This window comes from Candoia aspera, chromosome 15 (genome assembly GCF_035149785.1).
Source record: "Candoia aspera isolate rCanAsp1 chromosome 15, rCanAsp1.hap2, whole genome shotgun sequence".
Classification (NCBI taxonomy): Eukaryota; Metazoa; Chordata; class Lepidosauria; order Squamata; family Boidae; genus Candoia; species Candoia aspera.
The window spans coordinates 9940375-10012191 of NC_086167.1; the positions used below are offsets into that span (position 1 = coordinate 9940375).

The 71817-nt window shown below is 44.6% G+C and overlaps 1 protein-coding gene across 1 annotated transcript; it reads left to right on the plus strand.

Annotated features, from left to right (window-relative positions):
• Positions 1 to 17765: 17765 nt before the first annotated feature.
• HIC2 (HIC ZBTB transcriptional repressor 2) lies at positions 17766 to 46318 on the plus strand. Its single transcript, XM_063315703.1, has 3 exons — positions 17766 to 17834; positions 31448 to 31558; positions 44436 to 46318. The coding sequence occupies exon 3, from the start codon at positions 44473 to 44475 to the stop codon at positions 46195 to 46197; it is 1725 nt and encodes a 574-aa protein (XP_063171773.1). The 5' UTR covers positions 17766 to 17834; positions 31448 to 31558; positions 44436 to 44472; the 3' UTR covers positions 46198 to 46318.
• Positions 46319 to 71817: the final 25499 nt, after the last annotated feature.

Below are 71817 nucleotides of genomic sequence, written 5' to 3' on the forward strand. Positions count from 1 at the left end.
GGAGATAAAAAGTTGCGTTTGGAGAGGGGCTGCATCAGAAATATTTTGGCCTGTTCTTTGAAACCCATACAGCTTGTTTAGCTTTGTCCCTGATTATTTTTTTTAATGTTATTTATTGGCTTGATTTGCTAATGTTTGCTGGGGGGGGAGAGAATTGCCTTAGCAAGTCAGCATTAGAGGAAAACCGCATTTTGGAGGAAGAGGAAGGAATTTTGCTCTTCCTGTTGTATCTGCCAGACTCGGTTTTACGGCTTTTGGAAAACCTTGTAAATATTTCTATCAAAGGGAGATTTATTTTTTGCGGGGAGGGTGTGTGCTGGGGGAGAGCGGGGCTGAATAGGCTGCTGGCTTGGGAAACATTAAAAAAAATCAATGAAATGGGCATAATATTGAAACTAAGGGCTGTGTTGCTTGAATAATTCATCGTTTAGCTCCCTTTGGGTTGCCAGATGCTTTGAACAGCATTGCCAGGGGGTGTGGGTCGGGGTGTGTGTGGAGTTTTGCACTGAGGTGTGGTTTTGTTAGCAAAGGCTTCCTCTCCTGAAAGATTTGGCATTGTCTGCCAAAAATGTGGCCCATTCGGCGCCATCCTCCGTGATGCGGTGCCGATACCGACGGGAGGCAAAACCGGCTTAATTCTATGCTGCATGAAGGGCCGAAAGAACTTTTAAAACAGGCAGGCCTGCTTTGGCTCACTTGGTGTCTCTGCACCGCATTTTGGTAATCCTTGCAGTATTTCAGACTTTTTCATTCTTATTAATCAGATGGTGATTAGCATTTTTTAGCAATAAAGTATTGTTTGGTTAAGGCATGTGCATTGTTTTTTTAGACATAATGCTCTTGCACACTTAACAGACTGCAGTATAGTGTAAACATAACTTACATGCACTGGGAAGCCAAAAAATTTGTGTGACTCACTTTATTCGCTTCGTTGCAGTGGTCTGGAACTGAACCACAATATCTGTTGAGGTATGCCTGTATCTTGTTTATAGGGAGATGCCTACAACAAGTTAATTAGGGTCACTTGAAAATCTATAATGTCCTTTTCTCCCCGTTTTTATATTGTAAACCTCCCAGGCTCTGCTGTATTTACCTGTTTATTTCCAACTACTCAAATCACTACAGTTCCCCACATCTGTAACTTGGATTAAAAACAAAACAGAGAAAGATGTTGTGAATATAACAAACATCAAAATTAAAAGTTGTATAGGCAGTCCTTGCTTAACAACCATTTGTTTAGTGACGGTTCGGACGTACGATGGTGCTGAAAAAAAAACCACTTGTAACTGGTCCTCAGACTTACGGCATGATCATGATTTGGGCGCTTGGCAACCGGTTCACATTTATGACCATTGCAGCATCCCATGATCATGTGATCGTCAGCAGGGAGCTGTGTGATTCACTTAACAACCATGCGGGTCACTTAACACCCGCGGTGATTTGCTTAATGATCGCCACAAAGAAAGAGGGTTGTAAAATCAGGTTGGATTCACTTAATGACTGCTTCACTTAGCAACTGAAACGGTCCCAAATGTGGTCGTTAAGCAAGGACTACCCATACTGTGTCAACTGGAAACATTCAGACCTCCCCCCACCCCAAAACCCCCAAACCACAGGCAGAGGTGTCCTCTTGTTGAGAACGTGGCAAAATCTGAACAAAGTCAAAGAATAAATAAATACTGGTCCAGGAAGAGAAGAGAACCTCAGTCTGAAATGCCGCCAAAATAGCAGCTTGCTCAGGTCTTCCAAACTTAGCATCCAGCAAGGCAGCAGAAACGGAGAGGATTGGAAGAGGATTATGCAGAAACTGTCGAAAAATTATTTCAGATGTTAAGCTAGGCAGAATGAGTTAAGTTCCAGTAGCATCGTAGGAATCCCGTTACTCCTCACTGTCGCGATTTTTATTGCGGGTATCCAATTATCCGATTAAATATCCTGAGAACGGTTATGCCGCGTGGAATTGAAGCTCCAAAGTGTGGGAGCTGGTTGGAAAAAAACCCCAGCCAAATAACGAAGCAAATGTGTTTCCCTCATCTCGAACGCATTTTGCTTTCCCTTGCATGTCAGTTTCCTTCTTTCTTTCACATAATTAAATGACAGCTGGAAGAGAGATATTTCACGCTTTTCAGCGGCGGCTCTATTAATTGCCATCTGCAGCATATTGCACTTTTGGCAAACAAGCCCAGGGAAAATGTTGCGAAAATGAAATAATGCCTCTTTTGACATTAAGGTATAATTTTCTCCTTTGTATTTGCTGAATTTCGCTGCATTTATTAATGGGGGGTCACAACCACCCAGTCCTGTTTTGGAGGGGGGGGGCTGAGAAGGGCCCTTTTAAACTACTGGTAGCTGCTGATTAGTCATCATTAAAATCATTACTGGTGCAAATAATTGCCAAACTGAAATGATGATTCCAAATATCGGGAGGGACCTATGTTAATGGTGTTAAACGTGTAATGGATTTTAATCATTTGGCAGCTGCTGTTACCCGTTTGGAGTTTGATTGGCGTTGGCAGAGGAAAGAGTGTCTGGCCAGGTAACAGAAAAGCAAAATAATTTGATGCTGTGCCAGGCAGGCTGCTTAACATTAATTTTGTTGGCACTGAAGCTGAGGGCAGAGAACAGATATTGCATGCAGAAGATTCAGATCTTGGCATTTGGGTTGAAGTGGTTCAAGGGGAGGTGAGGGAAAAGTACTTTCTCTGCCTGAAAGTTAGGGCAGGCTGTGCCATGCAGAACAATCCAGGGAAAACCAGGGTTTGCACCTGAACTCTTGCTAAAATCCAAAGTGGGCTAAATTCCATCAGTGTGATTTTTTTTTGTTCTGTTTTTATTATTTGCAGCCCAGATGAACGTTGGAAAGAAATTACAGGTAGTCCTTGTTTAGTGACCACATTCGGGACCAGCAACTTGGTCATTAAGTGAAGTGGTCACGAAGTGAAACCATGACTGTGCTTATGATCATGTTTCAGCTTTCCTTTGCTTTACAGACCTGTGAAGGTCATAAATGTGAGGATTGGTCGCAAGTTACTTTTTCATCACTGCTGTAACTCTGAACTGTTGTTAAATGAGGCAGTTGCTAAATGAGGACTACTTGTATATGGGTCCATCTGCACAATAATACTGAAAACTAAATGGAATGGGACCAAATTTTATGTGGGGGAAGAAGCTGGCCAAAATATTTGAAAATGGGCTGGATTTGTTGCTATAAAATTCCCCCCAATTCTTCAGTGAATTCCTGTGGGATGGGTAGTTGGGCAGCCCCTCAGAATGTTGGCGACTGCTCCATTCTGAGCCCCCCCCCCGTAGCTCGGAACGCTGGCGACTGCTCCATTCTGAGCCCCCTCCCATAGCTCGGAACGCTGGCGACTGCTCCATTCTGAGCCCCCCCCCCGTAGCTCGGAACGCTGGCGACTGCTCCATTCTGAGCCCCCCCCCCCGTAGCTCGGAACGCTGGCGACTGCTCCATTCTGAGCCCCCCCCCGTAGCTCGGAATGCTGGCGACTGCTCCATTCTGAGCCCCCCCCCGTAGCTCGGAACGCTGGCGACTGCTCCATTCTGAGCCCCCCCCGTAGCTCGGAACGCTGGCAACTGCTCCTTTCTGAGCCCCCCAGCCCCCCCATAGCGTACACACAAATCTGTTGTCACTGCTTGTAAAGGGCCGGAAGGAATTCCAGACGCCACAAGCAATAGGTTGTCCTTACCAGCTTTTAAACTCCAGCATTCCATCTCGGGGGAGATGGGCAGTGATATAAATTTAAATCATAAAATAAAATAATAAATAATGCACATTAACCCTTCAGATGGGCGGAGCCTCGGAATCCCATAGAAGAAGAAAATAGCTGGGAAGTTTTGGCTACAGATTCTCCAAGGAAGTCACTTTCCTGCCACACCTCCAACGACCTTGCAGGGCTTAAAGTCATACTATTAGAATAATAAATCGTTGCGAACATTTTGGCTGAAAAACGTGTCCTCCCCCCCACCCCCCCAAATAGACAGGCCGTGCTTTCCCGTGCTTAAATTTTCCATGGAAAAACCTTCTGTTTCCTGCATTCATTGGTCATATAAACAGACACGGGTAGCAAAGACGATCACTTGTCGGTTCTGAAATGAGATTTTTCTCAGGTGCTGATCCCTGCTGAGGATACTCGAAATGCGTTGATCATGGTCAGAGCAATTTCCAAGGCAGCCTGGATGTCACCCTGCGCAAAGTTAGTTGAGGCTTCAAGGGCTGAGAATCCATGTCACTTGTGACAAGGATTATCGCATTCCTCAAAGACCGGGTTTGTGGTAACCCTTGGGGCTGCCGCTGTATTAAATTAAATCAAATTTCACTTGGTTTTGGACCTGGTCCCACTCACTTTTTTTAAAGTTATTAAAAAATATATAGTTTTTTATTACATAGTTAAGGGGGGGGGAGCAGTTTCCCCAGCTTACCACTTGCCCCCTCAACCAGCCGTATAATCACTGGAAGACGTCTGGATCTATGGTGACATCAGGAGAAGGGAGGGCAGGAAAATCTGTGCGAGAGGTCAGAAAAGTCAAAATGGCAGCTACAACTTTTTATGTGTGTTGTGGGGGAGGGCAGATTTTCTTGGCCCATACAGGTAGTCCTCGACTTACGATCACAATAGGGACTGGAAGATTTGTCGTTCAGCAGTGCAGTCGCTAAGCGAGGCATCACGTGACCACACCCAATTTTGTGACATTTTTGTGGCAGTCATTAAGAGAATCACATGGTCATTGAGTGAATCATGTAATTAAATGAATTGCGTGGTTCCCCACTGATTTTGCTTGTCGGAAGCTGCCTGGGAAGGTCGCAAATGGTGATCACATGACCCCGGGACGCTGCGACCGTTGTAAATACATGCCAGTTACCAAGTGCCCCAATTTTGATCATGTGACCATGGGGACGCTGCAATGGTCGTAAGTGTGAGGACTGGTTGTAAGTCACTTTTCCCAGCACCGCTGTAACTTTGAAGTTCACTAAACAAATGGTCGTAAGTCAGGGACTACCTGTACTTAACTATTTTGGGGGGTGGGGTAGAAGAAGAACTCTAGGAGGCCAACTATTCTGACTTTCCCCAAACAGCCTAAAATGGGCCACCAAAATTTGGGGGCGAAAACCATACTTCGATAAGAAGCAGCCTGCTGTTGAATTCCGGGAAGGGTGGGCCGTGGATGGGCCGCAGGGTCGTCTGTCACTGAGCTAGTGTGACCTACGACTGAAGGGGCTGCGCGCCCCGATAAGTACACCCTTCCACAAGCCAAGGAAACAAACTGTTGGATGAGAATCGTTCTGGGTGTTTTGCAAACTTGATTGGCCCTTTGGAACGGGAGAGGCAGATACAGCTGGTTTCTCCGTCCAGTTTTGCTTGTTTTTTGCTCTGTAAGCTTGGGCACCGCAATCCTTTTTGCGTCTGCAGAAATCAGCTGGCTCAGGCGCCTTGCGCAACCGGGATGGTGTTGATTTTCAGCAGGGGTTACCGAAGATGGTGTCGACGACAGGCGCCTTCCAGATGTCTGGAGAACGTAATTGGGGAGCTCAGCACCCCAGATTGTCAAGCCTGCTGGGAAATTTGAGAGCAGCTGGCCCGGCGTGGTTAAACGGCCGGAGGGCAGGGAGGGTCAGCCGAGACCATCTGAAACCACGTCCTTTGGACATGAGGACCAATGCCCCTTTTTGCCCTTCTGTTCCTCTCTGGGTTTACTTTTTTGGCCATTGTTGTTCTTTCTTCTGCTGCTGTTTCTGTCTTTTTTTCTGTTGTTCTTTGTTTTACCTGTGCTAGCAATTGCAAAGTCGCTGGGTGTCATGTTCGCCGTTTCAATGTCTTTGATGCATCGTAACGTTTCGCATGTCATTAATTGGATGCGTGTTTCATCTTTCTCGGGAGGATGGGAACGGTTATCTTTTGGCTTTGCTTTGGAATGTATTTGTATTATCTACTGCGCTCAAGGTTACTTTCCCAGGCTAGCAACTCTGACGATTGCTAGCACCTGTGTCGGGCGGGGCTGTTACGAGGGAGGCGGGATACGTTTGCACCAAGGGTTTAAGTTTGTATTTGGCGCGCTTTTGCTCATTCTCAGCTTTCTCTGTATCTGTCTTTAGTACTCTAAATAAATCAGATTTCATTTAGCAGCCTCTTGTGAGTCTGAGTATTTGGGGCTAGGGCAACCATTACACTGGGATTCGGGTGGCATATCAATTTAATTAATAATAATAATAATAATTATTATTATTATTTATCAAAACCCCCAGTTTTGGTCTTTGAAGGGGAAGAGGATGGATTCAGTCTCCCTTTGGACCTAATAGTGATGTGCTGAAATATTTTGCAGCCCGATTTGTCAAACCTGGCAGCTTTAAGACATGTGGACTTCAACTCCCAGAATTCTCCCAGGAGCAATTGCTATTACAGTAGTTCCATTTCTCGCACTGGAGACAACGGTGGAACAACTGCTTGACATGCCAAAGATTTCAAGGTCAAGACGCAACTTCACCAGGAAAACATGCATGCTGAAAAAACAACAACTTACAACCGGTCCTCACACTTACGACTGTCGCAGTGTCCCCACAGTCACGTGATCACGATTTGGGCACTTAGCAACAGGTTCACATTTATGACTGTTGCAGCATCCCATGGTCACATAATTGCCATTTTCAACCTTCCTGGCCGGCTTCTGGAAAACAAAATCAGTGGGGAACTGCATGATTCACTTAACGACCATGTGGTTCCCTTAATGCCCGTGGTGATTCACTTCACCACCACCACCACAAAAAGTCATAAAATTGGGTCAAATTCACTTAATTACCTCTTCACTTAGCAACCAAAATTCCAGTCCCAATTGTGGTCATTAAGCGAGGACTACCTGTACAGTGGGGAACATCAAAAAGCTTTTAATGTGAGGATTGCTGGAAGTTGGTGCCAAAAATAGAATTAAGTGGTAATGAAGTCTGTTCTTGGTTGTATTTGCGTTTTGAAGAGCTACACGTTAAATTCCTTTTTTCCGGCCAAAGTCTGGCTTAGCGCGAAAGCCATTTATTTTCTGCTTTATAATTCTTTTATAATAGGACTTTCCCCCTTTTGCTGCTTTTCCATATAATCAACCGTATTTTACTATTAGCTACATATCTTCCTTTTGTCTTCCCTTCCCCAAGATGCAGTTATGTATAAGATTCTTCTGGTTTGTCTGTGTAGCTTTCCTTTCGTACAAGGCTGGATATATTTCCTGCAGATTGACTGTAAATTCTAAAATGCGTTGTTTTATCATTGATTTCTCTTGAAAGTTGTATCTGGCCCTTTTAACGTCCAGGTAGCTCAGAATCAGTTTTTCATGCCTTTTTCATTTGCCAGCAATTGGTCCCAGTTTATGGTTTCCTCTTTCCCCCCCCCCACCCCGGGCTACTGTTAGCTTCTTAAAGGGTACGAAACACATTTCCTTTTCCTCGTCATGACTCACTGAGGTTTTTCAGACTTTTGCACTGAGAATCTTTTTGGATCAATTTGAAAACACGGAGAAGCTGCAGAAAGCGAGTAGGATAATCCATGTTAGTTATTCCAAATTCCAAAAGCAAAACTTTGCATGTTTATTCACTAACAGAGATATTGCTGGGGTGAAACTATGTTCTGCTTGATGCCAGCGCAGGAAGATAATATATTTCTATAGTTGCAGTCCTTCTGGCAAAGGCAGGTAGATTCTTACCTAATTAAATGCAGATGCCTTATAAACATCTGGGCAGATGCTCCTCTACCTTTGCTCCTCAGGGATGAGGAGGACCATTCAAAGCCATCACAAAATCATAAAGGCAGATAGTTTATTAGTCTGCTACACAAGCCAAGAAGGCGTGGAACCCAAAACTACAACTGATGTAGATTTGGAAAGTGTGGTTTGTGCTTTTTGTGGCAGGCATGGTCTCTAGGCTCAGCAAGGGCTATGCAGCTGTTGCACCATCTCTGAGCATCATGCATCACGGTGATGGGCGGCAGATGACCAAAGTAAGTGTGGAAGAAACAAAACCAGACAAGCTCAGGAGCTTTGCTCCATGTTTCGCTTACTCTTTTCCCCTTTGGGTTTAGACCTTTGAAGCATGGAATGTGAGATGTTAGATCCTTGAAGGGTTGTGCACCTTGGTGTTGGCTTTTCTCATTGCCCTTTGGTTGCTGGTCCCAACTGGTCATCTTTCATCAAGCAAGCTTAGCACACCAAGAACTGGTTCATGTTGCACTACGCCATAATTTGTTTCAAAGTAATTTAAGTGGGACACACGCAGAGAGAACACATTAAGCCATAAACCACGGGTTACTAATTGCCGTGGCTGGACTTTTGTGTTGCACTGAGCTGGTAAAGTTCCATGATCAGTGTTCCCTTTCATTGTACATTGAGACAGTGTGCCTAAGCCTGGACAAAAGTGTTCCCAGACCTGGTTTCTTCATGCCCCTTTGAGGTGGGGAAGAAGACGACTCCACCTTTGCTTGCAGTTTTTATTTCAGAGCAGCGAGGCATTAGTTAAAAGTGCCTGGCAGGAGGCAGAATTGCAAAACAGCGTCTTGAAGTTGACCAACGGCTTGTTAAACCAACATACATTGAGACGTGTGAGTTGTACAGCTGTCTAAAGATTAACATCTAGGGCTCTGTTTTTGCCTTTCTTCCTTTTCTTCCTCCTCCTTCCTCACTCTCCCCCCCAGTCCAGGGGTCGAAATGGGATGGCAAGACCCACGCCAAGACGGGGTGGGGGGAGATGTCTGCTCCTTCCAACTCCAGCATTTTCCCGCTTCTCGGCCCGGCCTCTGTTTTTCAAGATGAGGATCTGGAACGACAGGGGAAAGGTTTCCACCCTGTGCCGAAGTCTTCTTGCTGACTCCCCCCAAAAATATCTCTTGGGACCCACCCTCTGAGAAAGAAAGAGTCATGAAGTGTTGCAAGCCTTATGAAATGGGCTGTCTTATCTCTGAAGCCGCGTTGCTTGCACTCCACCCCCCAAGCGTGGCTGGTTTTGTCTCAGCCGTATCCTTCAAAACCAGTTTTCTAAAGGGATGAGATGAGCAGCAGAGGTAGATAATGCAATTGGGCAAAAATGCAGTGCGGTCATGTCTTCTCCTTCAAAGTGGGTCAAGCAGCCTCTGCCTGCCACCTAGGCTGGTGGTAGTGTATTTTTAGATTTTTTTTTCCTCCCCTCCAGTTCTCAGCTCGCTCGCTCTTTTTCTCTCTGCATTGGCAGGACCGATGCCCACAAAATCAGATTGCCACAGACTGGAGCTGAACGGGGTGTGAAAGATCCTTGGCTGAAGAAAGAGACTTTAGTATCTTTTGATGGGCCATCAATGGTCAATGAAGCCGTTGGGTGTTTGTTTTATTTGTCTGGTTTGGCGTCCCACTGGCCAGCCAAAATATTTTAAAAACAGCAGCGACAAAGTAGAGGGATTCAAGAAATAAGAGCATTAAAACAGTATGATTTTTTTTAAAAATAAAGTTTGGTAAAATAGGAAGGCCTTGCGCACGTAATGCATCTTCTGTTTCTCTAGAGCAGGGGCTCTTAACCTGAGGTCCAAGGAGGTCTTGAGGGTCTATAGATTGATATTCAAGGTCCTTGAACTAGGATGTGAAAAAACCTGCAACTTTATGTTCACCAATCTAACTGAAATTTAGCTGTCTTGTTACAGACTTAATGGATTAATAAAGGAACATCTTACATTTTTCTTATCTTTCCATATTTTGATATCTTTATTTGAGCATAGAATTGGGAGTCTGGTAGCACCTTTTCCAACTCACAACTTCTATTAAAAGGCATGTGTTACTGTACCAGACTGTCTCAAATACGGATATCAAACTATTTTTAAAAACTAAAAAATGTAATATGCTCCTTAATCCGTGGACTAACACAGCCTTCCTCCTATACTGAGCATAACTGGTTTTCTTTGCAATACAATCTCTATCCTGGTATTTTATTTCATGAATTTAAATCCATTTTTCTGAGCAAAGGTCCCCAGGTTTCACCAGACTCTCAAAGCGGTCCATGGCACAAAAAGATTTAAGAGAGTCAGGTGGCATATACATTTTATTATTATTATTATTATTATAGATAGAAGGTGAATGCAGTTTGTCAGAGAGCACGTTCAATAGCTTATGACAGACACAGGACAGACAGGCGGACAGAAGGTCCTTACTCGTGACAGCATCCTCAGTGGAGCCTTTCTACAGATCGTTTCTCTCTGCATTAATGTCTCCAGTTTGGTTTGGGAGGGCATTTTACAGAATACCTGAAGATTGATCCCTGCCTTACTGAAACACACTTCAAGCCCGAAAGCCCTAAAAAAAAGTAAGGTATGGATCAGTGGAGGAAGGGACAGGCACCTTATTTTGGTTATACACCTTTTGGGTTCATTATGGCTCAGGGGGGCCATTCTAAAGCCATCCAGGTGTTGCTAACGAAGAGCTAGCATTCCTAGCCATTCATTGTCAGCATGTTTGAATGGAGCTGCAATGTCTGTTCATTAAAGGCAAGGAAGAGGGTTCCAAGACTTTTGACCACCAAGGACATCTCCAGCTAGAAATGTAGGCTCCAGCGCAATCCAATGAAATTCAAAGACAAGAAATTAAACCAACACTTAATGGCTGTTGCATACATAAATCTTTTGTTGATTGATTGCATGACTGATTGATTGATTGCCATCAAGTCATTTTCGACATCTAGCAACTGCATAGATAGCTCTTCTCCATGATGATCTATCCCTAACCTGGTCCTTCGGGTCTTCCCGTGGTGCCCCCATTGCCACTGTAACTTCGCACCGCTTAACAAATTTTCCGATCCCTATTGCCGTAAGTCGAGGAGTACCTGTACAATGCAAAATGAATGGATTTTTTAATTACAGTGCAAACTCAAAGGCTTCTAAATGTGGAGACAGTGCATGATCATCCCAACATGGACTTTTTCTCCCGTTATATTATCCGATGGCTGTGCTGCAGGCCATTACTGCATCTCACGACAGTGAGTTCCATAGCGTTCTGTGCATGGTGTGTGCAGAATGATCTTTCTTTGGTCTGACTATAGGAACACGCGAGTGGAAGAGAAATACATCTCTCTTCAGATCATATTAATACCTTTGCCCGGTATTTGATGCAGATATAAAGCATGAATCTAAGACAGCAGAAGGTTTATTGATGGTCAAGAAGTTACTAAAGCAATCAAGCAGAGGACAGAAGGAGGAATGTGTAGGGGCCAGATCTTCAAGTAATGCCATGCAGGTCCTGCCAGTGAACATTTACATTAGTATGTTAATGGAATGCTAAATTCTCCAATCTTACTTATTTTTCTTATTTACATGTTAGATTATGTCCCGCCTTCCCTCAAAATGGTCAAAGTAGCCTCCCCAGCCCTTCTCCAGTTCTTTCTCACGGTACCTGTGTGAGGTGGGTGAGGATGAGAGAATGCATTTGACCTCAAATCATCCAGTGACCTTGTAGGGCCAAAGATGGATCCATGCCTAGACTTCTCAGTCTTATGCCAACACCTTAACTGTGGTGCAGTAGGTAATCTTGGACTAGATTAAGACTTGCTGCAACCATGATTGATACATATTATTGTGGGTTTAACGCTAAACTCTGCATAGGATTGCTCTGTGGGCAGAGGTGGGCAAATGTAGCCATCAAGGTAAGCGCAGCCCTTGATCTAATTCCAAAATCCTTTACAAAGTACTCGTTTCTGATAAAAGACCTCAGCCATTCTCTCTCTATTGTACAGAAAAGGCAATCAAAAACAGAGTGTCCCCGCCCACTTTTTTGTTCTGGGCCCTCCTACTGCATTAGCCCTGCCCTCTATGCAAATCATTCTTGGTAGCATCCATCCCTTGACTGAACCAAAGTTGGCTGTTTCTGGTTTAAAGCAGTATCTTGGCAGGATGTTGGACTTCCTAAAGGGATGTGAATAAATCAGGATATTTGGGAATGTGTATCCACGTGAGCAAATGGTTTAGAAGTGTTTGTGCTGTGGTTATACTCCAGAGCATTAAGCCATTAAGCGTTAAGCAGTAGAGCTAGTTTGGTCTAGTGGTTAAGGCAACGGGCTAGAAGCCAGGAGGCTGTGAGTTCTAGTCCCGCTTCAGGCATGAAAGCCGGCTGGGTGACCTTGGGCCAGTCCCTCTCTCTCAGCCCAGCTCACCACAACGGGTTGTTGTTGTGGGGAAAATAAGAGGAGGAAGGAGTATTAGGTATGTTCGCCGCCTTGAGTTATTTATAAAAATAATAAAGGCGGGGTAGAAAATTAATTAAATAAATAGTGTTCAAATTGTGTATTTCTAAATCTGTATAAGTAACACAGTTCTGCTTAGCAAAAGATCTTTCTAAAGGAAACCAGTGTTGGGTAAAGTTTGTGCCTTGGAGAGTGGAAAGGACATCTCATAAATATTATTATTTAAATGTGATTTATTACTGTTGTTATTCATTGAACGCATTCCTCACTGTCCCTTTCAAAGCAGACAAAATGTCTCCCTGAAAGTCAGCCCATTGCAAGAGATTTGGGGCGCAAGATTAAAAACAGATTTGTTCTCAGAACAAAGCTAACTAATGAAGCACTTTGTTTGAAGGACAGTCGGTCAGAAATACACCACAGACTAGCACTTGGTAGAGCAGCCGTGAAGGCCTCGGAAAAGATATTCAACTGCTGTGATGTTTCTATACCCTCAAAGATCAGAATCGTGCAAGCCATGGTATTCCCTGTGATACTCTATGGAAGTGAAAGTTGGACTTTGAAGAAGTAGGACAGGAAGAGTATTGATGCCTTTGAACTTTGGTGTTGGAGAAGGCTCCTGAGAAGACCCTGGACAGTCAAGAAAATAAACCAGATCATTGAACAATCAAACCAGGGTTCTCACTCAAGCCACAAAGAACCAGGCTCAAATTATCTTCCTTCAGACACATTATACGAAGACCCAGCTCTCTGGAGAAGGCTCTAATGCTGGGAAAGGTGGAAAGAAAGAGAAGACAACCAGCAGTAAGGTGAATGGACTCAGTTACAGTGGCAATGAGTGCACCGTTGGTAGACTTGAAAGACCAGGTTAGGGATAGATTGTCATGGAGAAAATCTACCTAGGTGGTCACTAAGAATCAAAAATGACTTGATGGCAATCAATCAATCAATCAATCAGTCTTAGCCTTTTTCTCTCTTTCACCCACACAGAAGACCAGCCTAGTATATTTGAGGATCAATTTAACCTCACGCCATGTAGAAGGCATAATAAAAGGTTTGATATTCAGATGATCTGTAGCATAAGGGAAAGTGGCAGGGTAGCTGCAGTTGAGCTGATTTGATAGAAGGAAGTCATGGTCTTTCAGGAGATAATAAGTGGATGTTTTGGCTGGAATCCATAAAAGGTGCACCTTGGCGGCTGGCTGCAAGCCAAAGAAGACTGCACGGCAATTCTGAGCATTTCCTCCATGGTTCTCACCTTGATATGACTCCATCACCAGTGTTGGAAAGGTGTTCATGTCTCTCGTGTTCTCTGATCTTTGTCTTCTACTCCTTCAAGTACATGTAGGTTAAGTTCTTGATTCAGATGAACTCTTCCACTAGCTGATGGTTGAAATCTAGCTGGAATGCCTCTTTGCGTTCCCAGAAGAACATCTGTGAGTTGAATTTTCTCTGTGTGTTTTTTCCTCATTTGCAGTCCTAAGTCAAGAGTGATGCTGTGAGGTTGACAGGAGAGGAAAATGTGCTGGGGATGAAAAAGGAGACATAGTTTGCATTGAGCTAAATTTCAATTCCAGGGACTGATCTCTGTTGGAAACTTGGCAATCGTTTTCCTCATAGCTTCACTGTTCTAATTATGGAGCGTACATACCAGATGCCGGCAATCTTTTCAGATGTGGTCATTTGAAAAACTAGCTAGCTAGCAGCATGAACCTTGTGAGATCACCAAATCGTGAGTTTGGCTTGAAATCTTGCAGGGTCTCAGCAGACTGAATTTTCGTAGAATCTATTTTGGCCATATAAATTGGTTTTTATTTTGTGGAATGTGTAGACACTCTCTTAGGAGTCTTGTGACCGGTTGGTGCATGCAGGTACCCACTAAATCTCTTACTCCATAGGCATCTTGTGTGACCACAAGGGTGTTTTAGGTACGTAGTGGGCATGTGCAGTTTCCCCAGCTGCTCATCTGCGGATTGAGTACCACAGTTGATCTGTGGACTGATAAAGATTCAGGAGATGGTTTTGTAGCATCCACCTGCAAGCTCATCTGTTACCAATGAAGAGGAACCCTCCTCGCCAGTTCACAGGAAATCCATTAGAAAGAAAATTAAAAATCTGCACCCTAATGTATGGGGGAATAAATTGGTTCTAAATGTGGAAATAGCTCAGTTGCTGAAGTTCTTACAAGCCTCTCCTTTTCACCTCAATAAATCTGGATAAAGAAGACCCTGAGAATCTTGCTTGGAAGAATTACTTTCAGTTGTGACAGTGGCTGCATTGTTTACCTGCTCTCTTCCTGCAAGGTTGATGGGTTTTCAGGGCAGCAACTGAGGTTAATGAGAGCGTGTCCTGGGTGCAGGAAGGGTGTTGCCCACATGCACAGAGAAAGCTGGTCAGTTTCAGGGCGTTCCACAGCAAGGTGTACAACTTTGGTAGCTCAAGAGTCATGCTGGGTTTGCATAAAAGTGCAGAGGACAATGTTCTAAAAATGCGTGGGCCCATGTTCCCAGTCTGGGGGATGCCAGACTTCTGGCTCACAAACTCTGCTTTTGTTATCCTCACCCTAGGGTGAAGTAGCTGTGGTCTTCTGGTGGTTGTTGAACAACATCTCAGCTGGGTGAGGTTGCAACCAGGGGCATCTGCAGGGGCAGTCAATTGTAACTGCCATCTTGACTTTTTTTACCCCATACAGGTGCCCCTGGTTCCAAATGAGATTGTGGAAGTGATCCTTATTTACTCCAAAGCAGCTTTTGCCCCTCATGGATCCCAGGATATTCAAACATTATAATTCCCTAAAATTATAGAGTTATTAAGAGGGAAAGGGTAGTAAGATGGGGGCGGGGGGAACTAAGGAGACAAGTAGCCAACGTAGGCTGTCCAATTTAAATGCCCAGTAAAATAAAAATCTCTTTTAGGATTGAAAAATTGCCATCATATGGCACTGGTCAGCCTTCCTTAGGGAAATTATTTGTGAGTTGCACTTCCATCACAGAATTCTTCTGCATGAGTTGGTCTCACCTTTTTCATTACGTTTTTGATTTTGTCAAGGTAAGCAGGAAATGAAACCCTGCAGGGACAGGAGGAGGAGAATGGGGGACACCCACAGTTAGGTAACATAGCCTAAGCGTGAGAAGGAAAACCAGGGAGACAGAAGCCCACTTTAGACCAAGTCTGGGCAGAAGGTGGAGGGTTGGAAGGAGGAAAAAAATGGAAGGATGAATTAGGAAAAAAGTTAGAAGGTGGGTAGAAGGAAATGTTCAGTGAGTGAAAAGGCAGAGGCCATCTGCACCCAACATTCCTAGCCAAGTCCCTTAAAGTTCTCACTGATACATTCACATGACAGACTAGGATTTGTTAGTGTTAACCATGATTGGTTTTTTTCTTGTGCCGATTAGCCCATTTGTTTAGTTTATGGTTAGATATACAAGCAATCCCCAATTAATGGTGTTTTCCATCCCTGGATCCCTTGGACATGTTGACATTAGTTCCTCTGTTTTGAACCCATGGAGAACAGCAACCACCATGTTTGACACCTTGTATAAAGTTGAATTTTTAGATTTGTGGCTACTTCGTATATTTCCCAGTGTCTCAATAAACTATTTTATTCCAATTTATGTAGCTTCCCATGTCATATACATGACTCTGGATGGCTTACAAACAGGTTAAACAATATAAAACCACCAGTTAAAAACAATACAAGCAACGTCAAAGCATATAAAAACCACCATTAAAAAAAATCATAATTATATCTCAAAGGTATTGCTATATGTATAGTTTATGCTGGTAACTGTCTGCAAGAATTTTGACCTTCTAAAATAGCCGTCCACAGCAGAGGTATCTGTTGGGAAGGGTTGACGTCTGCAAGATGGCAGATGTTTTGAGACTCGTCTTTGATTGCATCACTGCGTCTGTCTTGCAGATGTTTACCCCACCCCTGGTCTACAACCTGCTAGACATGTTGGACAACTGCTTCTATTCTCCCTGGCCTTTATGGCCAATGGAGACAATGATGTTTGTTCTCTGTGCTGGTCTACGGCCATAATTTAAAGGCTGATTTGATTGATGTTTACATCTGGATATTGTCATGCTGGATGCAACTGGTCTAAAACATAGGTTAGCTCAGGAGGATCCATAAAAGCAGGGGGCATTGTTTTGATTTTCACTCCAAGGATCCAAAAGTTGGTAAGAGCAGAACGAAGAAGTGGAATGGGCAGGGGCAAAAACTCAACTTGATTAACAGGTTGCATTTAGTTAAAATTCAGTTTGATTGACGAAATGTGGTTAGCACATTCCCTCCGCACTTGCAATTCCCCCCACCCCAGGCCACGTTACAAATGGCGATTTGGTGGCCGTTCTTGGAGGGTCTCGTCATAAGTTGCCCCTTGGGCGTAGATGTGGGTTGATCCCCCATGATGAATGTTATGCCTACTTCAGCAAACCATCATTTATGAATATCACCATTGTTTGCCAGTTGCAGCTGTCCTTTGCAAGCAAATGACACTCATTGACAGGGTTCATATTCTGGGTGTTTGACCGCATGTCCAAATTGTAAAGCTGATGAACGTTGCTTGTAAGTGGGATATCTCTGAATTTAAGTTCCTGGAAACCTGTGAGTGGTGGTGCAAAATGCGATATTATACTGTTGTAATACTGTTCTGGAGCATGTATGTGTAGAGGAGGACAGCCTGTTGAAATCACAGGTGTCTAGCTGTTTAATTGTGGGGCTACGCTTGCAGCTTGGGGGCTCAGCGAAACTGGGTTTTCAGCATGCTCGCTGTGCAAACAGTTGTGGTGTTTGTCAAGGATTAAAAATAATCTCTGGGCCTCAGTTTCACTGGGTTGGGTCCTGGAGACAGATGCCTCTTTCTGCAGACTCAGATGCATCTCCGTCTTTAATTTATCCAGCCTGTTTTGCGCAATCCTTCCCACCTAGAACAGGGGTCTCTTTCCCTCTTCGAACCTATTACTTAAATAAAGTCAAGCTGAACTGGGGGCTCTTGTTTTTGAAGAACCTTCCAGGAGACCTGTGCTCTGTGTGTTCTTAGCCCTGCATGGTGGTAATGGGAAATCTGTGGCGGTCTAGAGATCAACCAGTTCCCATCAGCCCCAGGCAGGGATGATGAGCGTTGTAATCTGAGAACCCCAGGAGGGCTCTGTTTCAAACAGATGGGCGATACATAGCCCTTGGCTGGGGTTGTTTTAGACCACAACTCCCAGCATCCTTCACCATTGCTATCTTGGGTAGTTGGGAACCGGAGTTCTGCAACATCTGGGAAGTTGCTGAGCTCCGCTGCAGTATAGCAGGAAGGGACAGATGTTTATTTCTTGAAATATTTATTTCAACTCTCCTGGTGCCCATGAGGATAAGTCCCCGCAGTTTTCTTGGCATCATTTTTGGAAGTGGTTTGCCCTTGTCTTTTTCTTTCTAGGGCTGAGAGAGAGGGACTGGCCAAAAGTCACACAGCTGGCTTCGTGGGACCAGAACTCATGGTCTCTTAGTTTCTTTAATGCCCTTAACCACTAAACCACACTGGCTCTTCCTGGGTTGTTTACTTGTGAGCAAAACCATCTAAAACTTCATCGTCTCTTTCTTTTCCTTCCATAGGTAATGTTACACGTTGCCCCAGGGCGAATTCCCCTGTTGGTAGCTGAGGTAAGAAAGATCTTAGTTTATTTTATGGCTGCTTACAAAAAGATTCTTAGACATCCACAGGTAGACCAGGGTTACTTAAATTAGTTCCTTTGCTTTGCAGTTTGGTAACCCTCCACTTGGATCAGAGAAATCCAGGTTCACGTCCCAGTGGGACCACCAAACTCTCAGCCACCCTGTCCGCACAACTTGCTTTACAAGGTTGATGTGGGGGTTAAAGAAATGATGCTTCTAGGGGAAAGATGGGCCATAAATCTAATATAGCTGCAATAAGGTGGTGGTAATGATGATAATACCATGTTCCAGTGCAAGCCTGTGATTAGAATGGAGGTTTATGCTGCAGCGGCCTGCAACGAACAAGTTAGTGGACCTGAGACCACCACCACCACCACCCTCATTTTTGGAGTGGGAAGCTGAATTCCTGCTTGCCTTTTTTTTTAATGTGAAGCTACAGGTAGCCCTCAACTTATGACCATAATAGGGACCGAAAGATTTCTTTTTAAGTGGTGCGGTTGTTAAGCGAGGCATCACGTGATTGCACCTGATTTTACGATGGCCACAAAAAATGTGGTCGTTAAGTGAATCACACAGTTTCCCATTGGTTTTGCTTGTTGGAAGCCAGCTGGGAAGGTCACAAATGGTGATCATGTGACCCCAGGACGCTGCAGCTGTTGTAAATACATTCTGTGCCCAGCACCCGAATTTTGATCACGTGACTGCAGGGATGCTTTGAAGGTTGTAAGTGCAAGGACCGGCCACAAGTCACTTTTTCAGCACCGTCATACGTTTGAGTGGTCACTAAATGAATGTTCATAGGTCAAGGACTACCTGTACAAGCCTAAGTTAGGACTTGACCTGTGCTGCTGATTTTCTGCCATCATGCCTCCAAAATTGGGCAACCTGGTCAGAGGAGGCTGGGGAAAGTGGCTTTTGAAAAAGACTCTGGAGACCCCTTGTGACCTCAGTGCTGAAGCTAGAGCATCCCTGGTCAATGTTTCTGCTACATTCTGAGCTTGCAACAGGGCAGAGTCCCCCAACTTAGGGATCTCCAAATAAACAAGACCTTGATTTTTCTGAAGAATGTCAGGTTTTGATTTTAGGGGGGTAGAGGGAAGAGTGTTAATCATCAAGAGCCACAGGTGACATCCAAAGTTGGACTTCCTGTTCTCTGGCCCAGCAGTGGGGTTCCCCTGGGGCCAATATTGGACTTCGTAATTGGCTTCTTAATGCAGAAAGGGTTTGTGCCATATAGCCTGCATCCCATGTGAGAACCGCTTTTAAAAAGGGAAGGGGAATGTTGAGGAAGAGATGTCCTTGGGGGTTGATGCTCAGGGGGGCCAGCAAACTCAGGTGAATTGCACATCTGCAAAATTGATGGTGGGAAGCGATTATTTAGTGTTGGTTTCCATGGAAATGTTTTGGCAAGCATGCCCTCACCCTCTCAGGCTCGCTTTCCTGTACATTTCCTGTAGAAATCATGTGTTACATCTTTTTGTCCAAGAGACACATGTTTCATATTTTCCCATAACCTTCTCGTGACCCGTTTGGCAGAGGAGCAGATATGGGCTTGTCTTCTCTTTCTCTCTCTCTCTTCCACTGTTGATTGTAATGACTTACACAGAATGGAAAAATTATGTGTCGCTTTCGTCTTCCCCCTCCTTGGTGCGTGTGGGTGTGCATTATCCCTTGGAACCCTAAATTGTTGTGGAAGGTCAGCCAAGATCCAGGCATTTGATGCTGCTCAGAAGTTACTCCAGTTTTGCTTCTTGGTTTGGGCTGCTGCTCTCCTCCCAAGTCTTTCCATGAAACAATTAAGGAGTGGCTGGCTTGAGGCAAGGTGAGCAACACTGCAGTGGTCCTCCCCAGAGGTTGGAAGAAATGCCCTTATAGGCCTGCTGAAGTCTCTGCTTGAAACTTTTGCTTTCTGCTGTTGGTGAAAGAGGTGGACACCAAGGAAAAGTTAGATTTATCAGGCTGAGCTGCAGCTTTGCCTTTGATGGGAAAACGCTTAGGAAGTCTTCTCCAACCTGGTGGCCTCCAGATGTTTGAGGAGTAGCACAACTCATAAGGACAATGTTGTTCTGGGAATTATGGGATCCTGAATACACCCCAAAGTTGCCAAATTGGAGGAGGTTGGTTGGGAACATCACCCAGCCTGACATTTGGTAATAATAGAAAGCATCTGATATTCCGTGGGTAAGATAGTGTCACTCTGCCACTGGCATTTCTGTGGAGGAGACCCTCTTGATTCTGGTTTTGTAAATTAGAATGGGAAATCGGTTTCATTGTGGACTAGGGTAAAAACACCAGAGATGACTGATTAGAGAAGGATAATTTGGATCATAAAAACTAATCTGGGTGGGTTGAAGAGAGTTTGAGGGCCAAATAGGGAAGGACTCAGATCTGCTGTTCAAGATAATCTTGCTGCCACCGCTGGATATGGACAGAGTTTGCCCAACTAAAACTGAAGTATTTGCTTGCTAAAAAGCCCTATACAGGTAGTCCTCGACTTACGATCATTCATTTAATGATGGTCTGAAGGTACAACGGTCTCGGAATGGGTGCTTTACAGCTTGTAAAGCACTTCCAAGCAGTGCAAAATGTCGCACCCCCTCATGTGGTCACACGATTGCATTTCGTGTGCTTGGCAACTGGCTTGCATTGACGATTGGTTGCAGCATCCCACGGTTACGTGATTGCGTTTTGTGATTTTTTTGCTGTTTTCCAGCAAAAAACGCCTTTTGGGGAAGCTGGATTCACTTAACAATTGCGGTGATTCGCTTAACTACCCGTGATTCACTTAACGACTGCTGTAAAAATGGTCATAAATTCAGTCCAGTCATGTGGTGCCTTGACTTATGACCACAACTACTTAGAGTGGAAATTCTGATCCCAATTGTGGTCATAGGTCCAGGACTGCCTGTATTTGGAAAGTGAGGTCATAGGAAAAGAGGATTTTTACCTTCTGTTCTCTCTCATATACATGCGTTCAACATCCTGAGCCTTTTTATTGTTATATACAAATAGGGGATAGGAAAAGAAGAAACAACCAATCACATATTTAGTTGCACGTCTTGTTCAGTGCATTCAGATCTTATATACCAAACAAAAGCTCGCTGTAGACCAATATTGATTTCCATTTTTGCAAGCGTTGGAAGTTAATAGCCAGCAATAAAATGGGAGGAAAATTAAGGATGCAGGCTGCACCAAGTTTCTAAAGAATCCTGCAAAGAAAACTCCCAGCAGCAGGGTGATTTTTTTTTTTCTAAATATAGAAGAGCCCAACCTGCTTTCTGCAGATCAACAGCCTGCAAAGGAAATGTTCTTGTTTTCCCTTCACTCATGGACTTGGGGATTGTGGGGTTCAGAGTCTGAGGGGATGGGGGGCCCAAGAGGAAGGAAAAAGGGGCCACCATCCACAGTCTAAGAGCATAGCCACTATATTTTACCTCTGTGTGCTGAAATGTATTTGGTGACTTAGCAGCTTTCTGGTCTGTTGGCGTCTTGTTCCCAGTAATCTTAATCAGTTCAGGGCTGCCAAAGGTCTTCCTCGTTTGGTGGGAGATCAGAAGATCTGGGGAAAGGAGACTTGACAAATGGAGAACCTTGCCACCCCATCCCACCCCCGGAAAGCTTGAAAGAACCTTTGTTTCCTTCTGAGTATCTCCAGGATCTTTCCCCAAGCCTGCGGATTGTGGTCCAGCGCATCTGCAGAACAACGTGGAGAAACTGCAAACCGATCCCATTAATAATACAAAGACCAGCTGGTCTGGCCTACCGGAGATGGTGGTTCATGCTGCTTAAACTTGGTATTGTACCTGCAGTGTTACACACAAGTAATCCTCTTGTAGGGACACTCTCGAGGTTGTCTTTTGCATGCATGCAAAAGAGTTGGCTCTCTAGTGAAATCAGGGTCTCTCCTTTCAGGGGGTCCCTCCTCCTCCTCCTTTCTTGCACATGTTCAGTTTGGTGCCTCGCTTCCCCCTTTGGGAGGTGCTCAGCTGTGGAAAACGTGGATGCCAGATTAGGTGTCTTCAGCACATGGATCCTGGGTCAGATTACATTACCAGCCACTTAATTTTTGCCTTTCTGGTTTTTTCTAATTGAAAATCTGGGCCAGAGCAGAAATTCTAGATTGCTGAGGAAGAGAATTGAAAACCCTTGTGACTTCCAACATTTTGAACTTGTTCTGTCCGTTCGCTCAGCTTCTTCTGCTCTTGGTACAGTTCTTGTGTGCCTCTTCCTTTCAAAAATATTCAGTTTGGCAATTGTGATGGAAGCAATGCTTCATTTCCACATCTCACCTCATGATTGCTTCCAGAGAGGGTCATTGTGGTGCCAAAAAGTTTCTTCTCTCTCTTGATCCATCCCACATGTTCTCATAGCCACAGGACAGGACCTCCCACAGGCTTATTTGATTCTGGACAGCACTTTCTTCTGAAAAATGGGTGCTGTTCCATGCTGGGTGCTGTTTTGAATAGAACTTTCCCTGGTCCTTAATATTTTAACAGTCCTGTATCCCAGTTCCCATTAGTCTCTGTCAGTAGGACTTCTGATCATTGTTGATCTTAAGGAAGACGCCTTTCTTTGTCCTTTTTCGACATACACAGGCTTTTATTTAATTATTTTTAATTGATGAAGCCAATATATACAGCCACCCATTGGCTAAGGTTCCTCTGCACAGTGAAGAAGCCTAAAAACAAAACCAAATTTGCAATCCATTTGAGAAAAACCCGGTTGAGGCCCTGAAACCATGTCAGTATCAAGATATCGGGCAGCTCCACGCTCATGCCATTTAGCTGCTCGCTCTCAAGAGATCCTCTTTTTAAAAACGATCCCCCTCTGTTTTTTGAAGCCCTATCAATCAGTTTTAATTTACTGGAGGGGCGGGGGGGAGTTGCCACACATGCCTCCTTTCCACCTCACACCCCACCGTCGCTCGTACAGGATCGCGGCCCAGGCCAACCATTTGCTTTTTCTGAGGTGGCTCTGCAAAGAGGGAGCCGTCAAGGGCCAAGTGTGCATTCTTGCATTTTTTGGAGCACAAATGTTCTTTGCTCGAAACATTCTCCGGGGTCATAGGCCAAGGGGGTGCTGTGGGCTTTCGAAAATATCTTCCCTTTTGAGGGCAGTTATGAGATAGCCCTATGGGGCAAGCTCCAGCTGGTGAGCCGAGGTACAAACTAATCCTTTGGTTGGTGTCTACTGTGTGCAAATGTGACAGTTGATATTTAAAGGGACACACCTGTTTAGTTAAAGCTATTACATGCCTAGGAAAAGGGGGAGGATGGAGAGGGCAACGTGATGGTGGGGGTGCTCCATTTTCTGCATTTGCAAGTTCCAGCAGAGGTTGGCGTAGAACCAGCCTACCAGCCAACCAACCCCAGATTTGGGGTTTTTTCCCTCCCAAACATTGGGAAGAGGCTGAAATTCTCCTGTAATCCAGGTGAGAGGAGTCATATATATATATATCCAGCCTTTAGTCACCCAGTGAGTTTGTTGGGCTGAGGAAAAACTTTCAGGATACCACCCCTAAAAATGTCCTATTTTAGGTAAGAACCATCTTTGCTTCAGAAAGCAAATAGCTCAAAAGAATGTACATACCGTACTCTGCCAGTCTTTCTCAAACTTGGCAGCTTTAAGAGGGGTGGACTTCAGCTCCCAGAATTTCCTAGCCAGCCAGCATGCTTTAAGACATGTGGACTTCAACCCCCAGAATTCCCCAGCTAGCATGCTGGCTGGGGAATTCTGGGAGTTGAAGTCCACGTCTTAAAGTTGCCAAGTTTGCAAGTCTTAACTATCTGTAAGATGGGTACATGATTTTAAAATCAAATGAAAAAAAGATTTTGTTTTGTAAGTCTCATTTACTGTATTTGAAGCACGATGTTTTTCAGTATGAGACGGAAACAATTTGGGTTGATCTGATTTGAACCTGGCTGTCCTCTCTCCTTTAAGCACTCCAGCACGCTTTCTCCAGGCTGGAGAAACCTTTCCCAGAACCCTTAGAGGGCATCTTATTAAACCAAGGTTTGTTGAATAAGCCACAGTGGTTGGAATTAAGGCAGAGCCCTTATGTAAGCCCAGTCAGTTTTGATTTCACAATGGAATGATCCAAAGATCTGGCTCAGCAGTTGAAGGCACTTGTCTATGATCCCAAGTGATTTAATGCTCTCTTAGTCCATAAGTTGGGTTTCTATCCACCTCTCTGCAAACTTTGGCTTGTCAAGCAGTTTCAAGGGGATGAAAATTCATAACAGAGCTGTGAAAAAAAGGAGATGATGAATGGGCTGATGGCATTTTTCTCCCTGACTCATGATAATCAGAGAGCTGAGTCCCAAGTTTTAGGGTGATGGATTGCAGAAAAGATTTTTAAACGTTTGCCTGGATTGTGGTTGAGAAGTGTCAGGCCCACTTACTAGACCTGACCAAAATCAACTCTGCAGGAAGGCTAAAACTACTTCTACTGAGATTGGCTATTATAACGGAATCTTGCAAGTCTGCTTGTGCTGGACCTCCTCATTCTCCTTCTTAAAGTTCAGTGAATTAGAGAGGTGCCTGCCTGATCCACTTCCAGATGTTACCTCCTTGTTCTGGACCTTAAAAATGCTTCATCCCCTTTTGCCTAGGTGACAGTTCCTCATATCTCCATCAAGGTAATCTTCATTACTCTCTACAAGAAGCTTCAGATGAAGTCAATAGTGTTTGGGAGCAAAGATGGTTCAAAACAATTGGTTTCCCAGTACTATTTTAAGTGTTGTTTTTTACCCATCAAGTCCTATACAGTTTGGCGCTGAGTGCTTTCAGGACCCCCCTCCTTTGGTCAGAATCAGCCTGCCCAGTAAGAAGATCTTCAAGAAAATGCTTGTAGTTCCCCACTACTGTTTAACCAGGAGGGCAGAGGCCAAGAGAATGTGCTTCTCCATGATAGCCTCTGTTTTCCAGATTAGCCTCTTGACATTTCTGGTCTTCTGGAAGCAGATTAAGACAGAGCTGTTCCAAAGGGGCTTTGTAATTAGTTGAGAGAACACCATAGCAATGTTTCCATTGCTTTGATCAGATTGCTGGTTTAAATACTTGCATTATATTGTTATTACCCTATGCTGATGTTTGTAATTGTGTTCCTTTACACCTCCAAGAGTTGTACAATTGCAAGGTGTGGAAACAAACAAAATTAAATGGAGCTCCTTTGACGTGGTGTCCTCAAGATGTGTCAGTCTATGGTCCCCCAAATCCCCAACCATATTGGCAGCTAGCTTTGGGAAGCCTGGTATAGACCATTCATATAAATGAATGGACTGCTCAAAATGGAAGGTTGCTGCCATTTTTATAATTCTGGGGCACTTTTATTTAATTTTTAAACGTTCCTCCAGATGTCTTGATCCAGCATGCTCCCAGACTGCATTCTTACCATCTTTTTAAAATTATGTTTTGTCTATGTGGTGGTTCTACCCTTACTATGTGCAGTAGTGAACTGATATAGTTTCTGTCTGCCCTTCTGCTCCTAAGAAGCCAATTACATACACACACACACACACACACACACAAACCTTGTAGGGGGACAATTAATTAGTTCGGAATCAGCATCTTAACTGGGATCACGGGATTGAAAAGCCCTAAGAAGTCAACTCTAAATACTTTCATAGAAACTTAAATGCTGTTTCTAAGCCTGTTGTGACTTTGTCATAGCAGCCGGACCAGTTCAGCTTGCCTTCTGGCTTGGACACAACCCTGAATGTGCGATAGCAAAAAAGAAAAAAAGAATTCTTTTGACAAAATTGATCAACTGCCTCCAAACCCCAATCCTGCCTTTGCTAGTTGTTTAAGTTGCTTTGTATATAATAGAATGTGAGGAGAGGGGTGTTGTGTTTTGTTTAAAAGACTGTGTTTAGTTATGGTAGAAAAATCTGTTTGCTTCAATACTTCTTCTGAACTTACCCAACTAGCAATTCCTGAATCTCAAACTAGATGGCAGTTAGATTGTGGTTAGATGCAGTTAGATGGTCTTTCGCCCATCACAAGCCCATTGGCAGTTTGAAAATGTGCATTCAGTGAAAGGATCCAAAAACATGTAAAATTCTAGGGGGGAACTGTTTGAAAAAAAAATGCACATATTAGATCAAAGATCATCCAAAAACGTGCAGATTTTTTTAAAAAAACTACAAAGCGATGCAGGGGCAGAAAGAAGAAATGTCAGATCGACAAATGGAGCAATTGAAAATTGAATCCAAGGGCTTTGCCCATTGTACCCTTGGCACAGGATTTCAAGACATCTTCGCTGAAAAGTTAAGATGCAGCATTACAATAATTTAACAGAAGACTTCAGACCTCTTTTCCAAAATACTTCAGTTTCTCTTCAGATACTGTCATTCTTTTTCTTTTACGAAGTTTCAGAACTGAATTTTAGCATTGTCTGTCTCAGCCTGCAGAGAATTTAATTCCATTTTTTAAAGGAAGTTAAAATTATTAAAATTGCCTGGTCTGCCTGAGCTGATTCGCATCCAATGTCTGTGTGGTCGAGTGTTGAGCGTCAGAAATCTAAAACCTTGCTTCGAGCCAAGGTGGGTAAGGGTAGACGTTCAAGATACATAACACAAACGCAGAACACGGAAAGTGTGGACCAAGCGCAGTTGTTTTGCCCTCTTTCACATTTAGTTTCTCACTGAAACTTAGCATAGAGAGACCAAGAATGGAGAAAAAGGAATCACAGCTAGTGAGAGCGTGAACTTTGTTGCTAGTAGAATTTGGGTTGAACATGGATTTAGTTGGATTTTTAGAAGTCTAGAAAGACTAATGGCTGGTCTACAGCTTAATGGCTAATAGTTACTGGCTATCTTCTGAATCATAGGCAGCTGGGCTAAAACGGTTGAAGAAGGGTCAGTCGGAGAGAATGGTGGCCCAATCCATGGACTTCCATGAAGTAAAAATGGCAAATAGGACATATGCTTAAGACCGTTACCCAAATAACGTGACTTTGTGTGCTTGACGTGTCATGTGGATTGTTTCGAGGTCATCCTAGGTAGTTATGGATGCCACTTCTCCCATCCACGCTCCTGAGCTTCCCAACCTGGTTGGCCCCTATGGGGACACAAAGTGCTCCACCAGATGACCATTTAGGGCGGTGTTTTTCAACCTTTGCAACTTTAAGGTGTGTGGACTTCAACTCCCAGAATTCGCCCACGCATCTTAAAGTTGCCAAGTTTGAAAAACATTGATTCAGGACTCTTGTTAGGTAAAACAATACATTGGGGGAGTGTGTGTTTGTGTGTGTGTGTGTGTGTGTGTGCACGCACATGCAAATTAAGTGTTCAGCTAGACTGGCGGCAAAGATGCTTGAATATCTCAGCACCAGACTGACAGTTTACAAAGGCTTAGTCCACTGCGGCCACACACACAGTTGCATCAAGATTTTTGGTTGCATTGTTTCATTCTAGTTATTTTGGAGAAATTATATCTTTTAAAAGAATATGGGCCCCATGCCAGCTAAGTCTTTTAAGCTAGGTTTCTTGAGATTTCCATTTCCTTCTATGAAGAGCCAGAATGCAATCACCAAGTAGATGTAATTACGTAATTAAGATAAGGAAAATTGTGTGGAATTATAACACACACACACACACACACACACGCTTGTCACCCAAGTGGTCTCTCTCTGTTCTCTTGCCTCTTCTCCTTCCTGGTGCAAATTGATGTAAAAATACAGTTCTGTTTTTAAGAGTTTTAAAATAGCTGGGTCTGATACCATCTCAATATCAGTCTGCCCATTTCAGTCAATCGAAAAGTTGCTTCCGTTTCAGCAATGTGAGTGGAAATAGACATTTCTCCCAACCTTTGTTGTTGTTGTTGTTGTTTGGGTTTGTTTGTTTTTTTTTTAGCTTCCTAATTTTGCAGGCTGAATATTTCTTTGCCATTTGAGCTGGGAGAAAGAAGGGTCACTTCATTGGTTGGCTCTCAAAGATCCACAAATGGAAGGATTTATTCTCGCTGATGTGATCTTTACGACTTCCAGCGGATATGGCAAAGCAGCTAGAGATTGCCCCATGCCCACACAACTACACATTTAGGTGACACCTCTGAATGTCATCTGCCTGACCCTAAGGCACCCGTTCTTTAGGTGATGTGCAGTGTTGCTCTTTGGATTCAAGATCACGTCCCAAATCTGAAGAGGTTGAACAAAGAAGCTTGATACTCAGAAAAAGTGTGCAAAAGCAGAGATTCATAGACCTTTCTAACCACAGTTAGATGTTGTAGCATGGAAAGCAGCGTGTGAGTTTAGGATTATAGCAGTGCCCGTTGTGAAGAAACCAGCCACTCTGTTGTGATGTGGGAATTTTCTTGGCCAAGCTTGACCATTCAGGCATCGGATCATAAACATTTAGTGGGTCTACTTCATGTGTGTTCTTTGTTTTCTTGTGTGGAGAAGAACTGAAAAGGACATCCACTGTAATGGCAGTTGGACCTCTTCAACTCTGTAAGCGACATAGAGTCATCTCCTGGCTAACAGCAAGAGAGGGAGAACCCATCACTGGTGAAAGAGCAACCAAGTGTGTTGCTATTAGATGGCATTTGCTTGCGCTGAGGTTTAATCCAGGTCAGCCTTTCAGATGCTCAACTTAATGAGGGCAATGTGCCCAACTTCACGCTTCCTATTAACCTCCACTACGATTGGTTTGGTACTTAGCCATTGTGGCTTTGAAACCTAACTTCTAACAGGGCCGATCAACCCAGTGCCCTAAGATCATAGGTGGCTTCCAAATGATGTGGGGTTTGGTGTTTGTTTTAAGTTCCTTTTAAACACAACTGTTGAAAGCTAGTGGCATGGTTTCCCACCGTTGTGGGATGGAGACTGGACAGAAGCGGGGGGGTATAAATAGGCCAGAAAGAAAAGCCAAGCTTGTCTACTCCCCACCCAAGAAAACCATCAGGAAATGGGACCCAACTTCTCCATTCTTTCACAGGTTCTTGTGCAAAACCGAATGTCCTGCAACGTCCTTGTAAACCCACACACTAAAGCAAAATAATGGTATTGGCTTAATAAGGCAATGCCATGCACGTGTTTTTCTGTTCTTCAATCCTAAGCCTGTTTTTCAGCGGAGACTGGCTTCCAAAGCCTATTTCTAGGCTGCCACTGTTTTAGAGTTTTTGAGTGTTAATTTTTCTTTAACACTCCCAGTGGCCATAGTTTAACATGAGTTAGGTGGCTTGTTTTCACACACAACCCTATAAAAACACCATACCGTTGACTTCATGTGGGTTTCATGAATCAGGTGAGTCAGTCAAGTCTGGAGATTTCGTGTCATGCTTGCAGAGGATACGTGTCATGTCGCTTCCCCTTCCCAGCATTACCTTAATGTCATTTGGACTACTCTGCCATGCCATGAGACTGTAGTACTTGGAAACCGAGAAGGGAGAGTGCAGGATTGAGAGAAAAAGAGAGACAAAGAATACTGTTTGGTTCAGCCCCATCTCTTAATTTATTTCAGGTAGCCCTCGACTTAGAGCACAATTGGGAATTTCCATCATAAGTTGTTGTGGTCATAAGTCGAGTCACCGTATGACCAGACCCGATGTTACGACCATTTTTACAGCGGTCGTTAAGTGAATCCAGCTTCCCCAATGGGCGTTTTTTGCTGGAAGACAGCGAAAAAGTTGCAAAACACAATCACGTGACCATGGGACGCTGCAACCAGTCATAAATGTGAGCTGGTTGCCAAGCACCCGAAGTGCGATCCTGTGACCGCGGAGTGGTGGTGCAATGGTTTGCGATGCTCAGAAGTGTCTTATGGGCTGTAAAGCACCCATTCCAAGGCCGTCCTAACTTTGGACCGTCGTTAAACGAATGGCCGTAAGTTGAGGACTACCTGTATCTATTAGATGAGCTATAAAACTGGTGGGTCTCTTGGAATAGGTTTGCTATGCATACTTAGTAGTCGAGTTCTTGGCTTTGGGAGATCAATACTAAGTTATTGATCAGGTTTCGTACAGATGTTTTGCCCCAGTGCAGATCCGAGTAGCCGTTCAGATCAGTTCAACTTTTCAGATCAATTGCACTGAGAAAGCTTTGCTGGGATGCAGGCTGACAAGTTTGCAGAAAACTGCAGAAATATCTTGGTATTTATCTCCCGAAACTCAGAGAACCCAACTGCCAGGTATTCATAAAACTGGATTTTATTTATTTATTCATTGCACATTCCTTGATAAGCCCTTTGGAAGGACTGAGCGTTGTGTGCTGGGGTTGTGTCTGTTTTTATAGAGTTTCAAATTAGACCTTTTGCCAGCAATAAGGCTCAATGGGCATTTTTGCATTTCGGCAAGCACAAGGATTCTCAGGCTCGCTTGCTTTTGTGGTGACTTCAGTTTTAAGTCGTGCTCAAATATCGACCCACCCCTTGGGCTAGGATCACCTTGTCTATAGAGAGCAGGCATCCTACGGAGTATCTTCAAATGATAACTTGAATAGCATCCTATTTTTCTTTGGTTTTTGCAATTTTTTTTCCCTAGCTTCATTCCGCTCTTCCTTCCCCATCGTCCTTCTTCAAAAAGATGTGCTTTGTAAGCCTCGTCTCAGAGACTTATTCCTGTAATTTAATGCGCCCTGCAGATAGAATGGTTGCCTGTCAGGAGAGAGGCTAAGCTAGACATTTTATCTGGGGTGCTGGTTTTCCATGTAAGGGATTCTTCTCAGTAGAGAATGTCCCATTTGCAATCTGAAGGCATGCAGAACTGTTTAGGGTAGGAGACTTGTGAGTCTTAAAATCATGGGAAAATCTAGATTAAAAGATTGCAGTGTGTGTTTGTGAGAAAAACAGAACGCACGATCCCTTGGGTTTACGGAAGAATGCAACTGATAGCACCTTTCACCTTTCTCTGTAGGCATTTTGAACAGACATCCCATCATCCCTGACTGCCTGCCATGGTGGGTGATACCATCCAGAACATCTGGATGGGCCAAGTCTGGGGAAGGGTTGGGTGGAACCAAGTTAATCCTTGGTCAGGTTGCGGATTGTTTGTTTGTTTGTTTAGCAGCTGAAAGTGGCCCAAAGCAAGGGACCTTTCTCAGTAAGGTGGCTTTTTGGGTAAAAATTCATTGCAGGCGGGGAAGACAAGTTGCAAGATGGAAGAGTCAAGGATGAAAGGATTTGGGGACTCACCCTGCTGTGGAAAGGATCGGTTAGTTCAATGTTTCTCAACCTCAACCACTTTAAGATGGGTGGACTCCAACTCCCAGAATTCCCCAGCTAGCATGGCTGGCTGGGGAATTCTGGGAGTTGAAGTCCACCCATCTTAAAGTTGCTAAGGTTGAGAAATCCTGGGTTAGCTGATCGAAATACACCAACCTGACGTTTGCGCACATTGGCTGCATGCCGCAGAACAAGACGGCTCCCTGAGGTCTTCAGTCCTCTCCAGACATGGCCCTTTTAGGAGTCCACGCCTGGCGGGCCACGTTTGAAACTGCTCCAAAGGGCGCCCTGCCCTCCCAGAGCCTTAAATGAGGCCGGGCTTCCTGAGATTCAGCAATGACCTGGTCCTTCTCTCCCCCCTCTCTCTCTCTCTCCCCCTTCCCCTTTCTGTTTGCTACGGACGTTTCCGTTTGATTGCAGTTTCTTAATTGCATTTAACAGTGATCCCCGCTGGTTCTCCATTCAGCGTGCCTGTTGTGTGTTCAATGGAACGGCATGGGGACCGTCGAGGGTGTGGAATGGAGTTATCTTTAGCCCAGTGTACCTGCCATGGTAAGCGGCAAACACACAGGACTAGCCTGCCTTTTTAACCCTCGAGGCCTCCACGTGTGCATCAGGAAACCCCGTCCCCCGTCCCCCTCTCTGTATCCCTCGCCCCCTCCCTGGCACTTAGACACCACTTTTGCACCAATGAATGTATTGTTCTGTGTGTGGCTTCCCTCCTCCTCTCGGTTGGCATGGGCTTGCCCCCCACCCCCGGGCGAAAAGGCAAGGTTTTCTCCTCTCCCAGGACCACCTTGCTGTCTGCTTCGACTCAGCCTTGGACACCTTCAGCTGCACAGGCCCCAGGGCTGGGTCCGCACCCTGCATGAAGGCTTTGCTCTCCTGGCCGAGATCCTGCATTTTTTGCTTGCACGGACACAGCCAGTGGCTTCTTTATGCAAGGAAGGTGCCACGGCTGAACCTGGTGCGAGCCGCCTTCCGTGGCCACGAGGCTCGCTTTGCTTGCTGTCCTTGGATGCCAGGATAAAGCTTAAATAAGCAGAAGGGTGTGTGATGATATCGAGAGGAAGGCTAAAGAAGAGGAGAGGGAATTGTGAAGCAATGTGCAGTTAAACTGAGCGGGTTTTGTTTTCGGGAAGCAAAGTGTGCATGCGTTCTTTCTCTGAAGAACTTCCCCCCCTTCTGCTTTTTTGGGGCAGAACCTCTTAATTTAGGGGAGCTGTAACATTTTGCCTTCTAGTGGTGGTATCAGTGGAGGCCCTGTCTCAAACTTGGCTACTTTAAGATATGTGGACTTCAACTCCCAGAATTCCCCAGCCAGCATGGACGGTGCCACAGCTGATCTTTAGAAGTTGCTGGTGAAAGAAAGAGTCCTTTGAGACAAGTTTTGGTGTTTTTTGTGGCTTTATTCCAAGATGGTTTTAGTCCAGCCTCCGGTCCTGAGATCCAAGTACTAATCTAGCTGGCAGACCCTGAATTTGTATTGGTATTTTTATTACAGTCCTGACCATCATTTAACAAGTTAACAGCAGGTAAAACAAAATAGAGTTTACTGCAAGATCATTAAGCAGTCAAAGTATGCCAGGTTTTACCAACAGTATACAGGTAGTCCTCACTTAGCGACCGTTAGTTTAAAGACTCTTCGAAGTTATGACGGCACTAAAAAAAGTGACTTGCAACTGGTCCTCACGCTTATGACCGTTGCAATGTCCCCGCGGTCACGTGATCAAAATTCGGGCACTTGGCAACTGGCTTGCGCTTATAATGATTGTCCCGGGGTCACAAATCACCATTTGTAACCTTCCCAGCTGGTTTCTAACAAGCGAAATCAATGGGGGAAGCCAGATTTGCTTAAAGACTGCACGATTTGCTTAATGACCATGGTGATTCTCTTAATGACCACCGCAAAAAAGGTCATAAAATCAGGTTGGATTTGCTCAGTGACCGCTTCGCTTAGCAACTGAAATTCTGTTCTCAATTGTGGTTGTTAAGTGAGAACTGCCTGTATAACTGGATGTGGATTCAGTAGACCACGTGGGAGCTGCAGAAGAGACGGCACAGCCGCTTTAAAGAATTGCACATGGGTGTGGTGTTTGCACTCCTGCGGGCTGCGAAACACCTTTTGGGAATCCCATCTAAAGCTTTGCACGGCCTTGGTCCATATTAATAAATCAGTTCGCAGAGTGCTGAGCTTGCTAAGTTGCACTTTCTGCAATGGCACCCGAAAAAAAGGCAGCTCGTACAGTAACGATTTCAACCCACGTTGCCCAGCCCAGATGCATCCGAGGCGTGTGGGTATAAGCTCTCAACGAAGCCTTTGCTGGCCGGGGAATGGAAGTCTGCACTTCTGGAGCTCATCCAGGGTGGAGAAAGCTCAGGGGCACCCTTCTAGGCAAAAGCTTGATATGAAGGGTGCTTTCCTTGGTTTGATTCTGAGCAGCAAGAGAGATTCGAGGCACCTGCCAGGGCAACATTTATATTGCCAGCCGCAGATGCGCTCTCTGCACCGCACTTGAGGAAATGAAAGGTGAAAGGTCCCCTGTGCAAGCACCGAGTCATGTCTGACCTCTGGGGGACACCGCTTTCGCGACATTTTCTTGGCAGATTATAGCAGGGTGGCTTGCCATTGCCTTCCCCAGTTGTCACCTTCCCCAGCAAGTCGGGTGCTCATTTTACCGACCTTGGGAGGATGGAAGGCTGAGTCGACCTGAGCCGGCTGCCCGAGAGAGAATCCAGCTTCCGCTGGGATCGAACTCAGGTTGCGGGGAGAGTTTCGGTTGCAATACTGCCACCTACCACTCTGTGCCACACGAGGCCCTTACTTGGGAAAATATCCCCTTTTTTGTCCCCCTCCTGGCAAGCACATTAGTAATGCCCTGGCCATTGCAACAAGCACAATATGATCTTCGCTCTGAATTCCCAGGGGAGAAGATGAGGATGCAGGGAACGGGGAGCAGAGCCAAGCCAATCTGGCAGAGAGAGTGCAGGCCAACCGATTTTTTTCCTTTAGTCAGCAAAGCTGCTTGGCAGAAGGCTGCATTATTCCCAGTCCCTCACCTATCCCTACCCCCTTCCCACGGATGCCCCATCAAGCTATGCTCAGCCAACGCGTGCTGCGGACGCCACCTTCCATCCACACGCCATTGCTGCTACGTTTTGAATGTCCTGTTCTGCAAAGCGGGGGGTGGACGGGGACGTTGCCCTGCATTAGAACTAAGGCTCTTGCGGGTTGGTGAGGACATTGGGTGGAAAGCCGTCACAAACTGTTGAAATGACGACCTGTGCTCTGGATTTTTTTTTTCCCCCTTTTAATGGAACAGCCCTGCCGCTGAGTGTTTCTAAGATAGCTGTTCATTTTGAGGAACCGAGTCAGGAGTTCAGAGCTCGAGGCAGAAAGGAAATGTTCCCCTTTTTCTCGCTGCGGCTCTGAACTTTTGCAGCTGTGGGATTAAATGTTTAGAAGTCAGCATCAGAGTTGAAAAGGCAGGGTTGGTGCGTGCTGCCCGGAGAGGCCTCGCCTAGGGTGACTCGGTTGTCGGAAAGCCCTGCCAAGGGACGATGAATGGCTGTGGTCCGCCTGCAGCAAATAGAGTCCGGTGTTCAACAGTATTTAGTGGAGGTCCCTTCATTGCTTCATCTTCCTTGGGCTGTTTTCATGGGGAGGGGAGAGGGGACACCCCCCCGCCCCACATTGTCACGTCACTCTCTGTTCTCAGTGCCCCAGTTTGACCTCCAGCCTCCTTGGGCACCTGGGACCCACATTGGCTTTTAGAAGACGCCCTGTGTCTGTGCCAGTTGCCTTCTCTTTCTTGGGTCCAGATTTTGCTACTCCGCAGCCCCAAGTCCAGGGCAAGGGCACACTCCTCCCTTAGTTAATCCTCCCCCTTTATTGGGCTCAAGCCACCCATCATCCCCAGCCAGCACGTCCCAGGGAAAGGCTGGTTGAGGTCGGTCGGCCAAAGAGGGCAGACCCCCAGTGCCACTGCTCCCCCTTTGACTGGACTGCCTCAATTTTCCCCCTTGATTGATCTCGCCTGGCTGCCTCTCGCTGCTCTGCTGTGCTCTTTGGGGCCGAGATTTTGCCAGCTCTGCCTTGAGGTCCAGCAGTTTGCCTGCGCTGGGAGAGAGAAGGACCCCCCCCTTTTTTTTTTTTTTTTTGCTATCACAGCCTCAGCACAAATGATGCTTTTGCTGGCTCATCTCTTCTCTCAATTACTTTGAGCTGGGCCTGGGTTGGGGGTGGGGGGAATCAAGGCAATGGCTCTATCAGAAGAACGCCCAAGGTCTTGCCGAACGCAAGTTGAGACCATTCGAGAGGGATGTGCAGGCTGTGAGTCCAGAAATCTGACCCATTTTATTCTCCTAGGGTTTTAATAAATCTCTTGTGGTTTTTTAAAATCCGGGCCTGCTATTGTTGCTTAACCCTTTGCCAAATACGAGGTCTCGTGTGCAACTTCTCCTAGGGAGTCTAATTTGTGAACACATATTTTGCCAAAAAAACTTGATTTAAAATCAGATTTCTCTTAGGACTTACTTTAGTCCATAGATTTCCCCAAGGTGAACCAGAAGAGAGAGGGATCAGTCAAAAGAAACTGGGATGAACCAGACCGCAGTGTCGGCAGGCGAGACTTTACGGCACAGATTTGGGACCTGTCTTAGTAAAATGAATTGCGGAGCCCCCACCCGGTGCAGCAGGACTGGTGTAATATGTTTCAGAATATGTGAAGTCATATGAAAATGGCAGTGGGCTGTCAGAGACAATTTGCAGCAGCCTCAACTGATGGGGATGTTGGGAATTGTAGTTCCTCAGTGTCTAGCAGACCACCTAAGCCCACCCCTAATTTAAAGAGTGGGATTCATAACACATGTTCAGAAGATAGACAGAGAAGGTAGGTAGGTAGATACATAGGTACAGTAGATAAGAGATAGATGGATAGATATAGATAAAGTGAATAGGTAAGTAGATATGGATATGGATATGGATAGAGAAGGTAAGAAGAGGTGATGGATATGGATATGGATAGAGAAGGTAAGAAGAGGTGATGGATATGGATATGGATAGAGAAGGTAAGAAGAGGTGATGGATATGGATATGGATAGAGAAGGTAAGAGGTGATGGATATGGATATGGATATGGATAGAGAAGGTAAGAGGTGATGGCTATGGATATGGATAGAGAAGGTAAGAGATGATGGCTATGGATATGGATAGAGAAGGTAAGAAGAGGTGATGGATATGGATATGGATAGAGAAGGTAAGAAGAGGTGATGGATATGGATATGGATAGAGAAGGTAAGAACAGGTGATGGATATGGATATGGATAGAGAAGGTAAGAAGAGGTGATGGATATGGATATGGATAGAGAAGGTAAGAACAGGTGATGGATATGGATATGGATAGAGAAGGTAAGAACAGGTGATGGATATGGATATGGATAGAGAAGGTAAGAAGGGGTGATGGATATGGATATGGATAGAGAAGGTAAGAAGAGGTGATGGATATGGATATGGATATGGATAGAGAAGGTAAGAAGGGGTGATGGATATGGATATGGATAGAGAAGGTAAGAAGGGGTGATGGATATGGATATGGATAGAGAAGGTAAGAGATGATGGATATGGATATGGATAGAGAAGGTAAGAAGAGATGATGGATATGGATATGGATAGAGAAGGTAAGAGGTGATGGATATGGATATGGATAGAGAAGGTAAGAGATGATGGATATGGATACGGATACGGATAGAGAAGGTAAGAGATGATGGATATGGATACGGATAGAGAAGGTAAGAGATGATGGATATGGATATGGATAGAGAAGGTAAGAAGAGATGATGGATATGGATATGGATAGAGAAGGTAAGAAGAGATGATGGATATGGATAGAGAAGGCAAGAAGAGATGATGGATATGGATAGAGAAGGTAAGAGGTGATGGATATGGATACGGATAGAGAAGGTAAGAAGAGATGATGATGATAGATAGATAGATAGATAGATAGATAGATATGGATAGATAGAATAGGTAAGAAGAGATGGATGGATGGATGCCAAGTTTCATTCAGGACTTTGAGACACCAGTAAAGTGTTTAGAATGGCTTTTTCCAACTTGGGTATCTGCCAGATGCGTGGACATCGAGTCCCAGAATTCCCCAGGCAGCTTAACCATTGCTGAGGATTCTGGGAATTGAAACACTCACAGTCAATACGGTGGCAAGGTGTCTTGCTCTTTTTCATCCCAAACAGAAGTCAAGTTGGCTACTGGCATAAGATTTTTCCCAACTGCTGTTTTGCAGATGCATGTTCAGAGCAGCCAAGCAATAGCCATTAAGGTTTAAAAGGGAGTTTTAAAAATATTTGGGGGATACTACTGAACTTTTGTATGCAGTAGACTTTCCGGTGAAAAGAGAACTACTAGAAGGCTAGTTGTTTGTGATCGCTAAATAGAAATTCCAGGACTGGAGGGAGAAACTGAGGAATGCTGTTAGGAAAGAGGAGTGTTGCTCTTGTATCCTAATCTTGTTTGTCCCCTCCAGGCATTAAAAACAGGCCAAGAGGGACTTCCGATTTAATCCAGCAGAGTTTCTATTACATTCTGGTGTAAGCTTTACACAGGAGTTTCATGTGATCAACCCATGTGATGCTTTAGCTGATGGACCAATTCTATCTGCATAGATTTGCATACATGGAAAAAAAAATGAGAGGGAGGCTGTGGTACATGTTTTGGTGGTGCACATACATGTTCGTGCATTGCAGAAGCATCGGCTTAAAGGCATTTCCTCTTTCCTCTCTTTCTCAGGGGAGGAGATGCCTCTTAAGATGAAATTTGCCAGCTGCAGGCTTTATAAGAAGGCATTTATTTTTTAAAAAATGAGAACTGTTTACCCATTTGCTGTTAAAAAGAGGCTCCGTTTTGATTTGAGAAGCATCTTTTTAATCAGTTAGTTGTTTGACCAAGCGACTAGGAGAGTGTTTGTGGTTTTCGAAATCAGTTTTCTGCAAGTGAGTTCTGTAAAACGCTACTGGGTAGATCAGTTTTTGCACACGGGTTCCATCAAGCACTGCAGTGGTAGAAGATCAGTTTTTGCAAGTGGGTTCCTGCAAACACTGCAACGTAGAAGCTCCTTGCTCAGGATTTGATTCAAATACGGACAGAGTTTCCAACCGAGTCCTCTTAGAAAATCCAGATCTCTGCAAAAAAAAAGGCAACAGGCTGTGCATGCCAACCATGCTGTTGATTGGGAAGTTCTGCCATTGTTGGTATTTAGATTATTTCTGGTGGGGAGAGGAGCTTCTAACTGTTGCAGATTTGGTCCCCAAGCTTAATGATGATAAATCTCGCTTTCGACTACATAAAATAATTTTGTTGTAAACCGCCCAGAGTCCCCCTTTTTGGGGGGAATGGGTGGCGATGGAAATTTGAAGAACAAATAAATAAAATTTAGGTTTATCCTTGAGCATGGATAATAGCAAGCATGACAGTGCACACTGTTTCTTTGGCCGTGCAAGAATGATTCAATGTTTTAATAATTTGTTAAGTATCAGCACTAAACTGGAAAAGTAGTTTCTATTTTTTAGAGTCTCTCTCTTGGGCTGTATGAATTGAATGCTATTATTTTATTGGTGTCCTGTTCCCAGTGTTTTAGTTAGATTGTCATCTGCCCAACGAGCTTTAGTTAAGCGGCACATCTTACAATTGCCACCATAATAATGATAGACAATCCTTGTTTGTGTTACAGATGTGGGGAACTGCCTTTTGGGCCCAACTGACATGTCTCTCCCTTTTAGCCTTGCCATTCTGTTGGGCAATACAGGTTTCTGTCTCCACTTGGGCCTGACCTTCTAGACTGGGACATCTTGGAGATATTTTCTCTTTCTCATTTCCTTTTTGTTTACACAGTGTGTAATTGATGATGCAAGTCTTCAGTCCCTGCATGTTAGATTTTTATCTTGAGCAAAGTCAGCCTGGAGTGGAATTTTCCCAGCTGGCCCTCCCAGGTCCCACCCAAAAACATTGAAATTGGCAGCTTAACTTTGTGCTGCTCCTCAGTTGATCCAACATACGAAGTGTCCTTTGATGCAGGGTTTATCCTTAACCCCTTACCCTGCCAAATGCAATTTTTGTAAGCATCTCTTTTGCCTCTGCTTGCCCTATTCTTAAGAACATCCCAGATTGCACAGGGAATGTCATTGCATCAGTACCTCTGGGGCTAAATCTTGGGATGTTTTGTTGAAAATCATCATGCCTTCCCATTCAGATGCCCTCCTTTCTTTCAGTGTGGTGCTTTGAGGAGAGCTGCTAAAGGTTTTCATTCATTTCAGGATTTTAAGTAAAACTTCTCTGAGCTGATCTTGACACCTGAAGACCTCAGGACACATCTCTGGGGCTTTCTTGGCCACAAGTAGTGGGCCAGAACCACCTTCCGGATAGTTTCCCAGTGTAACCTAGAACCCTGAGATTTCCTGACTATCTCCCCAGGCTTGAATTAACCAAACCAGACCCTGCTTAGCTTCTCTGAAATCCACAGAGGTCAACTAAGCACTGCCTCGTGCTGTGATTTTAGCATACGTATTTTTCCTGACCACACCCACTTTCCTGGACTGGCCATGCCCAGTTCTTCCCATGCAGCCCACCCAACTCCACTGAATGGCTCAGTGTGACCTTTCAAAGCCCAACAGATTCCCACGTCGTGTCCCATCCGTGGGACATCTGGACCAAGTCCTACTCATTTCTGCATGATTTTTGCACTGTGTGTCTTCAGCTTCTGGCGAAAGCACTTTGGTGTGAAAATCTGCTTTTGCATTTTAGACCCTCCAAGCCCTTCATTTTGGCTGTTGGGAGTGGCTTTGAAATATTGTTGATTTGCTTATTATTTTGTCATTCCGGTGCATTTGGCAATGGTCTTTCCTCCTGGGACAAGCCGGTTCTGCTAAGACTTTATGTCGTTTCTTGCTGCTCTCCCCGCCCCCCATCTTTTAATTGTGCAAGGCAATGTTGGCAGAGAGCCATTTCTTTGGTGGGTGTGTAAGTGCAAATCTGGCAATTCCTGTAGAGTCAGTAGCACCTAGGAAGTTGGTATTTTTTCCCCTCTCCCACTTAATTCTGTTTATTAACCAAGACATCATCTGCAGGATGTAGGTCTTTCATCAAAATGATGGAAGAATTGTCATGTCTGTGTGTTTGTGACATCATAATGCACTTGCAAAAGGAAGGATCTTGCGTTGCAACGGTGCAATGCTGTTTTTGTCAAATCCCCCCCTCCGAGGATGCCTCTGATTATTCAAACTAGGCAGATCATTGTTCCTTCTCTTCTGTTAGACCAGCCTTTCTCAACCTTTTGACCCTGGAGGAACCCTTGCCTTGGGGAACCCCTGCACAGCCAGGCTCAAATGTAGGCCAGGAGTTGCAAAATCATTATATTAGTTTCTCGGGTTGGCCTGTCTAGATGCATTCACTGTGTTCTTAAACTGAAAATGAAGAATGAAACTTCCCTCTTTAATGTGAAGTTGCCTGAATTTGAAATAATTTTTTAAATAAATCGTGATCTCCCAGGGAACCCCTAGGGACCTCTCGTGGAACCCAAGGGTGCCACGGAACCCTGGTGGAGAAACCCTGTGTTAGACTAAGCTTTGACATTTCCCATACCAGATTGAACAAATCTTATTTGGATGGTGAAAAGTTCAGTGGGCAGCACTGAAATGGCTGGATCAGGATGGATAGGGGTGGGGGGAGGAGGGAAGGGAATGTTTTCTACCTCCCTAATCAAAAAGCCTTTAGCAAATGAAGCAGTTTGGTCATTTGAATCAATTAAAGGATTGGAATTGGATTGACCCAGTTTTTCAACTCAATTTGATGAATAGGCAAGAGCCAATTTGCACACCTTGGTAGCTCAAAGGCTTACCTATATTTACGGCAGGGTAGTGCAGTAAACAAGGGATATCAATTTAATCTTCTGGGAGTCAAACTCAATTCCTAGGGACTTCATGACACACCCACATCACAAAAATACAGAAATGGTTTCCCTTGCCTTCTTCCAGGACTTTTTGTTCAATTATCCAGTCTTCCCAATCTCAGCCCTGGGGTTTCATAGTAGGCTCCCATCCAAATACTAATGAGGTTTGACCCTGCTAAGCTTGTCCAGATCAAGTTTTGCTACCTAGCTGAGCTGAACCACTCCACATCCCTTTTTTAAAATGTTGAGTAGCTTTCTAAGTTTTTAACTTTAAAACTGGGGAAAGAAGTGTGGCTGCGTTGAAGAGTCATAGACAGGTGTTATGTTCACACCCTTGTGTGTTCCAAACCACTATTTTGGAATCATATCCAAACTGCTATATCACCCACACACACTCACACTCACAATCAAACACACCCCTCCCTGATCCATGGCTAAAATATGCATGGTGTAATCTTGTGAAAAGTTTGAATGTGGGAACGTTGAGTTAGCGTAGGATTTAAGCATTGTTCTACAAGGCCATGGAGATGAGATTATTCAAATGTCATGAGTCTGATGCTCTCCTGAAATTAGTGGGGGGGCACACCTGAATAATTTGCTTAGCCTTTTGTTGACGATCCCTAAGCTTTGTATCCTTAAGCTCTGTGACAGCCATTTTTTTAACAATAAAGGATGGGTTGATGGATTTCCTTTCTTAATTGAAGCAGGCAATGGGTTTCTTTATTTTCTAGACCAGTGTTTCTGAACCTTGGCAACTTGAAGATGTGTGGGCTTCAACTCCCAGAATTCCCAGCCAGCCTGTCTAGACCCTGCCTGCAAACCAGACTAGCAGAATACCATTTATGTGCCATTCATTGCATTGTGAGATTTTCCTTCCAGCATTTTATAGATCCTTTAGCATTTGACTGAAAAAAAATTGTCCGTCTTTCTATCCAGGCAATAGCAAAATTGCGGTCTTCTACAGTTCCTGCCTGTTCATCCAGCCTGCCAAGTTTCAAGCAGGTTGGGTGAAGTCTCCCAATTTTATTATCCCTCCCCTTTTTAAATTTGACTTTTTTGCTCTTCTGTTCCAGAGACGTGTGTGTTCTCTGACCTGGACCAGCTGTTCCAAGCTGTTTGGTTTCCCATCCCAATAGAACAAGACAGTGTACAACCAATCAAACCATTGTGAACTTTGATTTTTGTTCGGAACTCGTGCTCAGAGGAATTTTATATTGATTTATTTATGTTTCAAATTTAGTCCCCGCCCATCTCACTCAGAGAGCAACTCTGGGCGGTTTACAATAAAACAAGAATAAAATAGCAGTCAAAATATAATAAAACAATGCAATAAAAACAATCATCTTAAATAAATAATACATTCCAAGGGAATAGATGGTAAAATGTAAAAATAGAAATGAATATTCATTTTTCAAGCAAAGATGAATTGAAAATGATTTGTTTTAAAATGACTGCAAGTTCCCCATCTTTCATTTTCCAGGTCCTCTTTCACCCTAAAGAAATTTGAACAAGGCCTTGTGTTCACCTTTCTGGTTAATATTCTCATGTTCATTCTTTTTTCACATCTTGGGTTCGTTTCACGCTGGATGTAGCTTCTTCCCCTTTCTTTTTAGCAAGAAAAAAAAATAAGCAGAAAGTCTAATTATACAGTATTTGGAGGAGGGTCAGCCTTCTACACAAATATTGTGGTTGATCCTCTGCTTCAGATATTGTTAAGCTAAGTATGGTAAGTGGATAGTCCTAGCTTCTTTTAATATCTGTCATGTCATTCACCTTCAAATGCCAGCATGGGGCTCTGTCAGTGTAGAACGGCAATTTTTGTAGGTATTTGTGTAAATCTTTTTTCTTTCTTTTTGAAATCCCACCTTCTTTACGGTGCTTTCCCATGACTGTAGGAGCATAGAGACAGGAGGACATAGGCATATTTCCCCACTAGTGACTTAGAACATTTTCATAGTACTATGTGGCCTGGTTAAAGTGGTATAAAGCCTGCACCCATTAGCTATTCTGGTACATCAATGGTAGGAGGGCTCTAGAAGTTGCTCTTGAGATGTCTGTAGAAACACAATTTCATATTGCAAAGACTTATTTCTGTAAGCTATAAAAATACCTTTTCAAGGTTAACAAAGTCCAGATCTCTTGTACCTGACCATACCTTTGTGGCCCTATCAGTGGGCCTAAAGATGGCATTTGAATTTAGCTAGGTTACCAGCATTGAGTTACAGGAACTTTCTCCAGCTTAGTTCCTTCTAGATAGTTTGGAAATGAAACCCATCACCTCTGATCATTGGTAATGGTGCTGGCTAGGATGGTGGAAGTTGAAAAACTTCCAAAACCTTTGGTGAGCAACAGTTCGAATTACAATCTAAATCATCATTTATTTCTTCATTGGGTTGGCCCTCCACCCCAATTTTTAAAAGTCCCAGTGGTTCGTATACATCAAAAGAAGTGCAGTCAAACATCCACAGTAAAAGAATATAAAAACAGTTCTCTTTGACTACAGTTCCATCATGTAAATACAAATGAATCAAAACATCAGAAGATGGATCTCTTCTGAGTTGCCTCATGAAATTTCTGTTTGGCAAGCATTTGCCAGAGTTTGGAATTAAATTCAGCCCACTGCGAAATTAAATAACAGACATTTTTCTTGAATCTGTGAATGTCCCAGAAAGCACTTTTGGGACTTATAGACTGACTTCCCAGCTCACACACACACACAACACCATTTCATGAATGTCAGAAATGGAGTGGAGGCACTCTTTTCTACAGCCAAGTCCCACATTTCCAGTTTGATTTCTTTTAAGCTTTCGAGGGATGCTAGAAATACGGCTGGTAGTGATCTGCGTAGAAGTGTGATCAAAATCGGTATCTCGCCCTCAAAATTCAGTAATGTAATCTGAAGGAAGATTTGAAAGAAATAGAAGCTAGATGTGCAGAGTGACCATCACTTTATTCAGTGGTGGGATGTTCTTCAGAATTGAATGTTGGAATATCCCTCAGGTGTCCTTCCTCCACTGTCATCATCCTAATCCTGCAAAGTCTGAACAGTCCTATGGTGGTTCTTTTTCAGGATAACTTGGAATGTTCCATCAGCGGATTGGACCTCTTGATCTTGAAAAAGCAAAGAGAAAGAGAACGCTGGGAGCATTTTATGGCTGCCCACAGCAATGATGGCTCTCGTACACTGGTTGTTACTGGGAGAACAGGGATCTAAAAACACCGAGTTACACATGTTTGATTTGAGCATTGTCTTAGGCAATAGATGATTAATTTTCCCCAGTCTTGGGACCTGCCAGATATGTGAACTTCACCTCCCAGGATTCCCAGCTAGCGTAGCCATTAATGGAGAATTCTGGGGATTGAAATCCACACATCTGGAGGGTACCTAGGAAAGGAACTGTTGTAATAAATACCAGCCAAGTTGAGGAATGCACTCACCTTTGTTATTGCTGTTCTTCCTGTCTTCTCTTTTAGGTGATCAGGTGAACAGGAAAGGGAAGACAAGGTGGAGATGGAACTGCCAAATCATGCCAAACAATTGCTGCTACAGCTTAACCAGCAACGAGCCAAAGGTTTCCTTTGTGATGTGATCATTGTTGTCGAAAATGCCCTCTTCCGTGCCCACAAGAACATCCTGGCAGCCAGCAGCATGTACTTCAAGTCCCTCATCTTGCATGACAACCTGATCAACTTAGATACTGACATGGTCAACCCTACCGTGTTCCGGCAAATCTTGGACTTCATTTATACTGGTAAGCTCTTAATGACTGACCAGCCTGGTGAACAGAACTTCAATGCGCTCCTCACCGCCGCAAGCTACCTCCAGCTTCCTGACTTGGCGGCCCTTTGCAGGAAGAAGCTCAAACGCAATGGGAGGTCATTCGCCGGGCGGGCAGGCGGGGCCTCCAGCGTTGGGAGGCCACCTCGGAGTCAGAGGCTTGCCACGGCTTCCGTCATTACTCGTTATTCAGGGTCAGCTGAAGGGATGAAGGGCTCTCAGTCCAAGGAGATGCCAAAGGGGAAAGTCTCAGATGATGAGGTCTTTATCAGCAGTTCCAGCCAAGAGAATTCTCACCCCTTGAGCAGGGGCCTCGGCAAAAACAGTGGCGATGGCAGCAACAGCACCAACGGGAGCTGTGGGGACCAGGAACTTGGGCTTGACCTGTCCAAAAAGAGCCCCTCCCTGCCAGCTGTAGCGCCCCAGGACGACGCCCCCCACGGTGAAAGTCAGCGGGGCTCCCCCCGACCCGCCTCGGCCCCCACCGCCAACAGTGCCTCATTGTTTGAAGAGTCCACCGCTGGAGCCCCTCCCAGCCTCATAGACAACTGTGAGCCCATGGAAATGGACTTGAGTGAAGACCGCCAGGCTCTCCCTGAAGGCAGCCAGCGGAAGAGCTTGCGCCACTCCTCGCGCAAGAAGGAGTGGGCCAAGAAGGATTGCGCCTTTGACCGGAAGGAGGGCGTGGGCAAAGGCGGCGAGGAGGGCGAGGGGCTGCCCAACGGCATCCTGATGGGCCCCTTGTGCAAGTCGGCGGAGCACGGCCTGGGCTTGGGCCCCTACGGGCCGGAGCTGCCGTTGCACGCCTGCAAGGAGGACGTGGAGAACGGCAAGGAGAACAGCGACGACAGCGGGCAGAGCGAGAGCGAGAACGGCGGGCACAGCAGCGCCAACTATATCTACCGGCAGGAGGGCTACGAACCGGTGGCCTTTGGGGACAACTTATACGTCTGCATCCCGTGCGGGAAGGGTTTTCCCAGCTCCGAACAGCTCAACGCCCACGTGGAGAAACACACCGAAGAGGAGCTGTACATTAAGGAGGAAGGGGCCTTTGATGATAAAGAGGAGGAGGCCGAGGACCTCTCCAACCCCAGCCAGCCCTACGCCTCAGAATCCCGGCCGTTCAAGTGCTCGGTGTGCGAGAAGAGCTACAAAGACCCAGCGACCCTCCGGCAGCACGAGAAGACTCACTGGCTGACGCGGCCGTTCCCTTGCAACATCTGCGGCAAGATGTTCACTCAGCGGGGCACCATGACTCGGCACATGCGCAGCCACTTGGGCCTCAAGCCCTTTGCCTGCGAGGAGTGTGGGATGCGCTTCACCCGGCAGTACCGACTGACCGAGCACATGCGCGTCCACTCAGGGGAAAAGCCCTACGAATGTCAACTGTGTGGCGGGAAGTTTACCCAGCAACGCAACCTCATCAGCCACTTGCGAATGCATACCTCTCCTACATAAAGCCAAAGTCTCTCCAGTGAGCTCTGAGCCCCCACCCACCACAAATATCCCTTAGACTTGCTGCTTTAAAAACAGACTCTACGGAAAGGGACATTCTGTTCCCTCTTCAGTCATGGAAGGTCTCAACCAAACAGAGCTTTACTTCTCTCTCTCTCTCTCTCTCTCTCTCTCTCCCGCCCCCTGTCTTTCCACTCCCCCCCTTCCAAGGAAACCCCTGCCCCAGGTTAACTGCTGACCCCCTCCCTTTGCATCAGCTTTTCTCTCAGGGCCCGTGGGGTCAAAGCGGAACAAGGAACGCTATCAGCGGCGGGCATGACGTGGAGCCCTGGTGTAGGGAACGAGGGGTAGTCTAGGAATTCCTTCCAGGTTGATGACAGTTCAAAGTGGGGGGCCCATGGGAGGGGGGGTAGGATGGTCTTTGTGACTGAAACAAAGGGACTGCCTTCGCCACCTCTGTTTACTTTCTTAGCACTTTGGAATTGCAACGATAGAACTCAACCACAGTATTATTTTCTTTCTTCTGACCAACTCCAGGAACATCCTTTGGCCCTTTCAGGGCTGGTGGACAGCCCTCTTTTTTTTTTTTTTTTGCTTTTTTCATCCTTTTTGGGGTTGGGGCTTTTCATTTCTACAAGGGAACCGCTTTCAATGGATGGCTGTCCCTCGAAGCTGCAGTGGGCAATGCTTCCTGCCGACGGAGCCCAATCCGTCCTTTCTTCATCCCTTCCATGGAGAAGGGATTTAGTCCCTTTGGGCCTCCTGAAGAGGACAGAGGACGTTTCCGTTGGCTGAAAGAGAGGAAGTCCTCTTGGCCCCTTTTCTACGTGGCACTTTCCATCTAGGAAGGTCTTCCTCCATCTGTCCGTTCGCCATCATGTTCCACGGGCAGAGGTGGTCTGGTCTGCCTTAACCTTCACACCCCAGTCTTGGATTCTTCCTCTTCCAAATCTCCTTCCCCATCTCTCTCGATCTCTCTAGCCTTATCCATGACTGAATGGGGGCTGAGTGACCCCCAGGAATTTCTTTCCAGTAAGCAGGGGTCATATCTGTGTTATTTCCCCCCACCCCCCTAGTTTTTGTATGAGTATTTTTTGCTTAGAGGTACTTGTTCTATTAAGAGGAAAACAATGCATTGTTAATGTTTGTGTAAGTGTTGGAACTGAAAAGCTTGAGGGAATTGGACTGAGCGGGCGGGCAGTGGGAATTGAAGTAGGCTGGAATTGCTACAAGTTCCTTTAGGTACCTTTTCATTTTTATTTGGGGTGTGTGTGTGTGCATGTGCGCACGCGCATGCATGCAAGTGTGTGTGTGTGCGTGCACTTAGCTTTTTCTCCCTCACTAAGGAATGGGTCAAGATGGCAGGGCCCATTTCCGTTTCTACCTCTTGAATTCACGAGAACAATAAGATGGTTAGTGAAATAATTAGGTGTGGTGTTTTGTCCCTCCCCTCCCCCTCCCCTCCCCTCCCCCCATTCCCAATTGTAAGTAAGTGTACAAAGTAGAAACTAAACCAAGTTTAAGGGATTTTTTTACCACCTCGTCCTTCCATCAGAAAGTCAGCTGAAAAGATAGAGAAGCAAAACGTGGCCAAAGACGTTAGGTAGACTCTAAGCTGAAGGCCCAGATAAGTAAGATGTGGTGCCACCAAATCATTGGGGTTTCTGTCCACAAAGAAACTTTTTTAGACGAGCTTACGGGCTTTTGGTAGCCTTGTTTATTGAACCTGGATGCTATGGTGGGAGAACGCCGTTCATCCGTTGCTTTCCCAGTAGATGGGCACCAGAGGAGGCGGCCAATGGTGTAGCCGGTGATCCTGCTAGGATCCAGAGTGCAATAAGAATGTGGGGAAGTCCAACCAAAGTCTTTCATTTCCTTCCTTTTTTTGGGTGGTGGCGGGATGCCGACATGGGTGTGTGCTTTTTCCGCCTTCTGTCATGATTCAGGATGCCCGAACATTCGCGCAGGCGCACCTGTGGAGGGTGTGGGGAGCAGAAGAATGAAAAGCCATACACCATCTGTCGGAAGACCTCACCCCCAACAGCTGCTATAGGTGTAGAAGAGGACAGGGTATCACCTGCCTGCTGTTTTGGAGCCTCAACTTCGTTGGCATGACCATTTATAAAAAGTGATGGCTTCCCCCCATTTCCCCCACCCCATGCGGGTGGAGTCTGGTGGTAAAAAATTGGACTATCCCTTCAGCACCATCCTGTCGAAACTGAGTAAGGTTTACATTTCCCTCTCTCTGCTTTAACTGTCTTGCTTGAAACCATTGTTCTTTTTATAATTGTTATTATTATTAATATTATTATTATTATTATTATGGTAGGGTTCACCAAAGCCCTATGGTTTTTTTTCTTAAAAAAAAAACAGGAAAAAGAAAACCCTTTTTGTCTTTAAGTTTAGACCAAAAAAAAAAAAAAGTCAGCGTGTTCAAATAAAAGAGAAGCTTACATTTTTTTTGTTCCCACCACCACCATTAAGTGTTTCCCTCCCCACTTTTTAAGATATAGACAAATGCATATTGAATTAAGGGAACCTGGAAAATCCACATTTCACCCAATTCAGATTCAGCCTAGCCACCGTGAGCCGCTGTGCAGGGCAGTTCCTCCTCTCCCCTTCCTAAGGACCTTTACCTCGCATTTCACTAGGGACTGCTTTTGAATTCCATGCATCCTCAGGTTTGGGGAGTTTTTGAAGTGCCACGGCTTGATTTGTGTCTTATTTTGGTGGGTCCCCTCCCCCAGCAGCCCACAGCCATCTTCCTGTAAAATCTTACTCCCTTTTTTTCCATTTTTTTTAAACGTACGTGCATCATTCCTTGCTTTTGGTGGACAATGCAAAAAACCACACACAAAAACACATCACCATCAACCTTTACCTTAAACTTTTTGCACTGAGCACTGCAAGACGCTTGGTGTTTCCGGATAATGGGTGAGGGTCTCCCCCATTCTTCTCCACTTCTCAGTGGAGCTGTTTCCTCTATTGGTAGGGAGGGGGTTTTGTTAGCAAAAGTGCTTCATGCCAAGACTCCAAAGGTTTAATGAGCTGTGCGGCCCCATGCAGTGCACTAGGTGTGTGTAGACCTTCTCTTCCCAGTTCTGTGAATCACATGGTGCAGCCACCATCCTGCCAGTGAGAGGAACCTCAGTAGATTTGGTTTCACTTCTGGTTAAAATAAAGAACCTCTCCCCCAAGCCACCATTAGTGGGTTAGTATTTTGGTGGTGGAAAGCCTTGATGGGCTGCTCTGGCCTGAAGCTCAGGGGCCCAGCTGTATAGTTTTCAAGAATATAAATCCCCAGACTATATAATCCCACCCCTCTTCATCTCCAGACCTTTTCTGACTCTTTTGAGATGCCTTCAAAAGCCATGCCTTGGGCTAGCAATTGTATGGTCTAAAGTTGAGCATTGAGGATGATGTTTTGTTCCTACCTCACCATCCTTTCAGAAAAAGTACACTTAATCACCAACCTCAGCCACTGTCGTTCCATAATCATGGCCATTTCTGGTCCATGTCACTCTTTCTGGGAACGCTCCTCTTCCAGATGGTGTTTGACCGTGAGTGCAACTAAGCTGAAGAGCTTTAGAAGGCACCTGTGTGAAGTAGGCCTTGGAGCCAGCCTGGCAACTAACAGTTATTAAGCCAGAAGTAAAGAGGTCTAGAAGACATGTCCAACCGCATAAGGAAGTGAGTCATTTGTAGCATCATCTTTCAGGGGCTACTTCTAAGTTGCTGTACCGAAAAGGTCCACTTAGATGATCCAAAGAGGAGTCCAGGAATATGGAGCAAGAAGAAACAATGCATCTGTCTTGCTGGAATTTTGAGCTTCGATTAAAGCAGTTAGGGGTAACAAGACTGGGTGGAGGTATTTGAAGTTGACTTGGGAGTTCTTTTCGTTGGGTTTCTGTTTGAAGTTTTGGAATCTTGAAGTTTCAGGACCCATTGTCATTGGGTTGGGGGATTTTTTGTTTTTGTTTTTCTTACTAAGCTGGCTTTTCCTTTCATCCCCCCTCAGCACTTAAACAATATGACAAAAAGTCTGTGTACAGCGCGAGTATTGTACAAAAATGAAAAAAAAAAGAAAGCCTCCTCCGTTTCTTTCATTGTTTCACCCCCTTTTGACAAAAGTAGCTGCGTAGACGTGTTCCATGGATAGAATGTTGGTGTCCTTCCTCCCGCCCCCCCTTCCCCCCTCCCAAGATGGTGACAATAATAATGAAAAATCAAATAATTCTCAAAACTTCAGGGACTGTTCAGGGCTCGCTTAAAGGGTCTGGACACTCAACTACATTTATATGACATAGTATTGTATCAAGCATTTTCTGTATTTTAATGAAAAAGCAAAACACTAGTTTCATATTTAAGATTTTAAGAATTCTAGGGTTGGGTGGGAGGGAAATACATTATTGGTTCTGGTTCTGCTTTCTCTCTCTGTTCCTGTTTTTGTTTTGTTCTTTTTAATTTTGTTACTCTTTTTTTTTTCTTTTTGAGATACAGAAAAGAGCCTCCTGAGGATTTTTTTTTTTTAAAGGTAAGATTACAGAGGCCCGACAGCTTAACTCTATGCTTTAGTCAGTTTAGATCCAGAATGTTTTTGGAGTTACAGGAGAGGATTATAAAGAATAAAGTTGAAAAAGTTGTATTAAAAAATAGCTCATACCCAAATTCACAAAAAAAAAAAAAACTATTTTTAAACCAAAGCACATTTGAATGAGTATGGAACCTCACTTGGCTCAGAAAAAAAAAATTAATATATTTATCTCATTGTTTACATAAACTTTTACAGTTACAGACCTCAACAGATCTAGGGGCCAGTCAAAATTAATTGTTGTTTTTTCCATTGGTTTAGCTGACAAAAGAGTCACAGATAATGGTGTGTAGGATGTTTTGTTTGTGCTGTTTTATAAAGGGAAAAAAAACCCCCCACAACTCAACAGTTCAATAGGAACTAATTTGTACTCCAGTATTTTTAAGATGCTTTAGGAATAGGAAAGTGAGCCATTTGGATCTTCAGAAGAACTTTGTGTTCCATCAGCCTTGCCAGCATGTCCAATAGCCAGTGGGATAGCAATTGGCCTGTAGTCCTTCCATAAAAGGATGTTCTTTGAATCAATAGGACCACACACGGGGAGAGGACAAGCTTCCATTTGTTAAAAAAACTATCACAAAAAAACTAACATCTTTCCATGGCAAATTAGGTATGGTGCTAGATCACAAAAAGTTCTTGAGTCAGAGAGGTTGAGACAATGGAATATTTCCTCCTGATGGGCCTCTGCAAGGGACAGTGGAAATTGTCCACCCATGGTGGAAAACACCAATGGGAAATCTGTTGGAGGAGAGGAAGCAAGCACTTAATGTTAGGTGTATTATGATAACTGGTCATTTGTCATGATCCTTGGAGAATTGCCAAAAAGTATGAGTTTGTTTAACCTGGTTTTAGACTCCACTGGGAAGGCATGGAAACTTGCAGAAGATCTTGGAGTGTTCCAGTTAATACCTTTTATCTTGAGCCTTAAGTCTCAAGAAGTGGTGCTGAGGCCTCTTGCCTGGTGCTCAGTGTTATCCTGTGAAGTCCCACAGATAGGAGGTTGCTAAGCCAGTGAAGATCAGGCTCAAGGAGAAGACATCTCATTCTCAGGTGATCTGCGATCCTCCAGTGGTTGCCATATTACAGCACTCGTAATACATAGCAACATCTGGAGGGTCTGGAGATGTCCTAACTCCTGCAGTATTAGGTGGCCTCTCTAGATTCAGGGCTGGTGGTTCTTCTAGCCAAAGAAGGTTTTAAGTTGGATGACTGTTGCATTCTTTTTTGGCATGCTGGCAAATTTGAGACTCTTCTCTAATGCAGGACTCCAAATAAGGGCATCCACCTCACTCTAGTTGCAGGCTGGTGGCTTCCTGGAGAGGTGAGATGCCTTCACTCAACACTAAGACCTACACCAGTCTTGGTACACAACATCCCTGATCTTAAGAGCCATTTCTTAACACCTTTTCTCCTTTCCATGTGTACCTCATGCTCCAGTGAGTTTTCCAGATTGTGACCTGGATTGGCTGGATCATAGCCCGAATGTTCAGAAGTGCACCTTCAATCTTATTATCTGTAAAGGAAAAAGTAAATAACTTCCCTAACACTTCCACTTTTTTTTTCAAATGAAGCATCTTTTTGAGTTTTTTGCATCATGTAAGTAAAAGAAAAACCACACTTGTCAGTTCTCAATTTAGTGCTATTTTACCCTCTGCTTTTTCACATCCAAGCCACCTCATTAAAAAAAAAAAAAGTAGCATAAAAATAGCATGAAATCTTTAGGGTGCAAAGGGGTAGGGAAGAGGCTGATGGAAAACAAACTTAATTAATTTTGCCTGGTCTTGAATATCTAACAAAGATGGTGCAAACACTATTTGACAGTGTTTTTTTTTTTTTTTTTGTATCAATATGTACGTGCTTTATTGAATGTATTTATTTCTCAAGATTCTGTATGCACAGTTTTGCAAGGAGAAAAAAAAAACCTCAGCATTTGCAAAAAGACAAACGATGCATCAGCAGGGTCTTCGCTACAGGATTTCAAAAAAAAAAAAGTTTAAAAAAAGTTTTAAAACAAAAAAAAAAAGAAACAAAAAGAATCTCAGAGACTCTTTCGGCATAGCCATAAACCATTACCTGTGAAGACAATACAAACAGTGGACTTTTGTAGCTCTTTTTTCCATAAAAGACAAATACTGTTTTGCTGTATTTAAAACGTTTCCAGTTATAGCAGCATTCACTCTTATACGATTTCCTTCCTTTTTTTTTTTTTTATTTTCTCTCATTTGTTTGTATGCGTGGGTGTGTGTTCGTGCATGAGTAAACAAATGTGTAAAGCGCTTTTTTTTTTTTTTTTTTGAGCGGTGCAGGTCAAGTCTGGGTTAACAGTATTTTTCTTTTAACTTTCTGCCATGTCACTTCTGTTCTAAATATTAAAAAAGAAAAAGGAATCTCAGCTCTGAAGAGGAAACATTTGGGGGCCTTTGGTGACAGAAAGCAAAATCTATGACCTTGAGGGGATGTGTTTATTTATTTTTTTTTATCATGATTGTTCATGCAATTGAGACAAACCTGGAGAACAGTTTGCTCAGCCAGGAAGAGAGAGACCTACACAGTTCCAGGGAACTTGAATCTTGGTGTCGAGAAGCTTTCCAGGTGTTGCCAGATGGTATCTCCCTGATGCCTGAATGAGAACAGTGTTTCTGCTATCCTATTTGGTTATCATAGTTACCTTTTTGATGTTTACAATGCAAGCAATAATAAGCAGTTTGGGAGTTTTGTTTTTTTTTAACGGGGCCTGGAAGAGATGGGCACAGGAGGCCAAAAAGTTTTTGCACCAGGCTTGCAGAAGATAGCGGGAATGGTGCTGTTCAGCTGTCCTTCGCATCCTTCCACATGCTCAACGGTTGCTGCATCCAGAATAGATTGCTCCCAATCCATACCTCTTTTACCTCTGCAAAGCAACCCCTTGGGGTGGTTTTGATGCAATGCAATGACAACTTCTGAAAGCCCTGGAGAATGCTGGGAGCTGCCACCCCAACACAACAAAGTCCCAGGTTGCTGGAAGCTATTAAAACACGTCTGCCTCTGATCCCTTCCTTTCCTGCTAAGCTGCAGTGGAGGTGGGCCTTTTATTAGCTGAGCTAGATGCTGATGTGCATCTGAAAAGACAGGGAGAGTCTTCCCTCGCCCCAGTTTTTAAAAGCCATTGCAGAGAATCAGTTGGGAGCCAAAAAAACATAGATTGCAGAAAACCAACACACCCAACTCTATCCTTGCCTGTTCTTGGTTTAGCATCCAGCCATTCTCTGTGCAGAGTTGTGAATGTGGATGGTTCGGCAAAGGGAAAATGGTTGACGAACGGGATTAAGTATCCCTTAATGCTCTGTCCTTAAGCTCACAAGTCATCATGTACACTTCATTACAATCTTATTTGTATGCCCCTTGAAGAGGAAAGATAGCTGAAGCCACCTTCAGCTTTTCATTTCTTTGGACTGATTTTCATTCGTGCGTCACACTGATGAACTGCAAAGGCCTAAGCGACGCAGGTGTTGTGCAGCACTGGGCCAGTTTTTTAGGAAGCCCTTGAAACAAAATGAAGGCAGGCTTCTTCATCTCGCTTTCCCCATGTCTGGAAAGTTTCCACCCCAATTCCTTCGCCAAATGCAAGATGCACCCAGAGTGAGATTTCTGTGCAATTCTGGGCTTCTGTTCTCTGCCTAGCTTTCACATGTTCCGGGGTGGGGGGATCCCTTTTTCTACCTCATACCTCCAAGTGGATGTTGGAAAGAATTTGAAGGAGGAGGGCCCTTCTTTTGTCAAATTGTCCCACTTTTTTCTAGCACTCCCCATTCCAACCTCTTTCCATCACCCGTGCAGTGTTGAACATGTGGCATGGATGTGTTTGCAGCTGGGCGTCACTCAAAGAGCAGATGAGGGGGATCCAAGATTGTTTTTGAGTTGAGGCATGCTGGGCAAAATTAGGGGAAAGGGTTCCTAGGTTTTGCTTTTACCAACAAATTCTACCTATGGCATGGATGTTGCTCCTTGAAGCGCATGGAATTTACTGCAAGACATTAGCAGTGGTTTCATCAATCTGGTTTGGGTTGAAAATTGGAAGAGGGGCACATGGCCATGTTGGGTGAGTGGGTTTGGTTAATTGTCAAGGTGAACTGGAGAAATGAGCACCTATTTTCCCTCTTTCTCCTTGAGCCTTAATTTTTTCTCTCTCTCTCTGACCATCATCCCCAGATGTTTCCCCAAGCTAACTGACGTTCCTGTCAAACTGTTCTACTTGTTTCCTTCAAAAGCTTGAATTCAGGTTAAGAGTTGCAGACGGCTGTGACTGCAACTCATGTGTCATATTGGGGGAAAATAAAAAAATAATAAAAATGCAGAAATTATAATATGATCTCAGCATTCAGTAATTTGCAGTCTTAATGTACAGTGATGAAAAACTGTTATTTTATGAACTTTTCATTAAAAGGTTGATTGAAAAGTAGGATTTTGGGCTGGTATTTCTGGTCTGGTCTTGGTTTTGATTTTTTCTCAATGCAGATACCTGCACAGGGTGAGTAAGTTAAGTTTCCCATTTGTATCTCTGTTTTGGAAGGGGAATGTTCTGTATTTATATTCCTTTTCATACTTAAGAGAAATAGTTTGGCAGGTTTTGCAATCAAACTGCACATAAAAACAGTAGTTGTTTGCAGGGAGGGAAAATTGGTGTCCCCTTAAATTAGCCCCAGGCATACCCCTTTAAATTAAATGATGTGCAATTATTGCACCAAATTTGTGCCCATTTTCTGGCTGTGATGTTCAATTCCAGTGCAAGCTGTCTATAAATACAGCTCAGTTTCTGCTGCAGAAATGCTTGGTGTACAGTATTTAGAATAATTGAATTTGATATGACCATTCTGGCCATCAACCTCCTGCGTGGCCCAGGAATTGGAATTCAAACATCACTGAGAAATGTCTTCCCAGAGTTTGCTTGATGCCAGCCCCCCACCCCTCCAGGTAGACCAGACCAGGAAATCAACTCCTCAGGAAGGCTAAAACTACTTTCATTAAAATTAGCTGTAATAACTGTATTGCAAGTCTGATTGTCCTCGACTTCCTCCCCTTATACCCTGGTAAATCAGGGTGGCATCTGCCTGAGCTTCTGAACATTACTGCATTTCTCTGGGTTTAAATAATGTTTCACCCCTTTGCCTAGGAAACGATTCTTGCATATCTCCGTCAAGCTCATTCTCCTTACTCCACGCTAGAGCCTATCTGGGAAACGAGCTCACCACCATCCTGGATCAATGGCTCTGCAGCCAAATTGTTATTCACAAGATGTTTTGCTCCCATCCCAACAAAACAACATTCTGGTAATTAAGCCTGCTATTCTGTATTTTGCATTGTGGGATGGGAGAAGACGGGCTGTGACCTTCTCCTGTGCGACTGCCCTGTCGGAGGGTTTTCTGGGGAGAGTTATAACATCTGTCTTGGATGGGGGGCCCAGGAACCCAAACCTTGAACGTTTCCTCCATCTTAAAGTGGTTGATGAGCTGGATCAAGGAACTTGAGAGCTCTTCACTGCATCTAGCCCTACTTTGGCCCAACTTAAACCATTGCTTGGAATGACCGTTTTTCAAGGCAGTACAATGCCTCGCGTATCCTTGAAGTTCTAATCCATACAAGGACATGAGATCCAAGCTTAGTATTTAGAGATGGTTTCCTGTGTTGTAATGTTGGCTTTCAGTGTAATTCTCCTCCTCCCCCCTTCAGCTTTCAATCCAGCTGCACGTTAACAGTCTTGCCATGTAGCCTAACTGCTTTGAATTCCTCAGCTCTTCTCCCTTCCATTTTCCACCACCACCACTTCCGGAGACATCCTCAAGGCTGGCTATATTTTAAAGTGCCTGACGCGCCGAGCTCTGAATTGAGGTTGGCGCTTCTGGCAAGCTGCAAAGTCAGCAGGCCTGGTTAGAAAATCCACTTGATCTGTCCTTGGAGATGTGTTTGCCCAACAAGGTTAAAAAGAAGGGCAGCAAAGAATGAAAACATGAAGAGCTCTGATGGGCGGGGGAAAATGGAGTTGATAGCTTCATTCTGGCACCGGACACACATACTTGGATGTGCTGCTTTTTGTTACTCAAGCTAAACAGCATCTGATTCCTTTAGTATTATGAAATATCCCATTGTTAAAATACAGCTGCTGCTTCAGGTTAACCCTTTTCCTGCATCTGGAGATCCTGTTGTGATCACCAAAGCTGAATCAGAGAAAGGGATTTAGAGTAGGCATGAATGAGAGACTTGATTCCTTGAAATGTTGAGATGAAGCTACCAATGTTGGGTTCATCGTCTGGATCCGGGCCAGCTTGCAATGCCTGTGTTTGCCAAGATGGGCATTTTTCAGAATGTTATTTTTGCAGATCAAGCTTCCTCTCCTCCTAATAGACCAACCTGTGTAAGTAGGGGAAATGAGATGGCTTTTCACAGGGGTAAAAAAAAAAAAAAAGGCTCACCCGAAGTCTTCCTGCTTAAAAAAGGCAGAAAAATGTGTGCACTGGGCGTGTGCACGGAAAGTTGGATGAATATTTGCACAACCCCCTGCCACTTTTTTTTTTAATGGAATGGACCAATTTTCTCTTTCTTTGTCCCTCCAATCAGCTAACATTGCAAGCTTAGCAGAATCTGTTGGCATTGGATTGCTCGCTTTCCACCCATTATGTTAAGGATTTTTTTTTTAATCTGTTCAATCGTGTCCGATTCTGGGAGACTGCCTGGGCATGTCCCTGCAGTTCTCTTGGCAGGTTTTTCAGAAGAGGTTTGCCATTGCCTCCTTCCTAGGGCTGAGGGAGAGTGACTGGCCCAAGGACCCCCCAGCTGGCTTTGTGCCTAAGGCGGGACTGGAACTCACAGCTTCCCAGTTTCTAGCCTGGTGCCTTAACCCAGTGTTTCTCAACCCTGGCATCTTGAAGATGTGTGGACTTCAGCTCCCAGAATTCCATGCTGGCATGCTGGCTGAGGAATTCTGGGAGTTGAAGTCCACACATCTTCAAACTGCCAAGGTTGAGAAACACTGCCTTAAGTACTACACCAAGCTGGATCTCTCATGTTCAGGATTTAGCATCATCTTTTAGAATGGGTTGTATTTCAACACATCTGGGAACCAGCTCCTTGAAGAAGGCTGATTGGAGGTCGTCTTACCCTTCTTCCCCTCTCTCTCTCTTTTTAAAGTACATTTACTTACTTACTTATTTAGCAGCAAAGCAAGCTTTACTCTTAAAAAAAAACTTTAAAAAAATTAATACGAACTAAGAAGAAAAAGCAAAAAAAGTCATATTTTACATTTATCAATAGTCACTGGGCTTTTTTAACATAATACCTTTATTTTTAACAATACAATCTAATCTTACCAGAGAAGAAACTTTTTAAAAAAATTAAAAATCCAAACTAAAGACACAAAGGATAAGAAGGGGGAAAAGGGGGTATCTTACATTTTATACTTCTCAGTAGCCACTGGTTTACCAATGAATTGGTACTCCTATAATAGGAACAATACCAGACATTATCAGGCGGTATCACAGAATCTCTGCCATATCACACATTGCTGCATCCTTTGATTTGTAGAAAATATTACCTTTTCCAAACTCTTGCCCTTCTCCAATACCTTTTGCCCCTTTGATGCAGCCAAACAGAATTGTGACATTACTGCTGCTGCTGTTGCCTAGGGGCTGGGCTATTTTAATTTCACGATGTGCCATTTTCCAAAACTGCATTGGAAGTGCCCATTTTAGAAAGGAACCCCCAACCTCCCATCCGTGATGCCGAGACGTGCTTTCCCCTTTTCTGCTTGTTAAAAGTGTTTTTTCTTTCTTGCCACCCTCCATTTCATTTTTATAAAGTGTAAGCATTTTTATAAAGTGGTGATTGGCACGAAAATGAGAACCTTGGTTCTTTTTTGCTTTTTGCTTTTAAAGAGGGGGCATTTGTCATGGCTGCTGCTGCTGGCTTCTAGCTCGGATGCCTGCTTGCTCTGAAATATGGCCCATCAAAACCTGCATTCTCCCAAATGTGTTTTAAACCTCAGTTTGACTGGTAGGTGTGCACACACGCTTCCCTTCTCCTAAAGGCTTTCTTTCCTCCTTTCTCCACCCTCGCTCGTCCCCTCCAAATCTTGGAAAGTTCCCGCGCACAGCCTTGCTGGTGTTTTTCCTGTTAAGCAACTTCCCATGGCTGCTTTTCACATTGCCTTTTTTACAATCCTCTTTGGGTACATTTTCCCAACTTCCCAGAATTGCTATGAGATCACATTTGGCTCTCGGCGTTCCACTGCCTCGAGTTGCTTTGGAACAGCCCTGTCTTTGGGGATTAGGACCACAGAGGGAGCCTTATCAGCCCTTGAGTGAAAAGGTCTGGCAGAGAATGGAAGAGTGAAATGTGGCTCTGATGTAGCTTGGAACAAAGTCCAGGTCAAGACAGATATTATTGGAACTGAGCTAAACAAGATGGGTCCTGCTGGATCAAGCTATGATAGCAACCAGATTGAGCTTCCTGTGTCCTCCGGTGGCCAACCACTTGGAGCTCACAAACAGCCCAGAAGGGCAATAGCTTTCACACACTGTTGATCCTGAGAAACTGATATTTGGTCACCAGGTGTGCCAGTTGCCGGTGTAATGCAGCTGATGGACCTCCAAGCTTCTCCTCCTGGGATAGGGACCCATCTCAACAGGAAAGTAGTTGTACTCTATCCTGTAGAAATGCTCAGCAGCTACCTAGCCCAGGCAGAGTCACTGGCAAGAACAACTTCAGACTGAAGTTCTGTGTCTTGCCATGTGGAGAAGGGGCTAACAAGCTTGCCAGATCAAGCTTTTGATCTGCAATCAAAAAGGGTGCTCCTGTGAGCTTCCCTAATAAACCACATTGGCCAACATTTGGGAGGCTTCCATCCCTGGTGAGGTGGTGATCACAGCTGTTGAGGGTCAAGGGATGGACATGAGAGTGGTGGAAGTTATGGAGAATGTTGGTGGAGAGTGAAGGAAGCCAACAAAGACCATCATCAAGTGGAATGAGTGAGTCGGTCAGTCACACGCAGCAACATCAGCATTTGGTAGAAGCCACAGTGGCATCATAGCATCATCCAGAAATTGTGTAACTTGTCTCATCTGTGTGATGACATCAAGACTCATGATTTCACACACACACACGTAGCAGTCAGCAAGCCAAGCAAAAGCTCTCAGGAGAAACATTCTCTGAGAGGTACCTGTACAAACTGGTAGACACACTGGTTGGAATGGTTTGCCTGAGACCTTACATGTGTTAAGGTTCAAGGGAACCCTTGGCTTCCATGGAGGTTTGTCTGAAGCACTCCTTGGAAGCTGCTTCATAGAACTGTGTATCTCTTCCTCAGGCATTTCTACAAGGCAAGTTACTTTCCCAGCAGTTCTGATAGTCAGAAGAGAGAGAGCATTTCTTGGAAGGACCAAGAGAGGTTTCCACACCTGCACATCGGAAGTGCCTGAGGAGACTTTGAGATGCCTTCAAATGCTACAGGGAGACTAATGGCAGCCACCTCACACATACCTAGTGTGTATCAATGCATGCTTGTGCATTTGGGGGGTGCTTCCATCATACTTCTTGGGTGCTTTTACCAAAAAAAGAACAATCGCAACAAAATGGAGCAACAGAATGGAGGGAACAGGAGGAAAACAGCATGAGCTAGCTGAACATCTGCACATGAAATGTTCAGGAAAATAAATCCTAGCCTGTTCATCAAGTCTTTCCTGGTTCCACCACAGGGTCTTCTGCTGCCAGACTGCTTCCCATCTCAGATGGTGGGACACCAAAGGAGACCTTCAAATCAAGTCCTTGATGTGTTTATCCTTCGATCTTTTTGCTCCATCACCACAGCTCCTTTCAGGAGCTCTCATTTTGCTTCCCCCCCCCCCCATAAATGCAGAGGTTGCTAATATCCTATAAGGAGCTAGTGGTGGAAAAGAGGGAGAGCTGCTGAGCCAAACATTTTGCTTGCCTCACACTTCTGTCTGCTTGCTGAAGTTTAATTGGTATGATGGTTGCCGTGAGGAGTTCCCTTCGGAGAACAGGAGGAATGTCAGAAAATCTTCAATACTTTAAGTCCAGTTTGGGGTGGGGGTAATAGAACAGTCCACAGAATTGCTGTTTCTGCACACTAGAAGCAAGCCTTGCACTAAAAAAATGAGGTGCAATTTCTCAAAAGCCCACTTCCCCTTCTGCTTTTCTATGTCCTCCTCCAAGTGCCTGAGAAAATTGCTCCAATTTCTCCTGCCTTGTGCTGGTTATTTCATTGGCATCTATTACAATTATTTGTACGCCACCTCTTCGGATAGCCCTAGGCGACATTCAAGAATATATTTAAAGCATCCATAGCATCCATAAGTATTAAAACAATTCAAGTTTGTTCAAAGAATAAACTTGGTTATTGCTCTTGTCCTAAAACTTGCTCCCTGGAACCCCAGCAGCAGAGGAAGGTTTTTCACCTGTGTTCTAAAGGATGAAAGGTCCTGATCCAAGTAGATCAGGCAGATTCTACCTAGAGAAACTGGTCCCAAAAGTGGCAAATCCCAAGCTGGACTATGTTGTTGATGGGGATGATGTACATATTTCTATTACTCTGAAACCTCCTTGGCTGCTTATACTTCTTGATATGAAATGGCCTGATGGGAAAACTTCACACCTGATGTCTTCTCTTGGGATTGAGTGGAAGGGTGGGCAGCCAGGGAGGCTGCGGACTGTTAGGGGGAAGTGGAGGGAGCCAGGGAGGCTGCAGATCACATGTGTAATTTCCTGTTACACATCTTTCTGCCACTCTGCAGCCCCCCTGGCTGCCCAAACTTCCCAATCTGAAAAAGCCCAGTGGGAGCCCAAGTTCCCCCCTGATGTCTTCCCTTGGGATTGCATGGGAAGGTGGAAAGGCAAGGAAACTGTAGATCACTAAAAGTGGGAGTGTGGGAAGCCAGGGAGGCTGCAGACTTTAGGAGAGCAAAGTCTATAGTGAAAGGCACAGTATTTCACATAAGGCCACCACGTTGCTCAACAAGGCAAGGACGCTGCAATCCGCTCAAGAGAACTTCACCAGCAACCTCTCCTCCTTTTAAAGAAATGTCAAAATCCAAAACCAGCTGAATAAGAATGGGATGAGGGGAAAAATTGGGATGATTTGGGGGGATGGTGATACTATAAACCAGAGTCCACTCCACATTTATGAAATCCAAGGAAGAAAGTGCTGGAGAAGAAGTTCTCTCTTCTTCTTCACCATTGGGTAGAAGAAGGAAGGAAAGAATCCAGTCGCCGATATTACCCCCTGGAGACCACGGGTGAGTGTTCAACAGCTGCAGGGAGGAAGTAGTCAATGATAGCCTTCCAAGGGGGCTTGTGGGCCTTGCTACATACCTGGCCATGCCAAAACCTGAAGTCATCCTTGTAAACCCAGCAAATTAGAAACCAGGGCTGCGCATCAGACTGTATTCCAACAAAGTTGCTTTGGAACACGGCTGGGGCCAATACAGCATCTGTTTGTAACTCTTGAACCCTACAGAATTTTGGCAGGAGCTGCAGCTATTGTAAAGCATTTTTTCTGGAGTGAAATCCAAAGTCCTATTAGAAACATGTCTGCTGGTTCTTAAAAAAGAAGAAGAAAAATCAGAGGACATGTTTCTAATAGGACTTTGGATTTTACACCATCAAAAAAATGTGTTAGACTCTGGCACCGGTCTTGAGAATATAACGGCTGATAGTTCATACTGTCTGGCTGAGCATAGTAACTGGATTCGGCTGATGGAGGGCTATTTAATAACTCTGGTTTGTTTTACCAGCGGGAGTACAAATGTGTGATGGTTTCCAGGTTGAAATTTCCATTTTTTAACTGGAGCTTAAATAAACCGGCTCAAGCTCTAATCGTTTAATGGGGAAACAAGACATGAATATATACATGAGATTAGTATATAAGAGCTAACGTAACTGTATATGTACCTCTTTCTATCTTTTTATCTCTTTCTTGCCATCAGAGACCTTTTTCTTTTGCACAGGAAAAAAATTTAAAACTTAAGGGGAAAAAAATCCTGGCCAGTTGCGACTTAGCCTCATGCATGATCCGAGTCAGTGGTAAATCACCTCCTCATCTGGTGTCTTTCGGACAGGAGGGGAATGCATTTTTACCTTGCCAATTTTTTTAATGCGTCTTAACGTCGTTGGTGAAGGAGCTGCCCTCGCTGCTGTTTTTAGAGTAACTGGAGCGAGATGTGGAAACTCCAAGGGGATGTGGGTGGGTGTGTATCTATAGAAGAGAATCTCTGTAGCTCAGGGCTGAACTGTGGAGTTCTTGGTGCTCTCTGAGCTTGGTGCTTGGCTTGCAGACGTTTCATTACCCCGCTAGGTAACCCTATCAGTGCAGGGGAGGGTGGGGTTTGCTCCCTGTTTATACGCAGTAGCTTGCCTGGCCAATGTTGGTGGGGTGTGGTTTTCTCCTTGGTAGTTCCTTGATCGGGGTATTGTTGTCTGCTTGATTGTTTGTCTGCTTGATTGTTTGTCTCCTGGGTAGTTCCTTGAATCTGACGTTTCCATGAACTCATAAAAAACCAGTTCCAACAGAAGAGAATCTCTGTAGCTTGTGAAGTCCTTGGTGCTCTCTGAGCTTGGTGCTTGGCTTGCAGACGTTTCGTTGCCTGACTAGGCAACATCTTCAGTGCTAGAAGGGAGCCTCTCTGCATCCCCTTGATCCTAACGCAGCATTGCAATTGCATGCCTTTGTCACACTGTTGGGGATGAGATGGCATGGAGACTGGAAAAGGTTTAACCAGATCTGCTCGAGGCCTCCGTCCCCAGTCGCCTCTTGTTTTTTAAAAAAATCAGCAATTCCCACTCCTTCCGAGATTGTGCCGGGCACCAGAGCCTTTGAGATGCATTGGGCCACATGATTGGCAGTGGCTTGTGTCCAGGGGCAGCTGTTCTGAAGTCCCACCCCCACAGCCAAAGGCCAGCCCCGGGGCATTGCACAATCCAAACCTGATCTTTATTTTCCGCTGGTTTCTTTTGGGGAATTGGGGCGGGGGGGAAGGGACTGACCATGCAGTCGCCCTTCACGTCCATCCAATTTCTCTTCTTTACAGCTGTTTTCCATCCTGGCACAGGAAGCCTGTTTAGAAAAATAAAAACCTCCAGTTGTGTTCCTCCTGAGGTTTGCTTTGTAAGAAAAAAATCCCCCCAAAATGTGAGGGGTGGGGCGGGCAGGGAACAGGCTAAACCAGAAGGACATAACTCTGGAATTCTATGTGGAGGCGGTGCCCGGTCTTGGTTTATGCTTGGGGAGGCCAAGGTGAGCCTGGGGTTGACTCTCTGATGGAGGGCTTGCAATGCCCCCCTTCCCCCCTCCTCCTTTCCTTCCCCCTCTTCCCAGCCCCCACCCCAGCAGTAGGATGCTCAAGGGGAAATACTTTGAGCATTTCTCCTCCCTGTCTCTGAACCCTTGAAACCGTCTTTCGACAGCATCCCGCTGGATGAGAGGTGTGTTTTTCTAATTCCCTTTTTCCAGCCCACCCCGCTCCAAAGCCGATGTGGGAAGAAAACTCAGGAAGACAGCTGTAATAATATTCAGGAATGGGTCTTCTTTTCTTATTTGGCCAAGGTCTCTGGTAAGGCGACCAGCATTTCAGGTGGTGGGTTAAGGCAGCTTTGCACCCAGCTTGGATTTGAGCTTCCGTTGGGGGAAAAAATCCTCAACTGTAGAAAGCAAGCTTGTCAGGGAAGAAGCCAAGAAGTCTCCCCTTCTGGGGATTAACTCTTCGGGACTCGTTCCAGCCTCCCACAGAAACTGCTGTTTTATATGGCCAGTGCAGCACCAGAGCCTGCAATTTTCAGCTTCAAACCATGCTGAAATCATCCAGAGTGTGCTGATGGCAGGGAGAGTGTTACTGAAGCCAATTTAGTGGCCTGCTAGAACCACTGCAATGGAGCAGAGCTTATAACACAGCTGAGAAGCTGACACAGAAAGAGAAAATTATCTTAGATAGCTTCAATGAGCATGTCAGAGAAACACGGGTTATGGATCTTACACACTCAGCCCTCCCAAGCATAAAGAATCACACGCATAGACAGATTAGGTTAAGATAAGTAAAAGAATTCTTACTGACTTTATTCTTTGTTGTTCTGTTACATCCATCTTGATGGAAAAGATGAAGTTCCTTTGTTGTTCTTTTCTTTCTAAATACTTAGTTTTGCCCTAAACCCTCAGCCCTACAGCTGCCAAGGGCTGTGTGGAAGAAAGGGGCAGAATTCTTCATCGAGGCCCGAGCACATGGCCCTGATGAATGGAGAGCAGAGCATCATGCTTGCTTCCCCCTGGGTGGAAGAAGGAGGAAGAGAGAGAGGAAGTGGGAGTGGCAACGAACAGCTTCCTCAGAGTTGCATTGTGGGACAACTCAATTTACATGTCAATTCACATGCTAATGAGGCATGCTGGATTTGCCAGGACTTCCAACAGTTACAACAAGGATGAAAAAGCCTGAAGCCGGTGGACCCCAGAAATGTGGGTGAGCCCCAGTTCCTGTCCAAATGGTGCCCCCAGCTTGTTTTTCTTAGATTATTTAGGTTTATATCCTGTCCTTTATTCAGGAGCCCAAGGCAGTGTTTGCTGGGGGGGTAGGCTCTGTATATGTCGCCACCATCACAACAACAATCCTGTATTGCGGGTCATCACCCACAATAGGGGAATGGCTGGTGAAGATGATGGGGCTTGCAGAGATGGCTGAACTGACTCGCTTGATCAGAGAAAAGGCAACATCTACATTTGTGGCTGCCTGGATACCCTTTCCAGACTTCCTGCACGAAGCAGAAAAAAATGAACCGATGATTTGTAGTTTTGATAATTAAAAAAAAAAGATAATAGAAAAAAGGGAGCTTTTCTTTTTGTAGTCATAGAGCAAGAGAGAATTTTGTACTCTTTACTTTTCTTTGCTGCAAACAGAATCGGAAGCTGCTGCTTTCTCGTTCTTTCCCTCTTTTCTTTTTGCACTTTGGCCTTTCGTTGGTCTTTCTCTTTTCCTGTCTTCTTTTTCTTTACTTTCTATTAGTTTTGGTTAGCTTTTGTCTTCGTTTTAAAACTTTTAATAAAATTTATATATGAAAACAATGATGACCCTGTGAGGGGGGTTGGGCTGAGAGGGAGGGACTGGCCCAAAGTCTCCCCTGGGGGCTTCTGTGGGGACCACAACCTGGTCTTCCTGCTCCTAGTCCAACACCTTAACCCCTTGTTTCTCAACCTTGGCAACTTTCAGATGTGTGGACTTCAACTCCCAGAATCCCCCAGCCAGCCATGGGGAATTCTGGGATTTGAAGTCCACACATCTGAATGTTGCCAAGGTTAAGAAACACTGCCTTAACCATTACACAACCCTTGTCCCTTTATGCGGTGGCAAAAGGACCCATGTCTTAATTAAAATTAAACCCATCCTCTTCAGATGATGATTCCCATCTGCTGAAGACATTTCTCCTCCTTGTCAATTAAGCCCCACTTCTTTCTTGGCACTCAAAGACTGCAGCCCTGGGTATAAGAAAACTTTTTAATCTCTGCTTTCCAATTTCAGTGAATCATCTTCTGATCTCATCATCCCCAGCCGGGTACCCTGATGGGCTGGGATTATAAAACACCCCCAATCCCTGCCCAGATTCCTGGGATATGACAATCCTCCTCCTTAGGAAGAAGATTGTCTTAATCATAGCTTTGTTCTTTTAATGATGGTCCTCTTTCCCTGCCAGTATGGAATTATCCCAAAGCTCGGGTCTTTGAGATCTGCTAGACTACAACACCCATCTCTCTGGGGGTTGGGTGATGGGAGATGTAGCCAAACACCCCTGAAACTGGTCTGACCAGGACAAGGGTGCTTGGTGATCTCAGCTGTCTCTTTTTTAAAGCCTGTCCAGGGTGAAATGTTCAACAAAGACAAAAATTGCTGCGCACTGAGTCACTGGCTGGCTAAACAGCAGCATTATGTCTTGAAATGACATAATTTCTGAAGGTGGAACACCCTTTTCTGGGAGATTTTTTTTTAATCAACCCCCCGCCCCAAATTTGGGATAGTCAGTATGCTCCCTTCAAATCTGGCTCGTTTTACATTTTAGGGGAAGTGGTAAAGCCACATTTTTTTAGTAAGAAGAGATGTGTGTCGCAATAAGCTCCCCTCTCTGTAAATCTGCCAGTCTCTCTTCCACCCTACAGCAGGCCACCCTGCTTCTATCTCCAGGCCCTCTGCACGCATAGGTTTTTCATTTTTATTTTTGATCTCTCTGGGGGGAAAATTATCCAAAAAATAGCATTGACAGGCCCAAGAAAAATGCACGCTTGGAAATCCCATACTTCACAAAGCAGCTTGAAATCAATTAGTAGAGACAGTGTCTATCTCCAGAACCCAACGCCTTCCAAGCTAGGGGATGGATGAAGCTGTTAGTTTCAGTTTCTCTTAATTTCTAATTTTTATGGGTGTGTCAATATTAATTTCATTGGACCAGAGATAAATGGCCAGCAATGTGGGCACTGTAAGGCACCTGTAGTGAGCGCCTGGGATATTACAATATGTCAGAACTCACTGGGTTTTGATGCTGGTCATTACAACATCCTTCCTTGGATTTTTAATAAATAGAGTCCTAGTCCATTAGTAAACTTGGGCGAATTTTCAAGACCCTGAATTGTCTTGAAGAAGACTTCTCAAAGAAGTCAGGAGTTGATTGGATTGAACTGACCAGTCGTTGAATAGAATGTGTCCAATTTCATTCAGACCAATTTGGACATTTTCTACACATACGATCCAAATCGGATCTGGAGGTTTGATCGAACCTCTTTGGACGTCTGCGTGAAATCAGTTCAGTTTCAATGTTTGGATTAAATCAGGTTATTTCTCCAAATCAATACCGTTTGAACATTTCAGCTGAACAAAACCCTGTTTACACACTTCATTAGCTTGGCTTGCCCATAGTTACAGGTGCTTATTTCATTCTACATTTTCAAAAGGAGTTGCTATCATTTCCTACAACAGAATTTTACAACAGAAATAGAATTTGTGGCCATCTGTGGTGTCATTCTTCCCTGGAGGAGATACGGTTGCTGTCCACTGAGGTGGTGGGGAAAGCAGGATGCCTCCTTTGAAAAGATGGTGGAGAAACGAAGCTGGTATGGTCCTCACTTGAGGAAAGCAAGTAAAGAGGGGAATGAGGGGGATTACTAAATTTGGTTGTTTCCTTTGATGGAAGGATGTCTGTTTCCAAAGGCTGCTCCAATGGAATTGTGTTCACACAAGGGGGAAAGCAACACAGCCATTGTGAAACAACTTTATTTATGATGAGATTTGTAGCCTGCTTTTTCATCCAGCAACGATGCTACTGTTTTGCAGGACTGGGATGGACTGATCATGGATGAACTTTCTCTGATTTTGTCTTCAATGCTGTGATGACTTCCACTACTGGATGGTGGGAAGTAGAAGGGGGAGATAGCCAATTTTTAAATTATCTTGAGAGAGAGAAGGAAATCATATCTTTTAGAAGAAAAGCTTATAAAAGGATGCATGTCTTGAGAAGGAGGTCTTGAGCTTCTTCTGCAATGTTGGCATGATGCCCCGTCCATATCTCAGCCATGTTCTGTCACTGAGTTTACCTTCTGGAAAATGGGTCAAATCTTCTCAAATGCTCCTGAGCTTACTCCAAGTTTTCAGAGGGTTTTTTTTATTATTATTAGTAGTAAAAAATCTGCTTGCCAAAAAAGGAAGCCTGATGAAACAATGCTGCACCCACAAGTAACTTGTGTAGCTTTTGCGTGCAAGAAACTGGATGGTGAAAAGAAAAACTTGGGTGTATTAGGGCTAGATGTCTGTAAGCTTGCAATTACTTCTGTGCTGTCCTTCAGAGGCTGAATGTTGTCATTGGAAAGGCCTGCACATCTCACAGGTAGAGCTGGTTTTATTCCTGTTTCTAACCACACCTGGACCCAACTCTTGTCTGCCAAGCTTCCAGCCTGGGGTGAATTTTTTCAGGCAAGTTGTCAAATTCAGTGCCTTTCCTTCCCCCGTCATTTATCCTGCTGTCTTTCACCCACCCTCTTTTAAGTTGTTTTTCTGGCCTTACTGCTGTCTCAGGGAAAGCTCCCTAGATCCTGGGGAAAGAAATCAGAAATGAGACAAGGCTGTTAACTTCGGGCCAAAGCAGCTTCGCCAGACAGGTGGAAGCTGGTATTGACCGCAGTTTGATTACTGTCATGAGTACTGATGGTGAGCAGGAGGGGGCCCCTCAGTATCCCTATACTGAGGAGTTAAGCAGCCATTCAAAGAGACACAGATCAGATCCGCCTTAACTTTTAGGGTTTATCTGTCTGGGTTTTTCCCATGCTTCTTCAGTTTGTTAGGATTTTCTGTCTAATGTAGCAGTAATAAAACACTAGAGACCTATTCCTTGTCTCAGCGTGGTTCCTGACTGTTAGGACAATTACAGACTCTTCAAAAATCAGGGCTGGCTGGCTAAAACCTCTCTCCCTCTTTATTGTGATACTCATCTCTGCCTGAGCATTGTGGTTGTTTATATGATGCATTTTACTGAGCAATAATATTAATCATTGATCACAGCATTAATAATATGGGGATGTCCATGGGTGGAAATCAAAAAATCAAGATGGTGGCCACAGTCATACAATCAAAGCCTTGCAGACATCCCTGCCCTATTATTATTTCCTGGAAAGGTGGTGGGGAAGGGGGAGGATTTAGGAAACCAAGAGATATTGATTGACTTTAAAGCCAGTAAAGCTCCACCCCCTGACATCTTTCAGTTCTTTTTCAGAAGCTCCAAGGTTTGGCTTCCAAAAATGGAGATTGGGGGTTTTGTTAGCCCTGTGAGGTAGTCCAGACAGGGAGCACAGCCAGGAGCACAAGCTCTGTCCTTATTGTTATGTTACACTAACAGCATCTTGCAAGACTGAAAGCATTTCTCCCCTCCTCTCCTTTTACTCTCTGGAAAACTAGGGAGGGTCCCTTCTGAAATGCTTCCCATGCCTCCTCTCCTTCCGTGGACTGAGATACCTTTTAACTGTTCAGGTTTCAGCTCTTCCTCCTGTCTCCCAAGGTCATTCCCACATATCATTACAGGTTTGAAATTGGGCGGAAGACACACTCAGCATTTTTTGCCGCCCCCCCCCCCACACTTGGGGAAGGTTGTAATCTTGAAGGCACCCAATGTAAGAAGTAAATAAATATAAGCATTATACTGGAGCAACCTTAACTTTCCTTCTGCGTTTCCCTTGTTGGCTACCCACATGCTTTTCATAAACATCCAGCAGGACCAAGAGCATTATTGCCTCCTTGCTTGTGGTCCTGAGCATATGACATTGGGAGGGATACAGTATTGTTCTGCATCTAGAAGGGGCCTGTATCCCATCTGACTGATAACCATAGTTAGATCTGTCATCCCTGGATATGGTTCTGTTTTGTTTTCCATAACACTTCCTTTCCCACCTGCACATGCAGAATGAATTATTCCTTTCCTAAAAAAAAAACATGCCAGAAAGGAATCTAGCACCACCCAAGGCAACTCACAAAGTTGGACCTGTTAAGAGCAGGAGGGGAAAATAACCTGTCTGTTTTGTGGGAGCTTCTCAATTCCATCCAGCTGTCACAATTCAAGAAGAACCGCCAAAAGATGGAGGTCAGAAGTTTAAAGAAGAAGGGAGATAGATGCATCCCTTATGGAGGTGAAACAGGGCCCTAGACAAACATAGCTCTTCTCTCCACAGATAGTTAAGGACAACTCAGGATGCTCAGCAGCAGAACACACCGCCGAATACAAATGGTTTTCGGGTCTTCACCCAAGCCAGCAGGTTGGGGGCATTCCCGACCTGGGGAGGCAGGGTGTTCCATGGGGTGGGGGCAGCCACTGAGACAGTGTATTCTCAAGTCCCCACCCCCTCACTTCCCATGGGATGGGGACACGGCGTTCCTTCCCTTGAGGATCACCCAGGGTGGACCTGGTCTGGGTGGGTTAGATGGTGCTGAGCCATGTCAGACTTTAATCCTCAGCACTTTGGATTGAACCTGGAAGCAGTTCCAAAACCAACCCAACAGTTGTAGTATGGATCATTATTGCTATATCTGCTGCCTCCAGCTAGAGAGAGAACAACAGATCAGAAGCAGAGAGAAACTGTGCATACTCAGCTGTGAACTCACAGGGTACCCAACAACTTGATTATGTCCCATCAAGTCAGTGTCGAATCAAGTTTTGACAGTGTTGACTGTCAAGTTTATGTTGGTTCCAGTGAAGACAAAGGCTTGGATGAACTTACCGTAGGAGGCAGGCTTCCACCTAATTCCCACCAGAATGAATCGAACGGACTGAATTGACGATCACATTGGATCCCTTCCACACACCTGTAGCATCATAAATATTAATACCTCTCTCTATATTGTGTGTGCATGTGTGTAATGTATACACCAACAATTACTCTGAAGTCCAAAACAAGAGCAGAGCAGAGGAGGGCAGCCAGAGAAGTTCTCCCTTTATTTCTTCACCGTTTCCTGGAAGTTTCATTCATTCTGGGACAGTTGCCCGGTTTCTGCGGTGTGTCTGCCTTGAAGCTGAATCTGCCACACTGGCGGGCCCATATTTGAAGAATGCGAAAATCTGGAACAACCAACAGCCTGCCTTAGCCAAGATGATGTGTTGGGGCATGGCTGATGTTAATTTAAAAAAGGAGGAATATGTTAGACACAAAGGGAACAGATGAGGAGAAGGAGACGCCAAGATTTAAGGAGTCTATTAGTTATTCCTTGTTGAAGGGCCGGGCTTTCCAGAATTTAAGGGAGGAGATAATCACGGAGGCGAAAAAGCATCCCATGGTGGACAGTCTCTTCCCGTCTTAAAATGACAAAGTGCAATTGGATCAGGAAGGGCTCTGGCGTTTGAACTCCCATCTCTATCTCATGCTTAAGGCTTGAAGAATGCAGGAAATGCCACCAAGCATCTGGTGGTTCTTCCTCTCCACAAATCTCTTTTGCAAAAGATGTCAGCTTCTACGTCGTCCTTATCTACGCTTCATCGCAAATTGT

Bases quoted from the DNA above. Each gene is read 5' to 3' on its own strand.
- HIC2 (XM_063315703.1), top strand. From the start codon at position 44,473: ATGGAACTGCCAAATCATGCCAAACAATTGCTGCTACAGCTTAACCAG.